The sequence below is a fragment of the Diabrotica virgifera genome, chromosome 4, assembly GCF_917563875.1.
Source record: "Diabrotica virgifera virgifera chromosome 4, PGI_DIABVI_V3a".
NCBI lineage: Eukaryota > Metazoa > Arthropoda > Insecta > Coleoptera > Chrysomelidae > Diabrotica > Diabrotica virgifera.
Genome location: NC_065446.1, coordinates 44,915,626 through 44,987,714, shown reverse-complemented (window position 1 = coordinate 44,987,714; position 72,089 = coordinate 44,915,626).

The window sequence follows — 72,089 nt, the reverse complement described above, 5'->3', positions numbered from 1 at the left end:
GACTTAGGCTGTCTGTCCGTTTGTCCGTCCGACCGCGAATATAGCTCCTCCGTCATTATACCAGGTAGAATGACAAATGAGATGTCAAATGAAAGCTTATAATCCAAGGATGGTATTAAAGGTGAGAAATTTGACTTGGGCTGTCTGTCCGTCGGTCCGTCCGACCGCGAATATAACTCCTCTACTATACCAGGTAGAATGACAAAAGAGGTGTCAAATGAAAGCTTATAATCCAAGGATGGTACTAAAGGTGAGAAATTTGACTTACGCTGTCTGACCGTCGGTCCGTCCTACCGCGAATATAGCTCCTCCGTCAATATACCAGGTAGAATGACAAATGAGGTGTCAAATGAAAGCTTATAATCCAAGGATGATACTAAAGGTGAAAAATTTGACCTAGGCTGTCTGTCCGTCGATCCCTCCGACCGCGAGTATAAATCCTCCGTCATTATACCAGGTATAATGGCAAATGAGGTGCCAAATGATAGCTTATAGTTCAAGCATGGTATTAAAGATGAAAAATTTTACCTAGGCTGTCTGTCCGTATGTCTGTCCATCCGCGAATACAACTCCTCCGTTATTAATACAGATAGAATGACAAATCGGGTGTCGAATGAAAGCTTTTAACTTAAGGATGGTATTATTAAAGATGAGAAATTTGACGTCGGAGTTCCGGTTTTAGAGTTGCAACCGTAAGTATTTACTATTTTAAAGTTGCCGAAAGAGAATAAGTGATATATTATTCAACGTGGCTTAGCAAGATGAGAACAAATGTAAAATTTTGGTTTTTACGTAATTTCCGCTTAAAAAGTTATAACCGGAAATGCCATTATTCGCGGTGTGCAAGTACTTGGAACGGATACGAGAAACGATCGTGCGCGAATAGCGGAGAAATATTGCAACTTTCTTAAATAATTCATATTGTCCATTGAAATTGTCAAATTGACGTACATTTCATACCTACTGTCATTGAAGAAGAAAAATTATATGTTGCTCTGCAATATTGATATTATATGCAATTATTATATGAAGGCAAATTAAATTAATTGTATTTTGCTTGCAGTACTGCATTTTAATAACTAATTTTATTTACTACATACAATTGTTTACGTTTTAATAACATAACCTGAATCTTATTTTTTCTTCTTATTATTTTTTTGGATTATGGCCTTGACAATTATCCAGCAACCAGGACTAATATAATTGGCCAATATAATTAAAAGTGCGAATAAAGTTGCAGAGCGTAGAAACCAGGTGTCGTTTTGCCGAACTTGCACGGTCCCAATAGACTCAGAAATAGTATACGAACACATAAATCGAAGCGTATTGAAAGGTTTGAATCTTTAGAGTTATTTCTGTGTAAACAGTTTAGTAAAAATGACTCAAAATTAGTAAATTTGTATATCAATCCACGCAAAGTTACACGAAGAATTCAAATATCGACTTCCAATTCTACTTTCGATTACTTTGGGTGAAAACCTAGGACTTACGAAGTCCAATTACTTGTTTTCTTTAAAAATAAGACATGTCATAAATATGCCTTAGGCATCATAGAAGACAATGACACAGAAAAATCAAACAAGCAGCAGGTCAAAAGGGCCTTAGTTATGTATCTTCGGTCCTATTGGTTCAATCGTGACGTACAGCGCCTGAAACGATGGGATTTAACTGGCAGAATACGATGGTGTAGACAAATGAAAATGACGGCATGTAATAACACTTTAAAATTGTAGAAATAAAATGGATTAACGCACATGGTATGACATATTATGTGAGAGTATTTAACAAATAGAATACGATTACATACGTCCAGTTTTTGACAAGCGACTCCTCTACATATGATAAACGCGAAAGGGCCCCAACGTTCACTGTTCGACATAGGCCTCCCGTTCACTGCATATACCCACTGCTTTCTGACGCTGTGACTTAAGAGGATAGGATTTAACGAATAAAACGACAAAGAAGACTAAACAAGGCAGATCACGGGAAAAACACAACTGTCCGTTTTATACTCCACAGGGAAGCATCAAATATTCAACGTAAGGATATATTATAGTATAACGGTATGATAAATCTTTTTCTTTTTTTTTTTTCATTTAGTGCATTCCGTACGTTTTTTAAACATAATCAGGAGAAGTTGTTGAATTTCTGAAGTCTATAAAAGAATTTCTTAACAAACCTTTTTTTAATTGTGTTATGGATTGTTTTTAAGAATGTGTTTAAAAGGTAGCTCACAGGCTTATTGTTCAATGGTCTTATCACTTTTAAACGCCTGTCTTTTTTGTAGGACTATTAATTGTGATTTCAAACATTCTAGCGGGACAATGCCTTTTGTGTAACTGAAATAAATATTGTTATCCATTTAATTTTTTTCCTCAATTAATTGAATGCCTCCTACTGGTGTTTGGTCTAAGCTTACCGCTTTTCCCCATTTAAGCTAAACTGCTCGTCAAAAGTTAGGGATATAGAAAATTATGCTCATTTTCATAGCTAATTTTTTCGAGAACAGATTAACGGATTCCACTAATTTTTTTTAATATTTTAGATTTTTCGTTAGTATTTACACAGTTGTGCAAAAGTTTACCCAAACTTTTTTTTGTACTTTTACCGAGTGGTATAAGTACAAAAAAGAAGTTTGAGTAAACCTCTTGTTAGGTATTAGTTACGTATCTTCACTCCCATTGGTCCAAACGTGTCGTACGGCGGCTCAAATGATAGGAATCAGTCAACAGAATACAATGACACAGAAAAATCAATTACAGTAAAATATTGAAAGGGCCTTAGTTACGTATATTCGCTGCTATTTTTCCAATCATGACGTACGGTGGCTAAAATGGTAGGAATTAACCAACAGAATACAATGACACCCAAATCCGGTGTCGGAAAGCTGGTCGAGAACACTTCGTCGACGGAAAATTGGTCGACAACAGTTGGTCGACAAACAGTTGGTCGAATGCACAATTCATCGAATGGACAATTCATCGACGAACATTTGATCGAATGGAATTTTCGTCGACAAACTGTTATTTATCTTTAGGATAAAGGGATTAATGGTGACAAACGACGGGTAACTGGAATATTGTATTATATATTTTTTTTTGGGTTTTGTTAATTTTGTACCTAAATCTTACCGGAGGTATTGCGCCTTTTATAAATGTGTAGTTGTGAATTAAGTTTTTGATAATAAAATCAAGAGGGTAAGAATCGCTTTACTTTTAAACTCTTCACTTTTGGCGCATCATGGACGGCTCGTTTTTAAAAGAATCGTTTTAATTTTTTTTTGTATAAACATGCTCTTTCATTCGTTTAAATGTTGCTTTTCAAATTTTCTAATATTTATAAACAAAGCCCCGGTGAATTTTTGAAAAAAGTGGCTAACTCGGGTTTTAAGGGTTGTAGGGCATTAAATTTTTGTTTCAGTTTCTATAAGAATACCAACATGTCGAATAAAAAAAATTAACTTCCTACGTGTTGTTGTTCTGAAGCTATTTTCTTGTGGCATTTTTGGAATTAACTAGTTTTGATGGGAAATAAGCCACAATTTTACTAAAAAAACTGATTTTATTAACGTTTCAACGCTCAAATCGGGTGTCGTTGTCAAATTAAAACCATTTTTTTAGTAAAATTGTGGCTTATTTCCCATCAAAATTAGTTAATTCCCACATGTTAATGCGGTTGTTATTTTAATTGTTTATTCGCGAACTCAATCGACTATAGGTGGCAGTGCAGTTGCATGAAAATGGCCGATGTAATTGGGATAATGCATTTTGATATAATTAATATTTTTATTGATGTAATTAATTAATATAAATAAATCAGTCATTAAATGAACACACCAGACAAGCATTCAATCGACATTGATATATAGGATGTTTTGTTTAAATCTTCATCCCAATTCCTCTAGTTCAAAATAAGCGGCAGCACCCTCGCTTGAGTTCGCGAATAAGCTTAAAATAACACTACTTTTTCAAAATTATTTTATAATTATTTATAATATTTATTATAAACTTTTTATTCAAGACTTGATCTAATTTGATAAATTGAACCTTTCTCTTTGGTTTGATGTCTTTAGAATTTATGTTGACCTAATAGTTTATGCATAATAACGCTGTAGATAGAAGCTTTTTGGGATAAACAATTTTAATTTTGCAATAACTATTAGGTAAAACTTCTTGAAATTTTAACGGCTGAATACTTCTAATATTGTTCCTTTACTTACGCGAAAATAAAGCTTTTAGTGTATTTTTAGAAAAGTTATTAATTATTTTCAAAAAATCGACTTTTGAAGCTATTTTCCCAATAACTAAGCAACAAATTAACAAAAAGAACTTTCCAAACACTCATTTTAAAGAATTTTCTATGCTCTTCAGTAAAATTGTATCACCTTTCCATACAGCATACCGGTCTCCACCTTTAATATTTACAATCAAATAGCGATCTTTAATTGTTTATATATTGTTTATAAGTTAAAAAGTACGTTTGATTTTTTGCATAATTTTTATATTGGATACTGTTGTAACTAAATTTACCCTAATGCCATAAGCAGTTCTTAGATACCTGTATCAACGGATGTCACGAAAGAGGCCATTTATTTGCTAATTTCTCTGGTCTATCACACCCTTTCTTATCTGTGTTTACAATCCAAATCATTAAGCCACATAAAGAGGTAGGGCAATAAACTCACTATAGCTATAGAAATGCTTTTACTACAAAATTTTAAAAGATAAGAGTTATAACGGAACAAGTATGCATACCTGCATTTTAAGACCCAGGTAGATTTTTGGGGATGACACAATGACACTAAAAGATGGCTTTGCCGATGATTGCATTCAATTGAAATGGTAAGTAGGTATGAATCACCTCTAGTTATATTTTAATGGCTTTGTAATTTAACTTCATGGGGTACGAAAGAATTAAGAAACTTTTAAGAATTTGAAAAAACATAGTTTTTGGGGGGTTTAGGTGTTTTACACAATTTTTGAATATCCCTAAAAACTCAGTTATTTCAAATTATATATACGTAACCTATAAAAAACCTTGAGTTAGTCTATTTTGAAGTATATAAAATGGAGAAAATCCCAAAAAACTACCGAAAAAACCAGTTTTCCGGATTTGTGAAGATGGCGCACCTTACGAATAAATCTGAAAAAAGTCAGAAATACAGATTTTGATAAAATTCACAAAACGCAAAAAAATTAGACATGCAGCCATCGCCAAAAAAAGTTATACGTACCTATTAAAAAAACAAAAAACATTGAGGTTATGTACACTCGACCTTCGGGTCCATAAAAATATATGTTTTGTAAAAGCCTCAGCTGTGCGTGTGAATTTTTTGTAATTTATAATTTAATTGCAAACCAACTTAAAAAAAAATAAAATCGAAAAATTGACATTTTTTGATGTGGGGAAAGGGGAAGGGGGTGGTGGGCTAAAATTGCGGTGATTCTTAATTTTTTTAATCACATAGAACGTAAAAAAATTAAAAAAAATATTCAGGCTGTATCGACTTCAAAATAATACAGCATCATGCCAAAAGGGCCTTAGTTATGTATGTTCGGCCCTATTGATCCAATCGTGACGTACGTCGGCTGAAATGATAGGAACTAACCAATAGCATACAATGACATAGAGAAATCAAATACAGCCTCATGTCAAAAAGAATAGAATAAACAAAAATTTCTTTTGAATTAAATATTTGAAATAAAAAATCACACTAAATTTTCTTTTTTTTTCACCCTTTCACTTATCAATATAAACATAAAAGTTTTTAGAGAGTTTCGCCCTCGGTTATAATGTAATCTTTCATTCTGCGTTTAAATTTTTCCAAAATTCTTATTAGTTTTCTCAGGATTCGAATAAACTGAATGCATTTAAATAGCATTGGTCATAATTTTGCGCCTACTCCCTCAAGGCTTAAAAAATGTAACATTTCAAAGGAATGGAGATATTTCAAAGATTCGCTGAGACTATAATTTTTATCTAATATACATATATCTGTAGTCCATCCACTCACGGTAAATATTGCAAAACCTCCGAATTTTAAACAACCGCTTGGATTGACATGAAATTGGGTATGCACATAGCTGACAGGTCAAAGAAAAAGTGATATTGTGCCGACGTGTGCTTTTGCCTTGGGAGTTAGTACAACCACTTTTATAATGTGAAAAGACATACATTCAAAATAAGTCCTAAAGTGGATAAACTGAGTAATTCTAAGCTAGTTTTTGTTCTATAGATTTTTTCTTAACATACTGTTTGAGTTATTTGCAAGTGAATATATTATGTTCGTTTTTCAACAAAAAAGTCACGTTTTTAGACGGTTTTAGAAAAAAACTCAAAAAGTATTTTAACGAAAAATATTCTTAGCAAAAATATAGCGTATAAAAAAGTGAAAACAATGGTGTATGTATGAAGTCTGTAGACCCTGTAAAAGTAGAGTTGTAGTTAAGAGGAAACAGTAGCGATCAACAGGTAGCGAAAACGCGTTCCAAGATTGCGGCTGTAATTTTGAATATTTTTTCGAGATATTTGGCACACGTATTCGTAATATAATAAAGAATGGCGGTACAGAGCCCAATTTGAAAAATATATGAATATGTGGAAATTACTCTGTAATTAAATACAATATTTAAAAAACGAGCCTGTACCGCCATTAAGAAGAACAAAAAAATACACTTTCTTCAAATGAACTTTTTTATCCGATGCCTAGATTTTGTGTCATTTTGGAACTACTAAAATTTTGTATTTCATTAGTAGTTCCAAAATGACACAAAATCTAGGCATCGGATAAAAAGTTTATTTGAAGAAAGTGTATTTTTTTGTTCTTCTTAATGGCGGTACAGGCTCGTTTTTTTAATATTATATTTAATTACAGAGTAATTTCCACATATTAATATATTTTTCAAATTCGGCTCTGTACCGCCATTCTTTATTATATTACGAATACGTGTGCCAAATATCTCGAAAAAATATTCAAAATTACAGCCGCAATCTTGGAACGCGTTTTGGCTACCTGTTGATCGCTACTGTATCACCTTAAATACAAATCGAATATTTTAACATGAAATAACCATAAAACGAAGCACTTTTCGGGAAAAACTCATAACTTACAACTGTTATAAAATGTCTAAAAAGTTTTATTTGTATTTTTATAAACGTTTCTAGCATCAAAAGTTAGTTAGCATCAAAATGAAGTCTCTTTTTTGTTAAAAAAATGTAAAAATCACCGCCTAATTTACTTATGTATTGTTTATGTGATATGTACATTTTTTACTCTTTGAGATATTTAGTATCACTAATGTTTAAGTTATTTTAAACCAAGGCATTTTTTTTCAAAATTAAAATTTTTTTATTTTAAAACCAATTTTTTTTAATAAGCATTTCTTGCCAATAAATCTTATAGATCATATAAACAGTATAATATAAGTAAATTAACTAGGGCGGTAACTATTAATTTCATATGGAATGCTAATTAGGTGGTGATTTTCACGATTTCTTTTAGCAAAAAAAGGGACATATTTTATTTAAAGCGTAACTTACTTTTGATGCTGATGGTGATAGAATAGATACTTTTTAAATAACAAAAATAAAACTTTTTTAAACACTTTAAAAAATTTGTGGCGAGTTTTCCCCGAAAAGTGCGTTATTTTTTGGATATTTTACGTTGAACTAGTCGATTTGGAATTCGACGAATAAGAACCAACTGTTGTTCAGCTCCAACTCTGTTTTTATTGTGTGTCCAGACTTCATACATACATAATTTTTTTTACTGTTTTATAAGCTTTATATTTGCTAAGAATAGTTTTTTCGATCAAATACTTACTTTTTGATTTATTTACGAAAAACCATCTAAAAACAAAAAATACAAGGAATTTAATTAGTTTATCCACTTACGGACATATTTTTACCTATATTTTTTCACACTCGAGAAGGGGGTGGTACTCATCCCCAGAAAAAAGCACACACTGGCACAATATCACTTTTTTCTTTGACATGTTAGCTATGCTTATGTCAAATTTCATGCCAATCCAAGCGATTTTGTAAAATCCAAAAACAGTGAGTAAATTGTCCAATGATATCTTTAAAAAAGACTAGTGCATTTTACAAAAACTTAGGTCAATAAATAATATGAAAACAGCGGAATATCAACCAATGTTGAATGTTTTTACAAAGTATTGTTTATTTTTCGCTACTCGAAGGGGACAACTATTAAACTGGTTTCTTCCACTTCCAGACAATTTTTTAACCGCATATGACATCAAAACCAGAATTAAAAAAATTCGGTTTCGACCTCTTAATACACGTAAATTGATCAAGTATATTTTTCTGTGACTATGTGTGTCACTTCCGGGTACACCATTTTAACCGGAAGTGGTGTAAAACTAAAAAAAGTATTTCTTTGTTCTCATTTTTCTAATGCGCGTCAAATTTCTAATCGCTAGTACCATCTATGGGTTATAATCTTTCATTCAACCTCTGTGATTATATCTGACAGACGGACGGACAGACAGGCATAAAACCGGACAGGCATAAATATTTGTTCTCGTCTTTCTAAGGCGCGTCGAGTAATACATAGTTTGTACTATTTCTGCGAATTTAGAACAATACTTCGGGTTGCAACTCTTTATCCTGAAGTCGGAGGCCAAATTTCTCACCTTTAGTACCATCTTTGGGTTATAAGCTTTCATTCCACATCTAATTTGTCATGTTTTAACCCGGCATCCGACAGGTGAACTTTTTTGCCACTAACAGACAGGTGGGATGTGACAAACCCCAGCATTGAAAGAGTTAAAGAATGTCAAAAAATATCTCTACGTTTAGATTAGTTAACAGAAACAGTAAAGATGCAGTAGAAATAAACAAACCAAGACACGTTAAATGATACTAGGAGCACTCCCGAATCATAATTTACAATGTGTAAACTTTGGAAATCATGACTTGGAATTTACAATGTATATACTGATGTGATCTTGATTATTGATATGAGATAATATTCTTATATGTCACTTAATTTAATCAATGTATTAATACTAATCTAATTAATTAACCAGATCACATATCAATATGTTTTCAATCTCAGGGCGAATTATAAATTAATTACTTACTTTCGTGGCTTCTGAATATTTCTTAATGGTTCCTAATCGGGATAGAAAAGAAAAGAGTAAAAAAAAATACAAATATGGGTTACAATTATAATCAAAATATTTTTTATTTTATTCAAAAGGCAATCAATGCTTAATATTTGCTATTTCTTATTATTCTTAAACATAACATTTACAACTGGGAATTTTATTTCCTTTTGGTTTTCTATTGAAAGTTTTTATTAACATTTAACTATTAGGAGTTATTAGGGACAACTCTATTTAAGTTTGATGAAGCTTTTCTGATATTATTGATTATGTTATTCAATTTTTTATGTGGAATTTAATACGAAAAACCCATACATTCATGTCCAAACAAATGAGACTGACCTTTTCCTGGTGAACTGAAAATGTCCTCACACAAAACCCTTTCCTGCTATCCTTGGCTGCGATCAAACCTCGTCCTGGCTTCCAGTGATGTTCTCCTTTGAAAAACTAGCTCGAATAGCTCTCGTTCCTGCTTTTGTCGTGATGCTGTGTTCTACCTTTTTCGAAACTGCTATCAGCTACCGGGACACTCTGGGCTCAAGGAGGTTCTTTTACTCTCGACCTGGCCTACTTCTCGTTCCACGATAGATACTCCACACTCACGGAACTACCGGCTTTCTCACTCCTCGAACACTACCGTCTACTACTCGACTTCACTTCTCGACAGCTCAAAACATTCTGATCCCACTTTGTCATTCATTCACCTACTTTCTCAATATCCCTTCCAGATTCACAAATCAACCTTCCACCACCAACTCTCATTCTCAGTATTCCTCAAAAACCAATTTTTAATCTTTCTAAATATGCTTAATGGATTTCAAAAGAAAATATTTAATTCCCATTCTAAAATCACTTTCTACTATTTACAAATTTTAATGACCTATTCTCTCTTTCAAATGAGTCTTATTTAGCATAGGCTAATGATCGAAACCTTCCGCGAAAAACGATAATGAACTATCATCTATTTCACTGAGTTTTATTTAGCATAGGCTAATGATCGACCTTCCGAGAAGAACGATAATGGTACGCGTCATTCACTTTGTTTATTTTAAGCGCACTGTCCCGAGTTCCGTCTAATCACTTCTTAAAATTAAATATAACAATTTGTTGTATACAGGGTGTTCTAAATTTATATGCCCGTGGTTGAGAAAATTGAAAATATTTTATATTAAATTGAATCCTGTTTACAACCATCAAAATTTAATTTTCATATCAAATAGAAATATAACAATACATTGTAAATAATTATGATTCGGGAGTGTTCCTAGTAGCATTTAACGTGTCTTGGTTTGTTTATTTCTACTGAATCTGGATTTTAAATTTAGTATAAATTTCTACGTATTATGACTGTTTCTTGTTGAGAATAAAGAAAAAACTTCACCAATTATGGTTTCATTTCGAAAACAACGCACACATCTTATGGAAAATATAATGTCACTCAAATTCAATAAAATTTATACGAATAGATCCGTTTTAATTTACCGATCAAATCTTATCATTGCGCCAACTCTCTATTTTCAAAAATAAGAGCAGAAATTGATACAAATAAATCTGAAATCAAATGGGTAGGTACATAAGTTAGAGAGAGAAAAAATATTTTAAACTACCCAGATTTTCGGTACTCCATAAATCAGCGGATTAGTTTCACTAATCCGCTTAGGCCCAGCGGGATTTAAGCTCTTATGAATAGCACTCGGAGCAATAATGATTGTAACTTTAACACTTTTAACACTTTATGGACTCCAAAAATGTGATTTCGATAAACTTTAATTGCAATTTGCGCCGTAATTAATCATAATTAAGAGTTGGCGCAATGATAAGATTTGATCGGTAAATTAAAACGGATCTATTCGTATAAATTTTATTGAATTTGAGTGACATTATATTTTCCATAAGATGTGTGCGTTGTCCGTATTATGACTGTTTCTTGTTGAGAATAAAGAAAAAACTTTACCAATTATGGTTTCATTTCGAAAACAACATAAGTCCACAAACTTTAAAACATAATATCAAAAAAATAAGCAACATTTAAACTTTTTTGGTCTTTCAGATATAGGTCTGGATCCCGCGTATGAAAAAAAAGTTGATTAATAGCAAGCTGAAAATTTGTTAATAGCTTAAGGGTGTCTAGTCGGATAAACTTTGATATATGGGAACACTGGAACAGGGGCAGTTTTAATTTTGGAACAGGTTAAAAATTTGAAACGGTCACACCACGAAAACGGCACATGTATTTTGTCCGACAGAACAGACTTAAACTCTTCGAACAGAGATTAAACTCTCATGCAAAAATTAGACTGCTATTTATCACCAAATGGGCCTTTTAATGAGTAGAGCATGTAGAATATGTCAAATGACAGGAATTATGACAGGTGATAAATAGCAGTCTAATTTTTGCATGAGAGTTTAATCTCTATTCGGAGAGTTTAAGTCTGTTATGTCGGACAAAATAAATGTGCCGTTTTCGTGGTGTGACCGTTCCAAATTTTCAACCTGTTTCACAATTAAAACTGCCCCTGTTCCAGTGTTCCCATATATAAAAGTTTATCCGACTAAACACCCTTAAGCTATTAACAAATTTTCAGCTTGCTATTAATCAACTTTTTTTTCATACGCGGGATCCAGACCTAATAGATGCATTTATAACCCATAATACTTATATAAAATATAGTATTACTATCAGAATCTCTAACTACTAATGGAAAGATTTTTACGTTTCCTGAAAAATTTACACATTGTAACATACAGTGCTTCCATAAAGTAACGCATAATTTCATTATTTCGTAAACCGGCGACTTTAAGGAAAATTTTCGAAACAGGTCGATTTTTATTTTTAAATTACAATTTTTTGGCATATTACATATCATACTAGTGATGTCATCCATCTGGGCTTGATAACGTAATCGATGAATTTTTTAAATGAGAATAGGGGTCATGTGATAGCTCATTTGAAAGGGTATTTAATTCTCTATTTACTAATACAAACAATAACATAATTATATATACAGGGTGTCCAAAAAGAATTCTTTAATTAAATTAATTGAGACAAAAAGAAAAATGTATGTAACTTATTTAATTCAAAATTCGTTTTACTTTTGTCAGAAAATTAAATGTTAGAGCTGCCATCCACCTGCCTCTTGGAAGTTTAAGATTACGCTTAAGCGAAAATCAATATTTAGGTTTTAAATAAAACATTTTTATGTTTGCTGGCACCAATAAAATATATTTAGAATTAAACAAATTACATACATTCATCTTTTTATACCAATTAATTTAATTTAAATAACATTTTTTGGACACCCTGTATAAATAATTATATTAACAATTATATTATTGAATAGAGAATTACATACCCTTTCAAATGAGCTATTACATGCCCTTTATTCTTATTTAAAAAAATCAACGATTACGTCATCACGCCCAGATGGATGACGTCACTAGTATGATATGTATGCCAATAAATTGTAATTTAAAAATAAAAATCGACCTGTTTCGGTATTTTTCCTGAAAGTGTCCGGTTTGTGAAATAATGAATTTATGCGTTACTTTATGGACGCACTGTATATTGTTTCGCAATGACCCATTAAATTATTATAAATGCAATTAACCATTGACCATGTCATGAAAATGGCAATATAAAATTAATTTTTCAAATGTCAAACTTTAAAATTTGTTTTTGTTAACAAAAAAATAATTTAAATATCTATTATGAAATTCGTTACAAACAAAATCTGATATTTCAACTAAACGAAACAAAATACACAATAAAAGTGAATTATTAAACTCATTCAGGGACCCGTTCAGACAAAAGAGCCTACAACTGGTTTTTACCTGAGTGCGAGTGGAAGACTTGTAACGTGAAGCGATCGATATTATGTATCTAACTAGGTACTGTCTTTTCCGTAAAAATGTATATCTTGGCAACATCCTGTTGTTGCCAAAGTGATGTTTAAGCAATGTTTTTGACCTACGGGGGTCAAATTGTCGTTATAGTGTAAGGAATAAAATATATAAATAAATCGGATTACTGAAAATCCGACAACGGTGCCAAGCTTAAAGAAGTGTACTAAGCGAACATTCACGGATTATACCTAGACAATGATAGCATTTCTAGGTGATGCCAAATGACTGCAACGTGAAAAGATGCCAATTTAATAGCGGGATGTATATATATATATATATATATATATATATATATATATATAACCTGATAAATAACACCTTTTTTACTCATTAAACGGTCGATAAGATATAAAAAAAAATAACTAATATATATATATATATATATATATATATATATATATATATATATATATATAAGTTAACGACCCACATTCCGCAACATCAGCTAGAACACGATAATGACCGTGAGAAGAGTAAGTCCCTGAACCAGAGAAACGCTGACGAAGACATCATACGTTCATAGTTACCAAAATGTTACATTTTCATTTTCTTAGTTTTAGAATTATAATTGTTTAGTTCAGATTTTGCTTTCAAACTGTAAAGACTACTTTCTTGTGTTAAATAAATATTTTTTAAAAAGGGACTTTCGGAAAGATTTTATATTTCTGGCGCAGTCAGTAGGATAGTCAAACGGGCGTTAGCGAATATAACTCTCGGTTCGTTTTTACGATTTTTTGACTATTCGAACAGTTTTCGTGAAGTGAATTCCAGTTGGGCGAATTGAGTAACCTGACGAGAAGATTCGTACCGGAGAGACTTTCAAGCGAATATTGTGAGTGTCTCGACCCAGTTCCGAAGCAGTTCCATGGACAAGATCGCTACATTACTGTAAGTGTTTAATGTCATATAGAGAGCCTAATTTAACACTAGATTCTGATTATTCAGACAGTAGTAACTCAGATACAGATTCTGATTCAAATTTAACTAATTTAGCTAATTTACCTTTTAATAAAAATAATATAAGTTTTTCGAAAATATTAGAATTAAATAATAAATTTAAAATGGCTGTTCCACAAGTTCCTCAACTAAAGAAAGAATACTTAGATATGATTCCAGATTTTGAAGGAAATCATACGTTACTTCCTAGATTTTTAGAAATTTCCGAAAAACTTGTAACCAAATTTTATAATGCTACAGATGTGAATGATTTTCAAAATGAATATTTGATGTCAAGCATAATTGCAAAAATAAAAGGCGAAGCCGCAGTTAATATTTCTTCTTGTAATCTTAGAACTTGGCAAGATTTAAAAAATGCTTTAATTAATTCTTATTCAGACAAAAGAGATATTTATACTTTAAACATAGAAATTTCAGATTTGAAACAAGGCAATAATGAATCCCCATTTGATTTTTATAACCGAATACAAAAATTATTAAATCTTCAAATATCTGTCTTGACCTCAAAAACTGAACATGCTGCTGAAATTAATATTCTTGGTAGCTTCTTCCGAAATTTAGCATTAAGAGTTTTGTTACGTGGGTTAAAAGAACCTCTTGGTACCTTAATGCGTACAAAGAATCCTCCAGATTTAAATTCTGCGTTAGGCATCCTCACAAATGATTTTCAGATATACCTCGACCAAAATAATTCTTCTCAAAGCAAAAATCACAAATCTTATCAAAATAACAATTATTCGTCTAGACCAAAATCCAATTTCCGACAAAACCAACAAAATAATTATCAACCCCAAATTCAATATCAACCAAGGAATCAATTTCCAATACAGAGAAATACTATGGATCCTCCGAATCCCCAACCGAATCCTCAAAATATGAGACAAAATAATCAAAATAATTATTTCCAAAATAATCCTAGTACAAGTAGGAATTTTAATCGAAACTCCAATGTATTCCAGCCAAATCCAAACAGAAAATTCTCAAACCCTACTCCAATGACTATCACAACCAATAATACTTTCAGACCATCACAAAACTTCCAAAATAGGACTCGTTTCCGTAACCCCAATAATTTCGCAAGCCAAAATATTATTCCGGAAGAACTGCATAACATAGATAATACAGACTGTCCTGAAAGTTCATCCCAAGAACCTTTTTTAGAAGAGATAGCCTCGGAAGAAAACCAGAGCATGTAGAATTATTAAACTTAACTAACAAAGAATGTGAATTGCCGTACATAATTTTCCCTGAGCATAATTTAAAGGTCCTTATAGATACTGGGAGCACTAAATCTTTTATTACACCAAAAATAGGTGAAAAATATTTTAAAAATTCAATATTTAAAAAACCATTTCAAATTTCCACTGCTCTTGGAACTACTAAGGAAAATTTCTGTACCGTAATTCCTTCTTCCTCTATATTTAGGCATAAAAAGCCAATAAAATTAACTTATCATATTTTTAAGTTTCATGATCATTTTGATTGCTTATTAGGATTAGATAATTTAAAACTATTACAAGCAAATATCGATTTAGTAAATAATTTATTAAGAACACCTTGTTCTTCAATTAAAATTAACTATTATAGTCCGAGCGCTGGCAGCACGAATTGTATAGTAGTGTCTCCACGTTCCGAACAAGTAATTAAATTAAATATAAAAAATATAGAAAATGGTGACGTTATCGTACCTTATACAAAAAGAGGGAAATTAGAAATTCCCCAATGTCTTACTAAAGTTGTTAATAAAGAAGCTTTATGCACTATTACTAACTCATCAGAGTCACATTTTAAAGTTGATTTAACTTCACCAATAGAAGTTGAAAAGTTCGATGAATACGAACAAATAAATCATCCTAATCTTAATTCTATTTATGCCGAAAAATTCAAATTTGATATTTCTAAAATCCGCACGGAACATATGAATACCGAAGAGCGGAGTTCAATTTTAAAACTTATAAGAGAATTTTCGGACATTTTTCATATTGAGGGCAACCAATTGTCTTTCACCAATAAAATTAAGCATAGTATAAAAACTTCTAATGAGATTCCAGTATATTCTAAATCATATAGATATCCGGAAATATATCGTAAAGAAGTCCAAAATCAAATTCAGGGCATGTTAGACCAAAATATTATCCGACATAGTAATTCTGCCTGGTCCTCGCCTATCTGGGTTGTCCCCAAAAAACTTGATGCCTCCAATAAACGTAAATTTCGTGTTGTAGTCGATTATCGACGTTTAAATGCTATTACTTTAGGAGATAGATACCCCCTTCCAAATATCACTGACCTCTTAGACAAATTAGGGCGTTGTCAGTACTTTACCACGCTAGACTTGGCTTCTGGGTTCCATCAAATAGAAATGGCAGAAGAAGATATCCCAAAAACCGCTTTTAACACCGAAAATGGTCACTATGAGTTTCTTAGAATGCCATTTGGACTTAGAAATGCCCCAGCTACATTCCAGAGAGTAATGGATAACATACTAAGAGGCATACAAAACGAAAAATGCCTTGTCTACCTAGATGATATTATTATATTTAGCACTAGCCTGCAAGAACATATTACAAATTTAAGAGAAGTATTTCAGAGACTACGTGAATCTAATTTTAAAATACAGTTGGACAAATCCGAATTTTTAAAGAAAGAAGTGGCTTACTTAGGTCATATTGTCACTCCAGAAGGAGTAAAGCCCAATCCGGATAAAATAAAGGCTATTAAAAATTTCCCAATACCTGCTACTACCAAACAGTTAAAAGGCTTCCTCGGATTATTAGGATATTATCGAAAATTTATTAAAGATTTTTCAAAAATTACAAAACCCTTAACATTGCGACTAAAAAAAGATAATGAAATAAATATTAAAGACGAAGACTATGTACAATGTACAGTGTTTTAATATCTGTAAAGATCTTCTTACAAATGAACCAATTCTGCAATATCCTGATTTTACTAAACCATTTAATCTGACAACAGATGCAAGTAACTATGCAATAGGTGCAGTTTTAAGTCAAGGAAAAATTGGTTCTGATCTCCCAATTGCCTACGCGAGTAGAACACTGAATGATTCAGAAATAAACTACTCTACCATTGAAAAAGAACTCCTAGCTATAGTCTGGGCAGTTAAGTATTTCCGACCCTATATTTTTGGACGTCGCGTGACTCTCGTGACAGATCACAAGCCTCTTCAATGGCTATTTTCATTAAAAGATCCCAGCTCAAAATTAGTTCGCTGGAGATTAAAACTCGAAGAATATGATTATGAGATTGCATATAAAAAAGGTGCTCTAAACACAAATAGCGATTGTCTATCAAGAATACGATTAAACGCAAACGAAACTCATGACATAGAACCTGAAACAAATCAAGACTTCTTAGATTATGTAGAAAATTTTGATGAAACTTTATTAGGTACCCCACATAACGTCGACTCAGAGTCTTTGATTGTTGAACCTGACGAAACAATAAATGGCCAAAATGAAGAAGATATCAATGAAAATGACGGTGCTACAATCCACACAAATGAAGAAAATCCCATCACAGGTATACCCATATCAGAAAGATCAGTAAACACTGGAATGAATCAAATTATCATTTCTCAAGTTAATTACGAACCAGCAGAACCATCTATTATAAAACTTTACGATAAAAAACAAAGAACTCTCGTACAATTTTCAAAAAATGACACTGAACGTGACATAGTTAAATTTGTAAAAGACTATATAATACCTAAAGTTAAATATCATCTGTACTTCGAAGATCCTATATACGAAACTTTTAGTAACGTTGTACAAAAATATTTCAAAAATTCGCAAATAAACCTTATTAAATGCACCAAGAAGTTAATCGATATCCCACCAAACGAAATTGAAGAAATAATAAAAAATTATCACGAAGGAAAACAGAACCACAGAGGAGTAGATGAAACAGAAAATAGAATAAAAGCCTTATATTATTGGCCGAATCAAAGAGCATCTATCCAAACTTATATAAACGATTGTGAAATTTGCCAATTAACAAAATACGATAGGAGACCTATCAAACCCCTATTTAATATAACACCTACTGCAACTAGACCCTTCCAAATTGTTCACCTAGATTCAGTCACATTAGAAAAAACAAAATTTTTAACTATAATAGATTCTTTTTCTAAATATGGTCAATTATATAAAATAAATTCAGCTCAAGGTATCGAAGTAGCAAATGCATTAATTCGATATTTTACTCATCACTGCATACCAGAGCAAATAATATCTGATAATGGGACCGAATTAAAAAATTCAGTTGTCAAAGAACTTTTAGAGCTACATAAAGTAAAAGTACATTTTATAAGCTCTCAACATCCAGAATCTAATGGAATTGCTGAGAGATTCCATTCAACCATAATCGAACATATTAGACTACTAAATAATCAAAAAGAGTACAAAAATGACCATATTGAACAAAAAATAAATTACGCTTTACTAGCTTATAATAACAGCATCCATTCAGTAACAAAAATGAAACCACATGAGTTGATTACGGGACATATAGATAGTAATTCTCCTTTTGATATCAATATCGAGCAACAAATTTTAAATAATTATATTTCAAACCATAAAGAAAAAATGAAAATACTTTATTCTAATATCAATAAATCCTTGCAAAACGTAAAAGAAAAAGTAATCTCTAAAGCTAACGAAAATCGAGAAGAATTGCCCGAAACAATCCCTACTAAAGTATTTGTTCGTAATAAGCAATATCAAAGTAAAACAAAAAATAAATACCAAGCTGAAGAAATAAGTAAAATTAATAAAGAAAGAAAAACCGCGAAAATAAAAACTAGACATAAAAATACTGCCGAAAATATTCATTTTTCTAATGTTAAACGACCTAAAAGAAAACCTTACAAATTTTCAGGTACCTCGCAATCGGATGCGCAGCAATCCAAATAAAAGATGTTACCCATAATCTAGGCATATTACCAATCAAATTGGGACCTGCCAAACTTCAAAAATCTAGCCACACTTTTGTCCATTACTATAACTTAAATCCACTTTTAGAAGAGTATGATAACTTAAATATGCAATATGATCACCTAAAAAATAATCTTTCTAATTGTAAATTTTTCAATAATGAAACAAAAAATTATGTTAATTTAGTAGAGTACGTCAAAGATAATATTGAGGAAAAATTTGAAAACCTAAACATACATACCAAGTTACAAAAAAATAAAAGAGGTATTATCAACGGTTTCGGTTCAATTATTAAAGCTATAACAGGAAATTTAGATGCTGAAGACGGCGAAAAAATTAACTCAATACTAGAACACTTAAAGACAAACGAAGCAAACTTGCAAAGCCAAATCAATAATCAATATTCGCTAAGCCATGAAATTATCAGTAACTTTAATGAAACAATTCAAAATATTCAAGAAAATGAAATTAATTTAAAATCCAAAATTTTAGCAATAAAAGATATAGTAGATTTCCAAACAAATCTTGAAAATGTCAATTATTTGAAAGACATGTTTAATGAAATTATAATAACATACAACTTAATACTCGATACAATGGAAAATGTCCAGAATTCGATTACATTTTGCAAATTGAAAACATTACATCCTAGCATAATAAAATCAAACGAATTATTTAACGAACTCCAAAAAATTTCGTCACATTACAAAGCACAGCTACCATTTGAAGTAAAATATGAAAACATTTTAGATTTCGAAGCTATTTTACAAATAACTTGCAAAATAGAAAAGAATCAAATACAATATTTTCTTTCAATCCCTATTGACTATGAATCCAATTTTGATCTTTATCATTTATTGCCAATTCCCACAAAAAGTAAGTCAGAATTTGTCATCATGTTACCAAACTCAAGATATTTATTAAAAAATGAAAAAATTATATTTCCTCTAAATGACATCTGCACACATAGTAAGATCTTCCAATGTCCTGGTTATCTGCAAATTAATCACGAGCACTCATGTGAAGACCAAATTTTATTTTTTGGCAACTCTACAGACTGCCAATACCTAAAAGCGAAAATTCCAGGAAACCATATCGAAATTATTCCAGAAATCAACCAATATTTAGCTGTCTTTCCTAAAGAAGAAAAACTGATCATTAAATGTGCAGAAGAAACGCAAATAAAAATTCTAAACGGCATTTATCTAATAGAGAATGCACCTTGTAAAATTATTTTCCAAAATCAAGAATTAACCTTTCAAGACGTCACATCAGGGCAACCAATGATGATAAACTCACCACAATTAAATTTCGATATAATTAAAATAGCACCAATGGAAATAAAACTAAATTCGCTAAAACTTAAAAATATTCCAAATCACGAAATAAAACCAATATTTCAAAATACGGCTCTGTACCACATTCCAAGTATTTGGACAATTCTGTTGTACATTGGAATAATTACAACACTTATTATTTTACTCAAAAGGAAAATAGCAAAAACAAAGAGAAACGATTCCATAGAGGAAAAAGAAGAAAGTCCTAACCCCGGCATAGAACTCCCTCGCATGGCTTCACTCTTGGGGAAGAGGAGTTAACGACCCACATTCCGCAACATCAGCTAGAACACGATAATGACCGTGAGAAGAGTAAGTCCCTGAACCAGAGAAACGCTGACGAAGACATCATACGTTCATAGTTACCAAAATGTTACATTTTCATTTTCTTAGTTTTAGAATTATAATTGTTTAGTTCAGATTTTGCTTTCAAACTGTAAAGACTACTTTCTTGTGTTAAATAAATATTTTTTAAAAAGGGACTTTCGGAAAGATTTTATATTTCTTATATATATATACGTCTTCATATCAAGGCGAGATCCGTTTGTATCATAAGCTATACAAGATGAGATCCGTTTTGCAAGGCGAGATCCGATTTTGGATCTCATCTTGTATTCACGTGTATATAGTGACATCTTGATGTAACAATGGTTGGGGTACAAGGAAATCGATTTTTGTCTGGACCTCATTTTGCACCCCTTTTGGTGAATTTTATATTGCAGTGGTTCCACTAAATCCGCTGTAGATGGCAGCGCGCGCGATCCGTTGTGTATATGCTAAATATATATTTTTCAGACAACCCGAGATCCGATAAATTTGGAAACATCGCAAATGAATTTCACGGTCAGCTCTCTCACTCGGCTTATGTCTAGCTTGAATAAGAATGTCTAGCTGTCCAGAAAGGCGATTGTCAAATATGTGGAGAACTAGACGGCATATCGAAAAAACTTTGGAATGCTTTTTAATGGTTTTTCAAAATCTATATACTTATGCAATAGCAGGGTTCTAATTCTGCCTGCGAAAGCGGTGGGTGTAGCAACTTTGAATTTTCAACTGAAACCCTTTATTTTTAATTAAATAGTTGAAATTTATCATTAAAAATACACAACTTTTGTTTGAATCGATAATAGTTTCTTTAATCCAGTCGGAAGAGCTTTAAAATCGTCGTTTTGATGACATTTTTAGGGTTTAGAGGTACCTCAGGTAGTTAGCTTAAAACGTAAGAAATAAATTTGAATAGTAACGGATTAAGCCAACACAGAGCCTATCGCAAATGTATACTTTTCATTAATGTTTATTGATAAATAAAGCTCCAATTCTATTTTACTTCAACTCATTTAAAGGCTATTTCAATAAACTAATCGGTTATTTTTTCAGTTTTTTGGTAAAATATTGTAACTTATAGACGAAAATCCTTAAAATCGGCTATTTTTCATTAAAATTGTCAATAAATAATTAAATTGAGAAAAAATTGGTCAGATTTACATAAATTTTGTTATTCCGTCCATATAGAAACTAAAACAGTTGTTACGTAGTTACACTGAGTGTCATAAAAACCGTGTATTTTTACTCGTTTCTTTGAGCTATTTCACGTAATATCGAGATATAAGTTGTATTTTTACATGTTATATTAACGTTAAACTGACTTAATTTATAGTTTTATAAGCAACAATTAAGTATAGCGAAATTTATAAAACCTTGTTTAAATTGTTTTACATGCTCTATAATGCGCTTATCTTAAATTTTGTTTTGAATGTTTTTCTTCTTACTGGTAGACAAAAAATGGCAAAGTGTGCATTTTTGACATCAAATTGTTGATAACCAACATAGTTACTACTCAAAATATTAAAAAAAACTAACTGTCGGTATAACAGGTTGCCTGGTAACCAGATGCAGAACAGTACCATAAATGTTTTCCACTTTTTAGCACTTTCTTTAAGTGAAATTTAAAATCATTTACCACCAATAACTTACACCCATGTTCACTCATTACGAAATATGTTACAACAATTTCAGCGATTTCAGCCATTTTTCAAAATTTATTTGGATTTTCTATAGTAATCCTTCCAAAAGACAATACATAAATGATAAATACCTTTTACACCAACTTCAAGGAGGGTAATTTATACAGGTACATACCTGGAATTATTATATGGACCGTTCATTCTTGTTAGAGTATAGTTCGCTCAAATATGAGCTTTTTAATCCATTTCACGCGGTAAATTAGTCCGCTTTTCCTTTAGGTCGTAGTTTATAGGTTGTGATGTTTTTTTGCCTTCTCTACTATCTTCTTCCACTCTCTCCGGTCCTGAATCTTTTATCTCCAGTTTGCAATTTTCATCTTTGATATATCGTCTAGCAGTTGATTTTCCATCTTATTTTTGGTCTTCCTCTTGGTCTATTTTTTACTGGTTTCCAGTTCATTATCTTCCGGATCAGTTCTTCTACCCCTCTTCTTTGTGTGTGCCCAAAACATCTCAGCCTTTGTGATTTAATGAATTTTACTATATCTTCTCCTTTATTTATATTTATTATTTCATGGTTCATCAGCTTTCTATATTCCCCTGTTTCTGTCTTTACTGGGCCATGTATTCTTCTCATAATTTTTCTCTCAATTATTATTAACTTTTCTTCGTCTTTTTTCGTAAGGCACATTACTTCTGCTCCATAGGCTATCACTGATCTGATTGCTGCTGTGTATATTTTTGATTTTGTTTTTTTGCTCAGGTTTTTGTCCTTGAGTAGTTGGTGATATTTCCAATATACTCTATTACCTGCTTTAATTCTTTCGTTTATCTCTATACTCCTTCCGTTTTTGCCGTCCACCATCACCCCCAGGTATTTGAAGCAATCTACTCTCTGGAATGTATTTTCACCTATCTTTATTTCTGTTATTCTGTTTACATCGTCTCGTGTGCTTATAAGATATTTTGTTTTATTCTGATTGATTATTAATCCTCTCGTCTTTGCTTCTCTTACCAGGGTTAAAAGTGCCTCTTCTAGTCTTTTTTTATCTCGTGCTACCAGTCCCAGATCATCTGCATATCCTATGATCTGTGTTGAGCTTTGAATAATTGTCTTTTTCAGCCCTGTGTCCCTAATTACTCCTTCTAGAGCGATATTAAATAGTGTCGTTTGTCGTTGACAGACTGTCTCCTTGTCTTACTTCAAGTTCTATTTTGATGTCATTTGTATCGCCCTCATTTGTTTTAACTTTTGCTGTTGAGTCTTTTATTGTCATTCTAGTTAGTCTTATTAATTTTGTCCATTTTTTTCATTTCTTTTAATAATTGTTGCCTGTATATGCTGTCGAAGGCCTGTTGGAAGTCGATGAATAGTATGTGTAATTCTATGTCATGTTCATAGCTTTTTTCAATTGTTTGTGTCAGTACGTGTATTGCATCTATTGTTGATCTTCCTTTCCTAAAACCCTGTTGGTATGGTCCTATAATTTTTTCTGTGTATTGATTTAGTCGGTTTCTTATAATTGTGGTCAATATCTTATACGTTGTATTTAGTAGCATAATTGGTCTGTAGTTGCAGCAATTAATTGGATCTGCTTTCTTAAAGATTGGTGCGATGTGTCCATTTTTCCATTCTATGGGCATGCTTTCGTCCTTCCAAATTGTAACCATTAACTTGTGCATTCACTTCGTGAGCTCCTCTCCTCCGCTGATGATCATTTCGTTGTTGATTTCATCTGGCCCTGGCGTTTTGTTTACTTTTAGTTGTTTTACTACCTCCATGAATTCCTGATAAATAGGTGCGCCTTCCTCTTCATCTCTGTTATCTCTTATATCCTCATCCTCTGAATATGCCTTATTGTCGTTTTTGTATAGGTCCGTGAAATGTTTTTCCCAATCTTTTTTGTTTATTTTTGTGACAGATTTTTTGGTACTGTATTGTTGTTTTATGTATTCGAACAATTTCTTGTTGTCTTTATTATTCGTTTTTAATTCTTGCATTTGTTCAGAGATCCATGTGTTGTTCTTTCTTCTATAGAGTTTCAATGCTTCTTGTTTTTCTTTTCTATATTGGTCCAGTTGTTCCTGTTCGGCACTTAAGTTGACTTGTTTGGTGACATTCCTCATCAAACCATTCTTTCGATTCTTTGTTTTTTTTTAATCCTATTATTTGTTCTGCTGTCTCTATTATGCTGTTCTTTATGTTTTTTCATTCTCCTTCTATTTGAATGTGCTCGTACTGACCCAATTTCTGTTCCAGTTGTTCTGTATATTGTTGCTTTGTTTCTTGCGTTTTCAGATTGGCTATATTCCATTTCCTCCTTTTTCCTTCCTTATGATTATTTGCTTTGATTATTTTCATCTTAAGTTTTGCTATCAACAATATGTGGTCAGTGCCTCCATTTGCCCCTCTATATGACCTTACGTCTTGTACTAGTTGTGTCCACTTTTTCGAAATTAGAGTATGATTTATTTGGTTTCCATCCATTCTTCCTGGTATCATCCATGTTATTGTGTGTTCTTTTTTATGTTTATGCCCAGTACTAACTATATATGTGTTTGTTGCTGCTGCTAGGTTGCAGATTTCTCCTCCATTATCATTCGTAGTTTCATGAATGGTTTCTTTGCCAGCTACATTACGATTATAGTCCTCCTTTCCGATCTTTGCATTGAAATCACGTCATTCCTTGAAATATTTTCACAGGTTTCTTCCAGGATGTCGTAGAATTTTGCTTTATCTTCTTGGTTTGCTTCTTCGGTGGGTGCATAGCAATTGATTATCGAGATGTTGGCTTGTTTATTTTCTTATGTAAGATATTCTTTCATTAACTGCTTTGAATTGTATCACTTTTTCCCTCATTTTTTTGTTCACCATAAATGCCGTACCATTCGTTCCCTGTTTGTTTTCTCCCGAATAATACATGCTAAAGTTTTTCTTCTCAATTTTTCCTTCTTTCCTCCATCGTATTTCCTGTAGGGCTAGGATTTCTAGTTGGTATTTTTTTCATTTCAAGAGCTATTTCTTGCATCTTACCTACTGCCAGCATGGTTCTCATATTCCAAGATCCCATTCTAATGGGTTTTGTTCTTTTCTTCTTATTGAGATTATTTCTTTATTTTGTGTGCGTTATTTTGTTTTCGTTAACCATTTGCATTTCCGAGTCTTTTTTTGCCATGTCAATATCATATTTCAGCCGCTGTTCTTCGTTTATTAGTTTTTTTGAATTTTCTATCAGCTGTTCTTTCTCTTCGTCCCATATCTAGATTTTGCCATTCACTATTAATTTCTTGTAGCCGATTTTTGTTTGCTTACCTTTGCTTCTTTCGTCCTTTGCTATTTTAGATATTTCCTTTTGTATTTTTTTTTCTTTCGATGTCCAATCGTTGTTTATATAGATACGATCTTTATGCTGTTTTAGTTTACGTTTCTTGTCTAGGATTTCCATTTTATCCGTGAGGGCTTCTGTTTCTATTGCGCATACTGTTTCTCCTATTTTTTTTTGCACTTCTTAGTTTTATTTGTATTTGCAAATCTTGGGCTATGAAATTTTCCATTTCTTCTTTTAATTTCTTATAATCATTTGTTTCTACTTTCAACCCAGTTACGATCAAGCTTTTCTTTTTGCTAAATTTCTCCAGTTGCTCCATTCTTTCATGTATCTGTTTTACTTCTTTTTTTTTAGTTTTTGATTCTCTGCTTTTACATCCATTAATTCTTTATTGGTTTGTTGTTATTCTTTCCTTATTTGTTTTATTTCCTGAAGCATTTCATCGTTTTTATTCATTAGCTCTTTCATTATTGTAATCATAACATTTTCCATGTCTTCCTTGTTTTCGTTGCCTGCTTTGCTTGGTGACAGTTTTTTAATTTTACTTCTATTAAAACAATCATCTAAGTTTTCTCATTTGCGTTTCGTTTCATCATCGGTTTCACTTCCTGTGCCATTTTTTTCATTTTCTAGGAGTGCAGCGCTAAAAACCTGGAATACCGATATTAGATTATCAACAATACTTAAAAAATGAAAGTTACCAATTCACCGGTAGTTAATGGGTTATCTAAAAATTATCTGCGCACCAGAGTTGACAGTTGGCCTGTAATTAGGATAGGGGATTAAAATAGATACGAATTCACCGGGACCCGGAAATATGCACACCCTGATATTCTAGTTACGTAAGCTCGTCCGATTGGCGCATGACGTCAGCAACAGAGTAAAGCATAGTCCCGTCTATGCGTTCGTAATATGAACGCGAATGAAATTTGAGAATAGTACAAATGAATGAATTATAACTAAAAGAAACTAAGTGATTTTTATCGTTTAGAGGAAAATTATTAAACTATTTGCTTTTATTTAAATTGATTTTCAGTTATTTGTAAAGTTCCCAGTTTCTTGATTATATTGGTATCCGGAAAATAAAAATATTCAATAAAAATGTGTGTACCATTTTTATATATTCGGCTGCAATACGAAGGAAAAACAATCTTACTTTTTAATTAGAATAAGGAGTGCAGCCAGTCCCTTTAACTGCAGTTTTCTGCTCTTATTGGAGCGTCATCAGAAGGAACGTAGGCACTGTTCTCCTTAATCCAATCAAATCGCATCGAAATGTTTTCCCAAATATTGCAGCCAAAATGATGGTAATGGGTGGCTAGCGCCATCTGGCCGTAAAAATACGAAGCAAGTTTTCAATCCTAATAGCAAATAATTAATATTGAGTAAGTTTTCAATTTAAAAATCTTTTAGTAATTTTTGATATTTTTCAATATTAATTATTTGCTATTAGGATTGAAAACTTGCTTCGTATTATAAAAATATTCATATAATCGATATCTAATAAAATTATTATATTTCGTTAGTTGGCAAAAATTGATTAGTGGCCTACACATTAGTAAATATAATTTTTACCAAGGGGAAGAAAAGCCCCAAAATAAAACCATACATTTAATGAATTGATAAAAAAACAAAATTTTTTACTTTTTAAATAATGTATTTCATCAGATTTAAGTAAGAGGCTTGGAAAAGACAAAAATAAGTTTTACAGTTTTCATGCCATGCACTTTATTTAAATTTTGTGCATGTGAAATAGACGTACATACAGCAACTATGTAGCAGTTTTCATAATTTTTCTTTTACGCAATGTCAGGTTGTTAAGAGACTTGTTTAATTCTTTAATTCGGAAGTACATCCGAGACTTAAAAAATAACTTGTTCGCTTTGTTAGAAGAGTCTACAGGTACACTTTTGGACATAAGGTTTTCTAAATAATTTTTAGTTACCAAAAGTGAATCACCATTCATGTGGAAGGAAAAATTGTCTCCAGTTACTTAATATATGACAATTAAGAGAGTGTCTGATGGTTTACATAAACCACACTTACTCAAATGATCAACCCACGTGTACGTTGAAACATCTATGGATTGAATACTGAAGTCCTTCAATTTATGGCAGATATAACCAGCCAAATTCTCCAAACCATCATAATCGAGGTCACTAATGTTTTTTCATTCTGACTCTCATTGAAAACTTGAAAATCCAAAACTGTTTCGTTGTTAGAATCCAGCCTTTGGATCAATTGTCCAGAAATTGGTAAATCTGGGGTGTCGTCTGTTTAAACGTTCGAAAATTCGTTCCGTTGTCTTTCCTACTCGTATATAACTTTTATAAAATATAATAAAGCTTTTTATAAACACAAAAATTTTTTAATGGGTTTTCCCCGAAAAGATCTTCATTTTTTGGTACTATGTATCACGTTAAAATATTTGATTTGGAATTTGAAGGATAAGATCGTCTTTTTTATGAGCTACAAATTTACTTTTACTGGTTCTATAGACTAAGAATATACCATTTTTTTGTTTTTTATATGCTACATTTTTTCCAAGAATATTTTTTCGATAAAATACTTACTTTTTGAGTATTTGCGAAAAATCGCCGAAAAACGTGTTTTTTTTTTGTTGAAAAGTAAACATTTTTAGTCGCAAGTGACTCTAGTACCTACTACTGAATTAACCTAGTACCTAAGTTAAAAAAACTCTATAGAACAAAAGTTGCTTAAAGTTAGTCAGATCTGTTTCCGGACTTATTTTAAACGTATATTTTTTCACCCTCCAAGTAAAAGCAATCAACGGCACAAATTCAACTTTGAAGTGGGGGACGGGTAGAATCTAAATTCAAATTTTCATGCAATTAGGAGTTGACCCTGAAAATTATGTGTGTTTCTTTTTATCTTTTAAATCATTTTACTTAAAATCATTTTTTAACTATCAAATAATAATTACATATTGAGGTATTTTATTTTTTAAACTTTAATAATAATTATAAAAATTTTTACTTTCTTGTAATGTATTTTTAAAATAAGCAATCATGTAAATAATTATTTTGTAACAGTTTGTATTATTTAAGAATATAATAATTACATTTTGGTTTCGTAGTAAGTGTTTTTTAAGAATATTAATGTATGGTTTTAAAATATTGTATTGCAAATAATTATCATTATTAAATGGTTATTATTTGTGAAGTATTCTTTTTCTTTTTTCACACCCTTATGTATGTAACAAAACTAAGCGACTTTCTGAAAGGTAAATCGTAGACGTTAAAGACACAAAAGAAGCGATTCTTAAAAGTTACATAAATAATTCGAGACAACGCTGTTGCTGCTGTCATTGACTCCACCCACTATATATCTATATATCGTGGGAAATATACAATACAACACGAGCTCCAATCGCTCGAGTAATACTCTTTAGAGCTGGCATCAGTGTGTGATCTCGCGTTGATCGGTAAATATCTAAAATTTCGTATATAAGTCCTCCCCTTTACTTTTCAGCTACGGATCTCGTTTCGCTGTAAATTTATCAGAAAAATTTAAGTACAAAAATCTTTTCCCCTCTAAGTGTGCCATGATTAATATGTTAATTATAAAGATAGTTATGAACAATATACTCCAATAATTAATTTCCTATTGGTGGATCTCGGGTTGTCCTCGATTTAGTCGGATCTCGCCTTGATATGAAGACGTATATATATATATATATATATATATATATATATATATATATATATATAATCATAAGATTCGATTCCAGCAATAAAATTGCTGGTAAATAACTTTTCCCAAAAATGGCCTATCCTCCCATAAAATCTGCCCAGAATACTAAAAAGATGTATATAAGGCAGTGGTTCCCAACCTTTTATGTCTGGCGACCCACCTTCTGATGTTTTTTCATATTCGCGACCCATCCCTCACCCATGAAAATAAAGAACACGGTCACTGTACGCTACTCAGCTACTGTAAGAACCACGGCGCGACCCATCTGAAATCCGCCCGCGACCCACTAGTGGGTCGCGATCCACCGGTTGGGAAACCCTGATATAAGGGATAGTTTATGATAAATCCTTAAGGAAGTAAAATATATTTTGCATAGAAATATAGAGAAGGTGTATAAAGTTATAACCCATTTAAATACAAAATGTGCAATATCCCGTTTTCTAAGGCACACAGAACATTCATTTTTTTTAATGGTATGCATTAACAAAAATGTGTGTAGGTTTGTATTGAAAAAAGTGGAATAGTAGTGGTGGTCCTTAGATATTTGATATGTGTGTAGTTTGGAAACATATTTAGTTTGACTTGATCTTTTAAAATTCATACGAATAAAGCAAGTAGTCTATGTGTTACAGGTAAAGTTAGATTAACGGGTTAACCTAAGATTACCCGGGTAAAGTGCGAAGTACCCGTGAGGTATAGGTAATATCTGATAGTAAGTAATTACCAAATGTAATTTAAATAGTTCAAATTTCGGGCTTTACTAGGGTAAACACATTCTACCTGCTGCCACTTGGTCAAATGCTTAATTTGGCAAACTATAGTAAAGAAAAGGCCCTAACTGTTTGAAAGGGTACCCCGTCAAAATAGCCCCGTCGAAAAAGCTCCTACAAAATAGCCGCGACATAATATCCCGCACACAAAATAGCTCCGACAAAATAGCCCGGACGAAATAGTCCCGACAAAAAACTCCCTTCAGAATCAACCTGAAATAATCCCTTAAAAATACATTTTTTCGGAAATGGTAATTATCCTCTATTCAGATGTTTATATTAACCACATTAAATAAAAATGGTATTTCAGAGAACTCGAACCCTGTCTTTTGTTTCTTTACATCTGTTACATTACCAAATTATTTAATTATTCATAAACAATTACTTATCTAAAATTTTAGTTGAAAATTAAAGATTTTGTTGGAAAAACCCGCATTCTCCGGAGAAAATTTTCGTCGAAGTAAATCGGGCAAAACACGTCTCTCTATACAGAATTTAATTACGGTGAATTTTTATTTGAATGTTTTTGGTGTAAAGTAAAAATATTTGGAGTTATAAAGCAAAAATTGAAAAAAACACGATTTTCTGGCACCATTTTGTTTATAAAAAAGTAGCACACTATCTGCGAACTTTGCATACCTATATTATTAATATATATAATCATAAGACTCGATTCCAGCAATAAAATTGCTGGTAAATAACTTTTCCCAAAAATGGCCTATCCTCCGATAAAATCTGCTCAGACTATTAATAAGAGGTATATAAGGGATAGTTTATGATAAATCCTTAAGGAAGTAAAATATATTTTGCATAGAAATATAGAGAAGGTGTATAAAGTTATAACCCATTTAAATACAAAATGTGCAATATCTCGTTTTCTAAGGCACACAGAACATTCATTTTTTTTAATGGTATGCATTAACAAAAAAGTGTGTAGGTTTGTATTGGAAAAAGTGGAATAGTAGTGGTGGTGCTTAGATATTTGAGATGTGTGTAGTTTGGAAACATTTTAGTTTGACTTGATCTTTTAAAATTCATACGAATAAAGCAAGTAGTGTATGTGTTACAGGTAAAGTTAGATTAACGGGTTAACCTAAGATTACCCGGGTAAAGTGCGAAGTACCCGTGAGGAATAGGTAATATCCGATAGTAAGTAAGTACCAAATGTAATTTAAATAGTTCCGGGCTTTACTAGGGTAAACACATTCTACCTGCTGCCACTTGGTCAAATGCTTAATTGGGTAAACTATAGTAAAGAAAAGACCCTAACTGTTTGAAAGGGTACCCCGTCAAAATAGCCCCGTCGAAAAAGCTCCTACAAAATAGCCGCGACATAATATCCCGCACACAAAATAGCTCCGACAAAATAGCCCGGACGAAATAGTCCCGACAAAAAAGCTCCCTTCAGAATCAACATGAAATAATCCCTTAAAAATACATTTTTTCGGAAATGGTAATTATCCTCTATTCAGATGTTTATATTAACCACATTAAATAAAAATGGTATTTCAGAGAACTCGAACCCTGTCTTTTGTTTCTTTAAATTTCGATTAAATTCAATGTTCATGCCAGCTCCCGCCAGCCATCTGCCTCTTGAAAGTTTCAAGATTTAATTTAAGCGGAAAGCAATGTTTCTTTGTGATATAAACATTTTGTCTGATTTCTACCAGCAGTAAAATATATTTTGAATTAAATAAATTACATATATTCTTCTTTTTTTGTCAAATAATTTGACTTAAAAAATGTTTTTGGACACCTTGTACAAAATAATTATGTAAATGTTTATACATATTACTGAATAGAGAATTAAATAACCTTTCAAATGAGCTAGCACACGATCCCTATTCTCATTAAAAAAAATCATCGATTACGTCATCACGCCCAGATGGATGACGTCACTAGTATGACATATATACCAAAATATTGTAATTTAAAAATAAAAATTGACATGTTTCAGGATTTTTCCTTAACGTCGCGGGTTTACGAAATGTCGAATTTATTCCTTTTATTTGCACCATACTGTATGTCTGAATTACCGATATGAATGAGTCAGATTAAATTAAATTATTAGAAGAATTTTTTTACTAAGCAACAACATTTGTGTTTAATTTATTAATATTTTCTATTTTGACAACGACGTCCGAATAATAATTTTTTTAAGTTAAATTGTGGCTTATTCCCGGGGTGTTGTCGCCGGGGCTGTTTTAGCTGGGGCTGTCTTGACCGTGGTTATTTTGTGTGCGATCTATTTTGTCGGAGCTATTTTGTTTACGGGCTATTTTGTCGAGGCTATTTTCTAACCGGGCTTTTCTGACGGGGCTTTTTTGACGGGGCTATTTTGACCGGGCCATGTTGATGGGTCGCGGTTTGAAAGATATCCTAAATTAAAAACAAAACACAATTTACAAAAGTAAGGAAAGTAAAACTATAAATACTGCAGAAGTAAAAATTATAATCTATATATAATATATTATAATATTACATATATCTATAATCTATCTACCGATAGTTAGTCCGAAATATAATTCAAATATATTATGTAGTTCAAATTTCGGGCTTAGGACTAGGGTAAAACACATTCTACCTGCTGCCACTTTGTTTAATGCTTAATTGGGTAAACTAGTAATGACAAGGCCGTAACTGTTTGAAAGATGTCCTAAATTAAAAAAAAACCCATTTTACAAAAGTAAGAAAAGTAAAACTATAAATACAGCAGAAATAAAAATTATAATTTATTTATCTATGTAACAAGACAAGTTTCTGTGACATTTGGAGTTTCAAAAATATTTCCAGCAGCTTTACATTTGCATTTAATTTACCAATACCTCGCGGGTACTTCGTAATTTATCCTAGTAACCCTAGGCTTACCCGTTAACCTAAAACCTAACTTTACCCGCAACATAGGTATAATACACTTTTTTATTTTGTTTGTTTTCTTGAATTATTAATCTATTCAAAAATGTTTCCTATTCATCTGATCTCAAACGTTGAACGTAAAATATGATCGTTATGATCGTTTTATAGCAACCAAACAAATGGAACGTTTCAACTATGTCCTAGTATTCAAATATTTTGATTAATTATAGTCGATATACATTTATCATACGGCATCAGATTTGTTTACCGTCGATAAATATGCCCCATCTTGAACATCATTTAAAAGTTTATTACCCTTGAGCTAGATTGATATATTTGTCATTGAATGAAATTAAAAATACATTATATAAAAGATGTTGAAAAAGCCAGTACAACTATAAATAGAGAAAAGGAAAATCAATGGCACAAAACTCGCAATGTGAATGTGAATACAAAACTAAAGTATATATAAAAAAAATTGAAGGCACTCGTGGGAGTGCCGACAGAAGTGAAAACTTCCTATAGTATATAAATTACGAGGTGAATGCTTTTTTCCCATCCAAAAAGAAGCGCTACACCTATATCATATACGCGATGCGTATGCCCTATGATATTTATTTATACATACACATAATTTATATACGTACAAAATTTATTTCAGCGAAGTGATGACGGTCGCAAATTCAATACTTTTTCCCCATCCAAGAAGTGCACAACGTCCTTAAAGAAATTTTCAATTCAAAAATTTATTTCGTCGAAGCGATGACGGCCGCTAATTTAATATTTTTCCCCATCCAAAAAGTGCACAACATCCCTCAAGAAGTTTTCACTTCAAATATTTATTTCGTCGAAGCGATGATGGTCGCGATGACGGTCGCTAATTTAATACTTTCTTCCATCCAAAAAGTGCACAACATCCCTAAAGAAGTTTTCACTTAAAAAATTTATTTGGTCGAAGCGATGACGGTCGTTAATTTAATAATTTTTCCTCATCCAAAAAGTGCACAACGTCCCTATAGAAGTTTTCACTTCAAAAATGTATTTCATCGAAGCGATGACGGTTGCTAATTTAATACTTTTTTCCATCGAAAAAGTGCACAACGTCCCTAAATAAGTTTCACTTCCAATATTTATTTCGTCGAAGCGATGACGGTCGCCAATTTATTAGTTTTTCCCAGCCAAAAAGTGCACAACGTCCCTAAAGAAGTTTTCACTTCAAATATTTATTTCATCGAAGCGATGAAGGTAGCGATGACGGTTCCTAATTTAGTACTTTTCCCCCATCCAAAAAGTGCGCAACGTCCCTAAAGAAATTTTCACTTCAAAAATTTATTTCGTCGAAGCGATGACAGTCGTTAATTTAATAATTTTCCCCATCCAAAAAGTGCGCAACTTCCCTCAAGAAGTTTTCACTTCAAAAATTTATTTCATCGAAGCGATGACGGTCGCGATGACGGTTGTTAATTTAATACTTTTTCCATCCAAAAAGAGCACAGCGTCTCTAAAGAAGTTTTCACTTCAAATGTTTATTTCATCGAAGCGATGCCGGTCGCTAATTTACTACTTTTTTCCATCCAAAAAGTGCACAACGTCCCTAAAGAAGTTTTCACTTCAAAAATTTATTTCGTCGAAGTGATGACGGCCGCTAATTTAATAATTTTTCCCCATCCAAAAATTGCACAACGTTACTCAAGAAGTTTTCACTTCAAAAATTTATTTCATCAAAGCGATGACGGTCGCGATTACGGTCGCTAATTTAATACTTTTTTCCACCCAAAAGAGCACAACGTCCCTAAAGAAGTTTTCACTTCAAATGTTTATTTCGTCGAAGCGATGACGGTCACTAATTCAATACTTTTTCCCCATCTAAAAAGGGCACAACGTCCCCAAAAAAAGTTTTCACTTTAAAATTTTTTTTTGCCGAAGCGATGACGGTTGCAATGACGGTCGCTTATTCAATACTTTTTTCCCATCTAAAAAGGGCACAACGTCCCTAAAGAAATTTTCGCTTAAAAAATTTATTTCGTCGAAGCGATTACGGTCGCGATGACGGTCGCTAATTTAATACTTTTGCCCCATCCAAAAAGTGCACAACGACCCTCAAGAAGTTTTCACTTCAAAAATGTATGTCTTCGAAGCGATGACGGTCGCCAATTTAATACTTTTTCCCATCTAAAAAGTGCACAACGTGCCTAAAGAGGTTTTCACTTGAATACATATACGTACAAAATTTATTTCGCCAAAGAGATGACGGTCGCGAAATAAATCCTTTTCCCCATCCAAAAATTGGTTTTACATTTATTTTAAATTTAAATATTTCTATACCATTTATGTATAGATACACATAATATAGATACGTACCTACAAAATTTATTTCGCCGAAGAGATGACGGTCGCGATGACGATCGCGAAATAAATCTTAAAATCTTTTCCGATCCTAAAATAGGTTTTACATTTATTTTAAATTTAAATATTTCTATACAATTTATATATACATACATTTATTATTTAATAATATATAGCATAAGCGATGACGGTCGCAATGACGGTCGCGATGACGGTCCCGAATTCAATGCTTTTTCCCCTATCCAAAAATCGCACAACGCCCCTAAAGAAGTTTTCACTTCAAAAAGATGGAATGCAACCATAGACACGTATATCTGACCTATGAGTCGTTATCAGTATGGTATAGCCAAGTTAGAAAAGGGAGAAATTTAACTTGGGAACGGATCACTACAGAAGTAATGTTACTATTTGTGACAACAATATCAGAACACCCTGCCTTTCAGGAACACCCTGCCATCAACACAGTCACGGAAGTAACGCTACCTGAGGAAAGAAAAGCCAAAACGTTATGAAATAAATTTTTGTTGAAATAAATGTTGACTAAGCGAGTACATTTTTTTTCCTTTTCTATATTTATAGTTTAGGCCAGTCAAGTTAGGTTTTTACTAGACATAACGGAAAAGACGAGGTTTGACAGTTGAAATGTGTAGTATGAGATATTACAAAAAGACTACCATCTTTGGATTCATCAATTTTTTAGTGGAACATTTTTTAAATAAACAATCAAAACGTCAAACTTAGTTTTTTACTCATAACTTAAAAACTTGTTTATTTAGAAATTTGACGTCGACATGTAACTTTCTCAGAAAAAAAAGATACATCGAATGAGATACGCTAAATAAAAATCGGTTAATAAATAAAAAGTTATGGCAAAACGGATAGTCCTGTCGCCAGGGGGGGTACAACGGCCTCCTGTATTCAGATGGACTTACCCAAGTTTTTTTTATGTATTTTGACCCGTAGAACACGAATTTTTTGGGTAACAGTTGATCCGGATGTCGATAAGATTGTTATAAACAAAGAAGTTGAGGAATTACATAACAGCGATTTCTCACAAAACAAAACATGTTTTTGTATTTTTTGGGCCATTCTAACCAAAAAGTGTTCCTACAAATTTTTTCGTAGGATGCATAGTTTTCGAGATAAACGCGGTGGAACTTTCAAAAAATCGAAAAATTGCAATTTTTGTACCCGAATAACTTTTGATTAAAAAATAAAATAGAAATTCTGCTTACCGCATTTGAAAGTTCAAGTCAAAGTATATCGGTTTTAGTTATTTGCATTGCTAAAAATTTATTATTTTATTGTTAAACAAAAGTAAAAACACCTAGTGCTGGAGTGATGTTTTCAATGATTTCTCATTTAAAATCGAACGAGTAGATAGAGTAGGTACAAGTGCAAGCGAGGCTATTTCTACGTAGCATGCATGTAAACGCATGTATTAGGCACGGGAAACACTATGTGTTTATAGCTTTTTTTAGCAATGAACACATAAATTAATTCGAAGCCGATAGAATTTGACTTGAACTTTCAAATGCGGTAAGCAGAATTGCTATTTTATTTTTTAATCAAAAGTTATTCGGGTTCAAAAATTGCAATTTTTCGATTTTTTGAAAGTTCAACTGCGTTTATCTCGAAAACTATGCATCCTACGAAAAAACTTGTAGAAACACTTTTTGGTTAGAATGGCCTAAAAAATACAAAAACATGTTTTGTTTTGCGAGAAATCGCTGTTATGTAATTCCTCAACTTCTTTGTTTATAACAATCTTATCGACATCCGGATCAACTGTTACCCAAAAAATTCGTGTTCTACGGGCCAAAATACATAATAAAAACTTGGGTAAGTCCATCTGAATACAGGAGGCCGTTGTACCCCCCCTGGTGACAGGACTAGATGACAAAATCACTGTTTTTGAATACAGTTAATAACAATTTTATTGTTTGTTAAAATACGTTTTAATATACCCAAAATTAAGGGCACTATGGTGTTTGAATGGTGTGCAAAAAATGGTCCAGATCTGTTAAATAGTTTTCGTAAAATTGAATTTGTTTTTAAAATTTTTTGAAAAACGAGCTAATTTCTGAGGCTGGTCCAGTTAATATGGCTGAATGTATCTCAATAATCCGCGGCTCATTTCCTTCGATAAGATGTATACTAACAGCTTATGAAAAAAAAGTAAAAAAAAATTACATATACTTACACAAAATTATTTGTTAATAAATAGCAGTTTTTAAGCTTATAAACAATTACAATAAATTCGTAGAAATTAGATCAAAATAAATGGCAATAAAAAATACGGAAAGCTGGTTAAAATACACAACTTTCAAAAAAAACTTTTAAGTTCTACTACCCTTAGGGTCTGAGATAGCCCCTTTTTTTGAAAAAATCACTGTTACGTTAATTAACCCTTAACTACAGACATCCGGTATTTTTTACCGGCGGGCATTCCCAAAATGTGGATTTCGTGGTAACCTCACAACTTACAAGTTCATGTGTCTCTGTACCTCTCGGGCAGTTTGTATAACAATGCTAGTCAAAGCGTGTCTTGTGTATTGTCAATATTTTCTTTTCTGGTACACATCAAAAATCTTAACCGGTAAAAATTACCGGATGTCTGTGTTAAGGGAGTATTTTTATATGAGTACTATATTTGTAAATCTGAAATGTTTACATTATTTTGTTGTGTTTTTGGGGAAAAAGTAAAGAAATGGACTGTGGAAGACATCCTGGACCTTCAATGAAGGTTAAATTTGAAGATAAAAATTTTGAGGCCACTTTGCAAAAATGGAATTGCCATTTAATTTTATTACAATTTTACCCCTTGCAGATTTTTTTTCATGGATGTAAAAATTTTCGTGGATGCTATTTTATATTTCCTTTGTGATTCTATGTTACGTTTATTTGTTAAAAAAAAGTTTAAATTTTTGTCCATAGCATTTATGGCCGTTTGTTTCAATAGAGCAAAAATGTTACCAAAATTCTGGTTTAATAGATTATTCTTCAAAAATCTTGTCATTATATTATTAAAATCACTCATTTTACCATTTTTCCCATATCTAGAGACTCCATAAAAACACATAATGCAAAAAGTTTTTGTTTTTTATTATTAACTTTATATTTTGACTCTATTTTATAATGACCGGTAAAAAATACCGGGAGTCTGTAGTTACGTGATAATATTGAGATGTCTGTAGTTAAGGGTTAACAACACTAAGAGCTGAAATTAACCAGTCTTTTATAAGAAAAGTCAAAGTTTTTAACAAAGTTTTTAGTAAGAAAAAATGTTAAAAATTGTTTAAATAGGAGTGTTATAAACACAGAGTATTTTGCGTTCCGGACTTTGCGCGGTTGGCGACCGGCATGCGGCAGCAACTATTAAAATTACGTTATTCCGACCACAAAAATCCACTTTAAGGTGAATGACAAATTTTCGTCATTCCTTATGTTTTCGAGGTCTCTGAATCCGAATATGGAGTTAATTTTTTTCTAGAATTAGTGTAACATGTTCAAAAATCAAATTTTATGTTGTATCGCTGTAAATATTTCCTTTTGATAATTTTACTGTGTTATCTTTGAAGCATTTAGATAACAATGAGATTTGTCCAAAATGACTCAACACATTAAAAGAGAAGTTGTTAATTTTTAAACATTTGGTCGTCAGATTTCGTTAGTTTCATGTTTACTTATAAAAGTTGAGTGACAAACTAGTTTATAATTTTAATTAACACAGAAATAAAATATAATTTATGAAGTTTTCCAAAAAAATTTAATTTAAAATATGCAATAGGAAAAATGTTATGTGACTTTATAGACGAGCGGCACACCCCAAAAAAGCTTATTTCTCGAGATACTGATACTAATTTTGGTCATACTTTATATTTTTGATGGTGCTCAAAACTAAAATTAGGGTTGTTTTGAATTTTACGTGGGGGAACATTATCAAAATCGCAACTTTACCCTAAAAATAAAAAAAAATCACGTTTTTTTGAGTTTAATTTGCTACAACTCTGTTCCATTCTAATATTTTTTTCTGATATTTTTATAGTATACATTTCTCACCTTTCTGAAGACAATGCGACCTGCTTCAATATTTCTGTCTTGCCATAAAGAAAGTTATAAACTGTTTGAAGTAAAAGGTGCAGATTCTTGAATTGCAAAGTTCAATCGCAAAAGTTGAGTAACAAAATTTGAAATTTAGCTGTTTAAATAATTTTAAGTTAAAATCTAGATTACAGAGAACAAAATGTTTTATAGAAAAAAAGTGGTCTAACTTTTAATTTTAAGAAAAACGTGATTTCATCTTTTTTTATTTTTAGGGTAAAATTGCGATTTTGACAATGTTTCCCCATCTAAAATTCAAAATAAAACTCATTTTCGTTTTCAGCACCATAAAAAGTATAAAGTAAGACCAAAATTAGCCATTCACCACACCGTGGTTGATATCTCGAGAAATGAGCGTTTTTTTGGGGGGGAGTACCACGTACCACTCGTCTATAAGGTCGCGTAACTTTTTTTCTGTTATATATTTTGACTTTGTGGCCTTTTTATTGTTATTTTTTAAATTTATTTATTTAAAATATAATTTTACTAAATAAATGTGCAACATAATAATATTCATAAAATTCAAGTTTCTACCAAAATATATAAATATAATATTAAGCTTCAAATCCGGTATACTGTCAATGTTAAAAATGGGCTGCAACGGTCTAGCGCTAGCGAATGCTAGTCCGCGAATTTATTCTCATTCGGCTGCGCCCATCATTTTTTTTTTACTTTAGTCGGAACGCAAAATACTCTTTCTTTATAACAATACTGTTTAAACAATTTTTAACATTTTTTCTTGCAAAAAACTTTGTTAAAAACTTTGACTTTTCTTATAAAAGATTGGTTAATTTCAGATCTTAGTGTTGTTAATTAACAAAATTTTTTTTAAAGTTGTGTATTTTAACCAGCTTTCAGTATTTTTTATTGCCATTTAATTTGATCTTATCTCTACGAAATTATTGTAATTGTTTATAAGCTTAAAAACTGCTATTTATTAACAAATAATTTTGTGTACGTACATGTAATTTTTTTTTACTTTTTTTTTCATAGGGTATTAGTATACATCTTAACGAAGGAAATGAGTCCCTGATTATTGAGAAACATTCAGCCATAGAAATATTCAAAAACAGTGATTTTGTCGTCCGTTTTGCAATAACTTTTTTGTTTATTAACCGATTTTAATTTGGTGTATCTCATTCGATGTATCTTTTTTTTCTGAAAAAGTTACCTGTGGACGTCAAATTTCTAAATAAACAAGTTTTTAAGTTATGAGTAAAAAACTAAGTTTGACGTTTTGATTGTTTATTTAAAAAATGTTCCACTAAAAAATTGATGAATCCCAAGATGGTAGCCTTTTTGTAATATCTCATACTACACATTTCAACTGTCAAACCTCGTCTTTTCAATTATGTCGAAAAACGGCTTATTTTTTACTAACTTGATTGGTCTAGTTGTACTATAGCACCTTAATCTGAACATTATCACGCCATTCACATACGTTATAATGACGTTAGGAAACCACTCAGTACGTTTCGGCGTCTGACACATACAAACTTGAGGGCATACGAATTTTAGTAGTGTTTATTTTGCCACATACCGTATTTAATTTTTATCTATTGGCAATTAAATTGCTTTAAAATAAATATTGATTAGACTCTAACATCGAAGTAAAACAACTTATTATATTTATGTGATAGGTATAATTTAATAAAATCCTAAAAAATCCCAATAAAATACAAGAATAAAAAACCGCTAAACGCAGTAAAAATGAGTGGCGCATACAATATTCCAGCTACAAAAGATCTGATATGAATATTACGTGGAGCGAAAATATATTTTCATTTTGATGCAAAACAAAATTCTAGTTTTATTTTAAAAGATTTTTTCATAATATTTGCTCAGTTTGAAATAAAACGCGCCACAAAAGAGTATCTTTTATTCAGTTGGAATTTTGAAACGCTCTTCTGGCGCGTTTACTTCAAATTTAGCAAATATTATGGAAAAATCTTTCAAAATAAAACTAGAATTTTGTTTTGCATCAAAATGAAAATACATTTTCGCGCCACGTAATATTCATATCAGATCTTTTGTAGCTGGAATATTGTATGCGCCACTCATTTTTACGGCGTTTAGCGGTTTTTTATTCTTGTATCAGGAGTATTTCAAAGTTATTTATAAATTAAATGTATGAAGTTGAATGCAATGTTTCTCGATTACACGTTAAGCTTTATAAATGGTCGCCTTTGTCGCATTATCTCGCAAATGATCTAGTGTCCATCGAATGTACACTAGATTTGTTTCTATTCGAAATAGATTGAAAAAAATATGGGATGGTCGGTAAATATACTCGGATTGTCCGTTGCCAGATCAAATTTAGCGTCGTAACCACTACAACTACATAAACCATTTCGGGAATAATCGTTAATTGGATTATAATTTTGTAGCTTAATAACTTCTAAATGGCTTAACTGATTTTGATCACTAAACATGAGTTTCAAACGTACTGATAAGTAGTATCTGAAGCATCTAAGGTCAAGTATGATAACTAAAGCTGTTACAGGAATTATTGAGCTTGAAAACCCGTTTTTCCCATAGGAAATAAATTTGATCATATTTGTGAAGCCTATAACTTAAAAATTCGAATTTTCCCGGACATGAGGTATACACCGTTAGATTCGTCTAGAGTCCTTTAACAAACGCTCAGTTATTGGTGCAATTCGTAGGTTGAAATTTTGAGTAATTGTCGAAAAACCAAAATTTTCAAAGTTTTTTTTTTCAGTTTTTTGGCTAGTTTTTCGGCTATACTAAGTCGTGTGTATGTCTGATCCTAACAACTTAGACACTATTTGAAAGCATAACTCAACACCATTGATTTGGTGTATTTGTGGTTCTCCTGTCACTTCTTGAACCGAAGATATATACCCCCCAAAAATATGCCATTTTGTACTTGCCAAGTCCTATAGCTGGCTTATGGTTGGTCAAAATTTAAAAACTACACCGGTTCTGAATCGGCCCTGACCCCCTCTTCAAACACAGAAAAAAAATTCAGACCGGTTTAACTTTTCCACATACATACATATCTTACAAACATTTTCCCTTTTTTAAATAGAAATTGAGTCATATTTCTGAGCTCGGTAACATTTGAATGGTATGACCGATTTTCAAAATTAGACATGCGTTGGAAAGGTAATGATTAGTACTCTTAGAAACCGTAAAGGTCGGACTTAAATTTTCGAAGTTTTTGGGAGTTTTGGTGATGAGAAAGAAAAACAGACTCTAAATAGGAAGCTCCGTAAAATCCACACCCTTGGACCAAAATGGATGGTTGACATATGAGTGGGTGAGTCTTTCCCTGAAGTTTGAGATGGGAGTTGGCCCAATTTTCAATTCAGTCAGATTTAGAAAATCGAAAATTTCGTGTATATATATAGTGTCGCGTGTAGGGGTGTGTGTGCGTCACTGACGAGAACTGCCGTTCTGTGGTAATGTTCAGAACGAACGCTTTCGGACCTATTAGTCCATCATCAGTGAACTCATATACTTGCTAACTAACTCCAGAACCAAACAATGGTTTTAATTATAATTCAATCTACATTCTAAGGTATTGAAATTGAGAAGGTTTACCGCCAATGTTAGAAGATAACCTCTGGGAACCTGGTGAAACCATAAGCGAAAATTTTAACAGTCATCTTGGGCCACGAATGTATGCCAAGTCAACATCGGCGTTAAGCCTTATCAATTTCAATATCTTAGAATGTAGATTGGATTATAATAATTACAACCATTGTTTGTTTCTGGGGCTAGTTAGCAGTAGGTATACAAGTTCACTGATGATGGACTGATAGGTGCGAAAACGTTCGTTCTGAACACATTTTATACAATCCATTGGGAATTTTTAGGATTTTATTAAATTATACCTATTACAATAAAAGTTGTTTTACTTCGATATTAGAGTTTATTTAACTATATGGTATGCAGCCAACCCAGGGAACTATCCCTTTATAGTTTAAATATTGATTTATTATGTTGTTTTTTTTTAATTCACTCGAAATAATAAGAAATATCAGATGATTTCATATAATAAGTTTTGTTGCGTAAATTTAGATAAAAATCTGTAATCAAAGAGGAAGATAGAGTACTTCTGGTAACAACGTGCCATTATTTTAATTATATAGACGTAAATGCAGAGCTTGGTGTTATTGTACATATGCACAAACAAGGAAACCGTTGTACAAGAACATGATGCCTCCTAATTTCCATATATCTTTCTCAAACTGTTTACCGTGTGGCTGGTTGCTATTGTGAAATCAAATTCATCTGCATATGGTGTCCAATTTGATATATCTTATGGTCAAGCTCACATGCATTGCATAATAATCGTTTTCAAAGTTTCTATAAAAACGAATATTGTTCTGAAGCTATTTTATGGTGGCATTTTAATTATACAGGGTGTTTCACTGGGAAACGGAAACACTTTAATACGCACCTTGAAAACCATATGGCAATATCTGCAATTTTTTCATGAAATGACCTTTGAGTGTAGTCTAATAAGAAAAAAAATCTATTTTTTAATGCTATATAGCAGCGTCTGCAAAAAATTTTAAGTTCGGCACCAGAAAGATACATCCCTATGGCTTTTGTCAAAAATATGTTCTTCTTTTTATACCATCAGGCATTATCTGCAGTAGTTGATGCTCTACGGTTCTAAAATTGGAAAAAAAAACCCAGATCTATATGGCAATATGTGCAAAATGTGACCCACGCTCGTAAAATGAAAGCAAGATCTACTAAGGAAACATCCTTTGAATGCAACAAAACAGAGTGCTGCATAGAGATTTGATTGCAACACTGGAAATAAGCGACAAGACTATAACAAATTGATATACAACATCGTACTGCAGATCCCAAAAGGAAAGCGAATTATAACCGACAGACATTATATAAGCGACAGATTATAATATTCAAGACTTTGATTAAGTGTTAACACTAAAAATTTGTAATAAATAAGTACAATCAATAAAAAAACTGTTATTTTATATGAATTTTTACTGTATCATGTGCGAAAATTGATATATTTTTTAATACCATATGGCCGTATGTGCTAAAATACCTATTTCCTGGGGGAAATTTTACGTACTTCTTAATTCATATAAAAATATGTAAAATTAAAGACAATTGTGCCAAATACCAGGTTTGCAGCTTAATTTTTGGAATTACAGTAAATAAAATTAACTTTACAAAAACTTAAAATGCTCATAACTCAATATTATGATTTTTGCAGTTACTGCCCTATGGTTTTCAAGGTGCGAATAGTGAATAGACGTCTCTGAGGCGGTTCTAGATATACTACATTTATTGTCCCACCAATTTTTATAACCGAGTTAAAGGGCGTTTAGCGATTTTGTCAATTTCTTTTCGAATCCATAACTTTTGAACCACCTTGTATATTTTGTTTGATATTTGGTACACATGTGTCTCATTTAGAACCCAAACGACCCAAGTACTAATCACAAGAAAAATCCGGATTAACAAAAATACCCTGTATATTGAAAGTTTAATAAGTCCATTTGCATATTTCTGGACCTCGGTGGTAAACTGCATTATGTAGACAAGTTCCTTTAATCCACTTATTTTATTAGTTGGATTATACAAGTTGGTTATATATTACCATTAAAATATGGTCGTATTGTCTTTCAACCAATTATTATGGGATATATCAGATTTTTATTAACATCTTAAGCTCTAACCTTTGTTGCAAACACAGGCTCAACACAGTTGCTCGAAATGATATAGTGTAGTTTAACTTCGAGGTCCAGATTTGGAAAGAGCACAAAATAATTATTTATCTATCAAGGGCATTAAATTGATGTTTATACCCTAAGGGCGACAAGCTTATAAACTCGAGGGCCTCTGGCCCGAGAGTTTATATGTCGCCCGTGTATATAAACAGCTAATATTGCACGTGGTATATACAAAACTATGTCATACCGGTTCATGGCACCAATTAAAGTTTTAATTTTATTTTATATTAATTATTATTAAGTAATATTGTATCGCAGCAGGTGTTTAGTACCGTCGGTCGCTATTAAAATGATGTTGGTTAACAATTTGTTATTAACGTAAACAAAGTTTTTCTATGTGACATTGTCAAAAAAAGTCAGAATGCAAGAGAAATACGATCGTATGGGAGCAAAGTAGGCTAAATGTGCAGTCACTCGAGCACTTTGGAGACCTATTAGGTTGTGAAGAGTAGGTCCTAAAACCAAAAAAAGTCAAGTGAAATTCTTTATTTTAGTGGGGACTTGTTCATTTTTAATTTTATTTTCCATTTCCAACAATCGTTTTTTTAGATTACAGCGCCATCTATCCATAATTCGAAAAAGTCTCGAATGAAAGTTACTTATTTTTACGTAAGAAATCCAAATTTACAATAAAAAATGGGGCTCCCATTTAAGATTTTAAAGTAACCCTCCACCACACCTTCGTGGGGATGGTGTTTGGCGACATTCGATAGATTCTTCAAAAATATTGAATGCTTAAGTGTATTTTCAGTTTTTCGATCTGATATTCATTTCGCAAAATATCGCGGGATTCGTATTGAAATATTAAAATTACCCCCACCCCTCTCCGTGGGAAGTCGTGTTTGATATCACTCGATAGATTTTTGAAAAATATTGAGTACGTATATTTTAGGTTTTTGATCTGTCATTCATTTCAAAAAATATTCGCTTTTTTCTTGTTAAACTTTGGAACTCACCCATTTCCTTACACCTCGCTCAAATCGTCAGATTTTTGAAACATACACTGTTTTGCATGTACTTAACTTACCTTATCTAAATCTGACGATTTCGAGTTTTTCTAAGAATAGATTTGTATTTGTACCAAAATATAGTTTTATTTGAATAAGGACCAAAGGAGCTGTTTAAGTACTTCAGGACATGACCATGGAAAGAATCAGCAAAGGATTAGCTAGCTGAGCCTTAAATCGATGCAGGAGCAGGTTGGTCATCTGTGTGTAGTGAAACACTGATCCCCAAATATACAAGTTTATTTAACCCCAAACTCAGACCCGGGAGTGATACAATATATGTTAACAGTTACACGGTATACCCTATTCAACGAACATACGTCTGTTGTGGATTATCTCGACAACGAATATTTTACTGTGCAAATTATGAAGAACGAAAGCAAATTGCAAAATACATTGTTGTTTATTGGAACAATTATTAGAGCCCTTTACTTTCGCACTTCTTATGTTGCACACTAAAATATATGTTGTCGCGATAATCCAAGACAGTCGTATATTCGTGAAATAGCCCATATGACCGCTAATCTCTATTATGGAACTACATCTTGATTGCCTCAGAACACCCAGTCAAGGATAACACATCGTATTCATTCGATGCCAAATATATTGCGAGGAGTCATTGTTGCGAGAGGTGGGCATACCCGCTATTGAATTGTTTTGTTTTGTTGTTAATTTTGTTTTGTTAATTTCGGTGCGTTTGATATTTTTATAGTCCAGTCGGGTTAGACGAATAACAGGCCTAACCTTGCATTAGGAGCTGCCCCAAATTTTATTTTTTTAATCTTTAGGGGGCCAATAGTAGTGTAAATTTAAAATCTCGACTGAATTCCGCTATTGCGTTAGCCGCCATCTTGATTTTAAACGAGAACCGTTTTTGCTCAATATCTCCGCCATTTTCAACTTTTCGACAAAAAGTATAACAACCAAAATTGTTGAAAATGTAAAATTATATCATTTCTATTTTTACAATTTTTTCGTGCCATCGACATTTTCCGAGTTATAGCGGAAAATAGTGACAGTTATATATAAATAGAGCATAATTATTGAATTATATCGTTTATTGTTAGTTTTACGACAAAAATGTCTCTATACAAAAATAGAGAGAATTGAATTTTACACAATTTTAATTTCTTTCATTTTTTTGCCAAAGTTAATATTTAAGGTAGTACGTATGCGATAATGGCCCGAGCTTAAGACCTTTACAGACAATTGGTTTAGTTCGATATCTATGCTATTTTCAACTTAAATTGTTCCATATATGATTCCTACAATTTCTTTTTAACATTTTTTTTTCATGCGGTTGATATTTTCCGAGTTAAGTGGGGAAATAGTAAAAAGTGGTGGGGGGAGCATAATTACTGAATTGAATCTTTTTTCCGAGCTGCCCCAAATTTTATAATTCTATCCTTTAGGGCAGATCAATAGTAGTGTAAATTTAAAATCTCGACTGAATTACGCAGTTGCATTAACCGACATATTGATTTTAAAGAAGAACTGTTGTTACTTAATATCTCCGCCATTTTCAACTTTTCGACAAAAACGGTAGAAACTAAAATTATTGGAAACGCAATTTCCTACAATTTCTTTTCCACAATTTTTTTATGCGATCAATATTCTCCGAGTTAAGGAGGAAAATAGTGGAAGCGGAAGGGAAGCATAATTATTGAATTGTCTCATTTATTATTAACTTTACGACATAATTGTACATAAACAAAAATAAAGAGAATAATATTTTATACAATTTTTGAAACTTCCAATGAAACACCAACCAAACTAAGTACATAAAAGACATAAATAATAACTTATATGAATTAAGTTCACTTAATTATATTAACTAGCGGGTTTTGTTGGTTGAATTTTTCTGTCGATAATTAAGTTTCATGTCAGCTAACATATTTTAATATTTCAACAATTTTTTTTAAATTTTGGACCCCGTTGGGGGGAATTTTCCCATTCCCCCCCTTTTAAACCCGCCACTGGTTCTCTCGAAAAATTATAGTAAATCGTAATTGCAACAGTTTCAGTCCTTACACTTTTTGTCGAAAAGTTGAAAATGGGGAAGATATTGAACAAAATTAATTTTGCATCATTACAGTTGCTTTCCTGATGAGAACAAAAGAGCTCGAAATGGTCCATAGAAAGATGGTAATGATCTCTGAATCGAAATTAAATATAATGCCTTTTATCTACCCACGGTTTTACTCACGTATCGAGTACTAGGAAGCAGATTTGTTGATCTTTACCTCGGTGAATTGATATGTTGTGGGGTGCAACTATGTAGACTCCCCATGTCTATACATTCATCACCCTTTTCCTTTTTCCTTTTTCCTTTTTTTCCTTGCAATTTTTAGAAGGATGGGAATAGGTATAAGAGAGAATCTGTTTCCGAACTAAGAAATCCAAAGATTTTATTATTTTTAAACATTTATTTGTTTGAAACTGGAGTCTTTTGGGTTTCGACATTTTGTTTTTTTTTTCAAAATTAATTTCTTTAAAATCAATCGTGTCTTACGCTCGCGCTTTTACCGCATACGTACTACCTTAAATATCGATTTTATCAAAAAATGAAAGAGATTAAAATTGTACAAAACTTAATTCTCTTCATTTTTGTATAGGTTAAAATTTGTTGTAAAAGTAATAATACACGAGATAATTCAATAAATCAATAATTATACTTTAACTGTCACTGTCTTTCCCCATAACTCGGAAAATATGAACCGCACTAAAAAAATTATAATAAACGAAATTATAGAAAATCGTATTTTCAACAATTTCAGTTTGTATATTTTTTATCGAAAAGTTGAAAATGGCGGAGATATTGAGCAGAAACGGTTCTCGTTTAAAATCAAGATGGTGGCTAACGCAACGGTCAAATTCAGTCGAGATTTTAAATTGATACTACTATTCACCCCCCCTAAAGATTGGAAAAATAAAATTTGGGGCAGCTCCTAATGCAAGGTCAAATGGTATCCCGACTGGGCTATTAATTAAATAAACCTTCAAAGCAGTGTTTTTATTTACAGCTCTTACAAGAAAAAAAATATTCGGATAATTCAAAAAACAAAATCTTAGGGATGCCTCCAAGGTAATACGAAAGTACTATGAAACAAAATCAATCCCTTCAATTTTTTAACAGAATTTTTTAAAGTTAGGAGAAAATACAACGCTTATATTAACTCCCGTATAATGCCATCCAAGCAAAAATTGTTTATTACCATAATAATAACGATTCCAATACATGTACCTACAAACTGATGCCAGAATTATGAAAATCGGAATACAAATAAAAAAGTTATAAATTGTCAAACTTAATCAAAAATTTTTAGTGGCGGAATTTGTTGCCGGGGCGTGTATAGGAAGTAATATGAGTTACAAAAAGCTTTTTTATGTTGCTTTTTGGTTACTATAATTCAATTTCGTATTTTAGGGATGTGGTAAAAAGTTGGCGGTTATTTCCAAATTAACGGTAATCCGATGCTATGTTGAATTCATTAATCCTGCTGGCAATTTTTAATTAAATTAAGTATTTTCAATCAGCGTTAATTAAAAAAAAACTCTACCGGCCTTGGTCGTTGTGAAAGCTTTTAATATCGACAACCATTAGCAATTCGAGTAGTTCACGGATCACAAAGGTAATAAAATTACTATAATAATGTTATAGCCAGTTTTTTTGATACATTTTTTGTCAATGTTTTAAAATAACTTACGAATCTTCTTGATGTTGATACACTAATTTAATGGATCAAATGTACAAAGTGAAAAGAAGTCAAATGTACAAAGAAGTGAAATGCATAATTAACAAAACAGTCATCAGACCAATAATAACATACGCGGCAGAAACACGACCTGATATAGAAAGGACAAAAAGAATGCTAGAAACAGCAGAAATGAAAACACTGTGGAATCGAGCTAGAGATGCATACATACGACGGATATGCAAGGTGGACAACATTAATAACTGGGTGAAACACAGAAGAGTAGAATGGAATGGCCACATAAACCGAATGACAACAAATAGAGTAGTAAGGAAGGCGAGAGACGGTTCCCAAATAGGAAGACGATCAGTGGGAGGACCACGAAAAAAATGGAATTGTGACATAATTATCCCGCCCTAACAGACCCGAGTTGTTTACCAAGTAACCTTTTTTATAATTTATGATGTTCTATTCCTTCTCGACTTTTGGAGTAAATTCTTTCTTGTTTCTTGTAAATACTATTCGAAATGTTATTTATTTCTAGAACATTGAATGTTGTATACATAGTAGGTTTATGTAATTAGCAGTTCAGTTGTGAATTTGAAAACGTCGGTGAACTTTGATATGTAACGGGCGCGGTATATTTTTGAATTCGTAATTAGATAAATTATTAGATTTAGTGTAATCAATAAATTAGATATCGTAGTTTGTAAAATAAAGGATATAAATTCAGTGTTTTTCATTTGTTTAGAAGTAAGTTATTAAAAATAAATAAAGTCAAATAAAACTAAACATTAGTGCCTAAAAGATCATAGAAAAATCAGTTTTGTAACAGAATGACAAGTTACTGGAGTCACATTGAAAAACAGACAGTCATGTCTACATAAAAAGAACAAGAAGAAGAAATGTACAAAGTGGTACTTTTTTCTGACGAACGGGCGTATGTTAGGGAGCGTTCAAGTATTACGTAACGCAATTTTTGAAGATTTTTTTACCCCCTCCCCCTACGTAACGCGCTGTAATGGGCGTTTAACTATTACGTAACGCAATTTTTGAAGATTTTTGACCCCCCCTCCCCCAATCTGCATTACGTAATACTTGAACGGTCCCTTATTTGTATAATTGTTAAGTAAATCTTCTTTGACGAAATCGTCTTTGACGAAGTCTAAGATCCGAATTTAGGTTGACCTTCACCCGTTTGTTATCAGTATTTAATATTTTTTTTATTAAATTTCATACATAGACGAATATGACTTGCATAGGTTGCCTATCAAAATATTGCTATAGCTACCCTTAAGGGGAGCGTAGGATTTGAAATCAACATTTCAAGCACATTTTTGAAGGTATACTTCTTTAGGCGCGATTGGGAGTGAATTTTTATTATTCTGCGCGCATGCGCACATGACAGTATGGAGTTCGTTGCTAAATTCAAAGAATATACTCCCTCTTAACTTCTATATTCTTTGCTAAATCTTTTAAGTTATATATGTATCAGTCTAAAAAGGTGTGGAAAGAATATAATATTAGTGTTTTTAGAAAATATATTCATTATAATTTTTGTGTCTTGGGAATAAGATAATACGTATTAATAAAACAATTTTATAATTTATACTTCACTTCGTCTATTTGTTACCGTGATTTGTCGTAATGTCCAAGAAACCGTATAAACAGTGAGCTAGTGGAGTTGTGGGTCATTGATTCGACTACAGATCAAGAGGTCCCGGGTTCAAATGCGGATAATTGCTGTCTTTTTTTTTTTAATTTTTAGATTTTTGAAAAGTAATGAGTATTAAAATTGGTTTAGTATTCTAGTTCGATTAAGATGCTTTGGCTTTGGATTTCTTAGTCTTCCAGGAATTTATTAGATTGATGTAAAACTACTGCTTATCTTCTGGTACCCACTGGTTAAATCTTTGCAAATGGCCTATTTTTATTTCCAAAATTGGCACCATGTCTTCAGGATATGCTAATATTTTGGGCCATCCGATATTAAATTGGCTGCTGTGTTTCGGTCAAGCCAAATCTAAGTTATTATCACCCAAAATGCTAATAATATATTCCGATGCCCTTATATAACATGGAGTTTCAGAGCTATATACATAATGATTAAAGATCGAAAATACAAAAGAAGTTTTTTGAGATCAAGGAACATTTCTTTTTTGAGATTCAGTGGACGCTTGTCTATTTAAAATACTTAGACCACCATTGTTTAAAATCAAGAATTTCGCTCGTTTTAAATTGTTTTACAATAAACTTGCTTTTGGCACCTGTATTAAAAATAATTTCTGTGTACTTATGAATTTCAAATATCCTTTTAATTACACAGGCAGTCATGGCATCACATGGAAATAAGGAGTGTCCTCTCATGGGAAGATACTGTTTAATTTTATCGAAGCTCCTTAATCTGTAAGGGCCAAACATAAACTTATAACAGGGTGGTTCTTATTTTGCCCACGGCAGTCGTCACAAAAACGTTTTATAATCTTTACGCAGTACCACAGACTCTGAATTTTTTATTTTATTTGTTTGATAATTGTCATCATTTCTCACACCTCAGCGCCTTTTTCTAAGAATATCTTATTCAGACAGTTCCTCTTTACTTTCAGTGCTTCTATTTTCGTCCGAACTAGATATATTCCCACAAAAATGCGAATATATTACATTACCCTTAACTGAACACAGTATCAAAGCTAGTAAATCAGTAACAATATTTCGACACAAGAGGCATGCATTTTAACACAAAACAAATACAGCACAACACACATTTTATTATTTATTTTTTAAGGCGGCACACATAGTGGAAGCGGGTTCCTGCTTACGGGCAAACCGCGCGGTTCTTGCGCGCGGGTATGGTAACACAGTGAAGACGGGCAAAAGCGAGAGAGATCGTTCAAATTTGGCAGTTGCGTTAGCAAAATGTCGTCTTCCGATGACGATATAGGTAATTGCTTTAGATTCTGTTTTGACTAAACTGAAAAAAAAAGAGAGTTGATGTACATCCTATTAATCGAGAAAGATTAATTTATGGAGAATATCATCATCTATTTCAAAAATTAAAAGATAATGAACGATTCTTCCAGTATATGAGAATTACTCAAGAGACTTTTAAATATATTTTGGAGAAAGTGGAGTATCGTTAAAAACAATATTAAACGCTCAACTTAGGGTCAATCAACAGAATATCGAAAGAGTTGAGCAATATACATATCTGGGTACGAATTTAAATAGCCAACGGGACTGCTCAACAGAAATTAAACAGCGAATAATAAAAACGAAAGCAGCATACGTTATAATGAGACCCATTTTCAACACTGGAGACATATCATTAAAAACAAAATACCGTCTGTTGAAATGCTACATATTCACAGTTCTGCTCTACGGAATGGAAGCGTGGACACTAACTGTTGTATCTATGAATCGGCTCGAAGCTTTCGAAATGTGGTGTTATAGGCGCATCTTATGTATATCCTGGGTTGACCGAATTACTAATGTGGAATTCCTGCGTAGAATGGGAAAAGAGTGTGAAATTCTCATAACCATCAAAACAAAAAAATTAGAATATCTAGGACATGTAATGAGAAATCAAGAACGTTACGGCTTTCTCCAACTGATTCTCCAAAGGAAGGTTAATGGTAAAAGAGAACCGGGAAGAAGACGCATTTCCTGGCTTCAAAATTTACGAAAGTGGTATACCACAACTACCACTGAACCGTTCCGCGCTGCGGTAAACAAAGTCAAGATAGCCATGATGATCGACTACATCCGGAACGGATAGGCACTTTAAGAAGAAGAAGGAGTATCGTTTAATTAAAAACTGGTGTAATTTACATAAGCACGCTATCCTTCCGGAAGGAAAGCTTGTTATAAAATTGAGGTAAGTAGTTTTGTTGTAAATTTATTTTTCAAGTACTTATTTAGTTAATAGTTAATACTGGAATGGTTTTAGAAATACCTAAGTCACACCAAATTAGGGTTTCATTAAGATTGACTTTATTACTTTTGTTTATTATAATGTACAATTTATAAAATTAATCCATGGAGAACTATTAATTCTAATTATAAAAGAGGGAATAAACTAAATTTTCATTGCAGTAAACATTAAAACCGCGCGGAAAAAACCAAAATTGTCATTCTAGTAAAAGCGGTCAGGCGGGTTAAAGCAGTTGGCCCGCGCGGACCTGCTTTTACTATGTTCGTGTACATTTAAAGACGTGTATTCATTTTGAAAACGTTTAAAAGCGGGTCCGCGCGGTTTAACCGTAAGCGGAAACCGCCCTCACTGTGTGCGCCGACTAAAGGGACTAAGTTAGTTTACTTACGTCCTTTATGCACTAAACGATTATTTTATCACTCAGAAATGCAGGTAAGGCATAATTAAATTTAGTTCTTTTCTGCACCAAACGCTAGGATCTGGGCTAATAAATAATTTAGCATATTAAAACGAAAATGGCCGAAATGGCACTTAGGCCATTTCAGAAATAATCGATTTAATTGTGAAAGTTATCGATTAATAGGTTAATTACTAGTTTATTCAACTACCTGAAAATTATCAAATACTGTTGCAGTAAAGTCTACGTTTAAATTATATTTGGGCAAGTATCAAGGTTCAAAGAATTTGTTACTATGTAAAAGACAATAACTTTTTTGATGAAATAGATTATTGGTGAGCTTATAAATTCGGGATACGGACTCTTTTGAGTGCACTTTTTTTTTTAAATTTTACCTAACCAACAACTGTGGTAATTATCATAATCATAATCATTCCCAATCGTCGATCGAGAAGAGACACAGGGCTTTCGAATCAATTCGAAAGTTATATTACATATATTCGAATCGAATGAACCAGCGACCTATGGATATGAAATACTTCTTATATTTTGATCTGTTACAGATAAAAAAAACAAACAAAGAAGAAGAAAATCAACAGAAATAAGAATGGCCTACATGCTGGTTACGCCTGTTTATGACAGTTTTATTAAATTTAGGAATACGTTTTTAGAGATTTCTACATTTTACACGTTGTGTTGCTTGCACCATTTTGAGGTTAAAATCACATGCAAACTCATTAACCGTAAGTTTGTATTCGACAACAAAATATAAATAACGTACGTCAATTTCAGTTTTTAGGTTTCACCAGATACAAAAATCAATCAACACTAGTAAATATGTGTTTCATTATTCATTATAATTAAATCCGTTCCTATTATGACACACAACAAATAAACATGAACGTGATGGTAAAATTTCAAAAACATTAAGAGGATCGGTACGTATTTTCGGCTGCAATGCTATTCAAATGGGGATTCATTTTTTTCGAATCCTGAGAAACCTAATAAGTATTATTGAAAAATTTAAACGCAGAGTGAAAGATTACGTTATTAGCGAGGGCCGAAAGTCCCTGAGAACTTCTATAATGTTTATTTTAATAAGTTACAGGGGTGAAGAACTAAGAGAAAATTTAGTGTGATTTTTAACTTCAAATATCTCATTCAAAATAAACTTTCTATTTATTCTAAGGGACTTTCGGCCCTCGGTAATAATTTAGTCTTTCAGCCTGCGCTTAAATTTTTCAAAAAGATTTATTGGTTTTTTCAGGATTCGAAAAAAATGAATACAATGCCGTGGTAATATTTTCCAAATCTATCTTTGTCTTACAACGCACTCAGCCGAGTATAATATTGTCAGCATATATTGTCAGTCAGACACTGACAATTTTAAATATTTGACATTGCATCGGGAATATTTTGAGTTATTGATTAAATATTATTGATATATAGTGTATTTGATAAATAATTTATTTAAGACGTGAACTTAATAAAAAGTTATGTATTGTGTATTATTTGTGGAAGATCCAAGCAGAAAATACATCAGGATAATATATTCTGTGATCCTAGTATTTTGTTGTTAAAGATGTTCAAAATTGTAAGCGTTCCATAACAATATATTATTAAAAAATCACTTTAACACTTTTCCTCTTTTCTTGATTGAGTATTAGTCTTTGTTGTACAAATAAAGTGTATTCTATAAATAATTAATTTAAGACGTGAACTTAATAAAAAGTTATTTATTGTTTATTATTTGTGGAAGATCCAAGCAGAGAATACATCAGGATAATAATATATTCTGTGATCCAAGTATTTTGTTGTTAAAGATGTTCAAAATTGTAACCGTTCCATAATAACAATATATTATTAAAAAATCACTTTTCCTCTTTTCTCGATTGAGTATTAGTTTTTGTTGTACAAATAAATTATTACAATCACTGAATCCATTGTTAGTGAAAAAATTATCACATTTATTAACTGAATTAATAATTTGCAATTATAAAAATAACAATTATCCAAGAACATTAAAAAGCCATCTCTTTAAATTAATGATGACATTTTCAAGTAGACATTCTAGTAATGTTTACATATCCATGCCAGTGTGAATTTTACTACACGTAATTTGCCGTGTAAAGACAGAAAAAGTAGGGGTACACGTAAAATATTTGCGAATTATGTACCCATAGCCTTAACTGTTTCAGTTACAAATATGTAGAGGTCGGATTATAATATGCAAAATGCATATTCATAAAATTCAAGTATATTTGCATGATTTTATGTTTACTGAGCAAATTACAGCTTTTTGAACATAATTAGTATTAAAAAATATGCATATTTAGCATATTTCACCACATTGTTGCTTATTTAGGGCTGAACCGCATATTTTTGCTAATTTTTGATATTTTTGTCAAAATTCGCTATATTTTATTTATAAACCAAATTGTGCTACATTGTTTATTGTCTGGAAAACCCAGTAATTCAAAATAGTTATCCTGATTACGGACATTCCAGGTAAAGAATGATAAAAGGTACAGCTTGTCAAATATAAGCTGATACTTGGCGATTTTGCCCACTTGCGTAGAAAAATAAGTGGGAACGCATTCGGTGAATTGTGTTTCATTATATTATTTTTCCTAAGTACTTATAGGCGAGAGACAGTCACCATAAAAATGACCAGGTACTGACCACGGAGAGGTGAATGGCCAATTTTAGTCATACTGTATGTTTTTGATGGCGCTTAAAACGAAAATGAGGTTTATTTTGAATTTTATGTGGGGGAAAATTGTCAAAATCGCAATTTTACGCTAAAAATAAAAAAAAAGGTTTTTTTGAGTTTACCTCGCTACAACTCTGTTCCAATTTTTTTCTGAAATTTTTTCACTATATTTTATGAAGACAACGATACCTATTTCAACGTTTCGATATACCTTCAAAAATTTTAATAAACATCAAAACATCATATTGATTTATAAAAACTAAAAAACTAGACCAGTAAGGATCTGTTTTTAGGTGGATGTGAGAGGTGGCATTCAGATTTTTGCGGATAAAGTTAGGTGATAACTTCGTTAATAATAATTGATTTATGCTCCTTCTCAAATATGCCCGGAAAATTATTAAAAAAAAAAATATTTAAAAATTTCAAAAAATTTCGTTTTTTTTCTAATTTTTTTGCTTATAACTTTAAAACTATTCATTTTGGAACAAAGTCGTATAGGAATAAAACAAAGATAATTAAATTTTCTGTCAGAAGCGACTGGTTAGAAATATCTTAATTTATCTCCCTTGCTGCAAAATAGCAATAAATATAAAATAAGGGGACAAAACAAGCCTGTTATTATTCAATGTTCCATCACTTGGGTTATACTCGAAACCTTCCTAATTCGCTTAGAAAATTTTTGTAAGGTGCTTAAACCGTACACCAAATTTCATTAAAATTGACTTACTAGATTTTGAATAATAATTTTGCAATCTAAACTTTTTTTTAAAAATTAAAATTTTTTAAAATCTTGCGCAACAAAAACTAGAACATACAAAGATTTGTCATTTTTTTTTAAATATAAAGAAGCAATCTACCTATCCAATGCACTTTACATAATTGAAATCGGATTATTTAAGCAGCCTCAGCAGTGTTTTAAAGTTATAAACAATTTTTTGGCTTATAAACAAATTAGTCCTGTGGCCAGGAGGGGGTGCTACGGGCTCCTTTATTTAGATGGACTTACCCAAGATTTTTATGTGTTTTTGACCCGTGGAACACGATTATTTTGGGTAACAGTTGATCCGGATGTCGATAAGATTGTTATGAACAAAGAACTTGAGGAATTACATAACATCGATTTTTGGCAAAATAAAACATTTTTTTGTATATCTTGGGTAATTCTAAGCAAAACATGTTCTTACAAGTTTTTTCGTATTTTTAAACATCCTATCTGTCACAATTCATACACAACTACAGCAATATATCCTCTCATTACTCTCCAAGTCCATCTATTTGTATGGGTCTTCATCTAGTTTCCAACCAACACTATACAACATTCATTCCATTAACATCAACATCAACATCAACCCTTTACTGATTTAATTTTCACATTTACACCTATCTTTCTCATCTTCTTACCTATCATCACCATCTTTTGGTAGCTGGTTGTGGTCGGACTCCTGTGGCTCTCAGTCTCTCTCTCATTTCTTTCACCAATCTCAATTACTCTGCTGTCTGATATATACAATTCCACAACTTGATTGCATCCAATTACTTTTCACAATCTAATTTTAACTTTTTAATATTAAAAAAAATGTTTCTTTTTATTTTTGAAACTTTTACTCAACACCTTCTTTCTTTATTTTCTCCATGAAGGTAATAACTTAGAAAAATCTTACTTAATTTTTTTCATTGTCCTAGATATACACATATATGGACAGAATAATATTTTTAAACCTTTTTATAACAACTATCATTCCTAATCAGTGTTGAGTAACCCTCACATACCCCATAAACTTTAATATAGTACGAATTTCAGTTACATTAATTCATCCTCCATATTAATATTAAAATATTAGACAAATAGAGCTCATTGCCTCATAATTTTACCATTAACCATACCTTTGTTGCCTTTCTAATTTCATTCAGTTAGGTACCTATATTAATCATCTTCGTGCTGGAGGTCAAATAACTGCATACTTATATTAATAGCAACTTCAACCTAGCTAGACATTGCCTTCACCATGTTTAATAGTATAGGAAAAATATACCTATTTTCTCTGCCCTAAATGCATTAGATCATATGGGCAAATTATTCTTTTTCAACTATTAACACAAGATAAGATCTTCATTTTATTTAAAATACACCTCATGTATGGTTGGTTGCCTATCTTTAGTAATACACTTATTAAACCCCACTGACAATTGGTTTTTTTTTAATAACGTTATTTTCACTCTGTATATCATTCTTGGTAGTTTAATAGTGAATACTTGTAATCCCAGCACATGATGTTTGTTGTCATTATCGTATTTTACTACAAATAAATTTTAAAACTATTGGCTAGTGTACTTAACTACATATCAGTTCACAAAACTTCGTGTTGGACCGTCTGTCTCGTGCTGTCATCAGTCAGAAACGCTTTCTTACCTGTCACCTGTAATTAGTTGGCTTTCACCTTTCTCTTTGTGAAGACAGAGAAATCAACTCAACCACACACATACACGTGGTATAGTCATATAAAACTGTGAGGTATATCTTGTTTAAATTTCACCCATCGCCAGGGTTTAATATATAACACGCCAATGTAAGACTTTTGGTCGGCGTTTTAAGGGTTTTAACCCATGTATTTTTGGCGGCTTAGCATGTAGACATGTAGAGCTTGTAAGTATAACCTAATTTTTTATCTTGGTCAACCTTTAAATTTTTTACTCTTGTCTTCACTAATTTTGGTTGTACTTATTTTAGGCTTACAACACTGATGATGCTCTCTTTAGAGCGAAAACGTTTTGTCTTTTAATGTAGCCCTTTATTGGGGTTTTAAGTAAATATACTTTTTACACAGAAGATTTTCTTCAATTTTTGTAATTAATGGTATACAGCCAGTTACAGGAAAAATTTTTCCTTATGGATTTTTTCGTAGGATACATAGTTTTCGAGATAAACGCAGTAAAACTTTCAAAAATTCGAAAAATTGCAATTTTTGGACGGGAATAACTTTTGATTAAAAAATAAAATAGCAATTCTGCTAACAGCATTTGAAAGTTTAAGTCAAATTATACCGGTTTTAATTATTTGCATTGCTAAAAATTAATTTTTTATTATTGAACAAAGCTACATATTTGTTTATAAGCCAAAATTTTTTTTATAAGTTTAAAAGATTGCTGAGACCCCTTAAATAATCCGATTTTAATTCTGTAAAGTGTATTAGATATGTAGAGCACCTCTTTATATGTAAAAAAATTAGACAACTTCTAAATGATCTACTTTTTGTTCAGAAAGATTTTAAAAAATTTGAACTTTTTTAAAAACATTTAGATTGCAAATTTATTACGCAAAATCTATTAGGTCGATTTTAATGAAATTTGGTACACTGTTTAAGCATGTTACAAAGAATTTCCTAAGCGAATTACTAAGGTTCTAAGTGCCACCAAAGTGGTTAAAAACATTGAATAACATCAAGCGTATTTTGCCCCCTTATTTTGTATTTATTGCTATATTGCAGACAAGGTAATAAGTTAAAACATTTTTGACCAGTCGTATATCATACAAAATTCAATTATCTTTATTTTATTTCTCTACGACTTTGTTCCAAAACGAATGGTTTTAAAGTTATAAGCAAATAAAGCAGAAAAAAATCGACGTTTTTGGAAATTTGTAAATATTTTAATTTTTTTATTAATGTTCCGGGCATATTTGAGAAGGAGCATAAGTCAATTATTATTACTGACTGAAGGTGTCACCTAACTTTATCTGCAAAAATCCGAATGCCACCTTTCACATCCAAAAATAGACGTTTTTTCACAGATCCTTACTGGTCTAAACATGGTTACTAAAAAGTATGTATATTTAACAAGTATAAAAAAGCGCCGAGAACGCCCGAGTTACATAATATAATATAATCCAGACGCGCAGCAGCTCGAGCGCCGCCCTATCATAAGCTCTGCATTAACAATTAATAAACAATAGTTTAAAATAAAATAAGCCCAAAATACTCATCGGTAGCGGATACAAGAAGGTTTTAACTTTAATTAAGGTACTTGGTAATCTCAAAAATAATATTTTCTATTGGTGCTTTTGGGCATTGAAAGTCGCCATTTTTCGTTTTTTTCAATCTTAAATTTATATTCTAACTCGAACACGATCAACTTTAGAGAAAAATTACAAGAGACCTTTTTTGTTCAGAGTTGTCCAGGAAATCTAAAAAATTTTGTCCGGACCGAAAATATTGATTGTTGCAATTTGTTTAAAAAAATGTTTAAACAAATTGGGACTACTTTTCGCGTGGGTGGCTTCTTAAACCTTATTCTGGGGTGCCTCACGCACGAATGTGATTATGTACAAAAAATCTCATAGGAATATTTTTTCAACGAAGCCGCCGTTTTCTCCTTGTCTAAAAATAAGAGAGCGTAATAATAAAGTAGAGGTAGATGTCAAAGAGAATATTGACGATAATGGACCTATGTTGTGTTTAATCATTGTATTAAAAATATAATAAAACTTTAAAATTATAATATAAAATACTATGTAATAAGTTTATCCAATATCTACTTACACTCTGATGTTAAAGTATCTTAACATACCTGAAACAAAAAAATCGTAGTTAATGTTTGGTTTTATCATAATATCAATACAAATTATCAATAATAAGACTCAACAATTCAAATTTCTAAAAGTTCGTATTTGCATTAACGTATAAGTTTAATATTTTAAAGTTAACTGTTACAGTACATAAAGTTTTTTTTTTTTCTTCCTTATTGGCTTTGGATTACTTGATCCATTCAGCCACGATAGATAATAAATTACTGTTTGCTACAATATTCCAAATATAATACATTGCATTACATAATACATTAGGTACATGTGCGCACATATAATACTTATGCACGCACATACATACATACATATGTAGAAGTGGAAACATTTAATTGACCAGTAGGTATACTCCTCATTCATGGCCCTAACCAACTTAAATTAATTTACAAATAATTAAATCGACAAAAAAAAACTACATGCTAATACTAAATACTAATACTAAATGCTAATAAATATATGTTTTTTTTTACACAGCGATAAGGCTTCAACCCGGATCAACCCCGCGGAGGTTTACACCCTCATTGTGTTTTTAATTTTTTTACATAAAGTTAGCATTATGGGAATTATATATGTACAGGGTGTTTCATTAACATTTGTCCATATAGTAACTGGAGAAACCTTAGCACAAAATATGAAAATTTAACCTAAAACACTTTAATAAGATGTGGTTCTATACTAAGTTACTGAGTATTATTTAAAAATTTAAAAACTATTCGTATCCAGTACTTTAAAACCATTTGACATATCTTTGTCATTGGCAGCAAGTGTAGGTACTTAACACTCTACTTAAGTATGTTAAACAAACTTTTCTGGCTGCTACCAGAGGCGTACGACGGGGGAAAGTGAAAGGTTGACCCTTTCCAAATTCTACGCCACTGGCGGAATTGCTATTTTAGTGCAATTTTTGGATTCTCCAATATATTGTATGTAAATAATATGCTCCTCATTCGTAAGTATAAAGCCATCAGTTTTCGAGATGTTTGAAGTTGATGAAGAAAAATGAAACGGGATAGAAAAATACCTATTTTGATTTAATGTGTTGTGCCCGTTCATTTTTAACTTCAAATATCTCTAAAACTAAGGATGCTATCGTTACGAAAGAAGAGTATATTATTTACATGGAAAGTATTGGAGAATCTAAAAATTATGCTAAAATAGCAATTCCATCAGTGATGAAGAATTTGGGAAGGGTCAGCCGTTCACTCCCCCCTGTCGTACGTCTCTAATAGTAGCGAGAAACGTTTATTTAAAATAATTTAGAAGGATACACAGTGCCTACACTTATTGGCAAGTATGATAAGGATATGTCAAACACTTTTAAAGTACTGGGTAGAAATAGGTAATTTTTAAATCAAACATCCTACAACTCAATAAGGAGCCACATTTTATTTAAGTGATTTGGGTTAAATATTACCTATTTGTAGGTAGTGTAAGCACTACTACATACATTATGTTAAATTAACGTTTCTGACTACTACCAGAGGCGTACGACAGTGGAAATTGAATGGTTGACCCTTCCCACATTCTACGCCACTGACGGAATTACTATTTTAGTGCAATTTTTCGATTCTCCATTACTTTCTATATAAATGATGTACTCTTTATTGGTAACGATAAAGTCATTAGTTTTCGAGATATTTGAAGTTAAAAATGAAGAGGCACAATGCATAGCACAAAATTTCTGTGCCTTTTCATTTTCAACTTCAAATATCTCGAAAAATAATGACATTATCGTTACTAATGAAAAGTACATCATTTAAATAGAGTGTATTGGAGAATCCAAATATTTCGCAAAAATAGCAATTCCACCAGTGGCATAGGATTTGGGAAGGGTTAACCATTCACTATTACCTATAGTACACCTCTGGTAGTAGGTAGAAACGTTTGCTTATCATAATTTCGTAGGGTGTACAGTACCTACACTTTATGCCAAGTATGATAAGGATACGTGAAATAGTTTTAAAGTACTGGGTACAAATAATTAATAAATTTTTAGATAAAACACCCTGTAACTCAGTAAGGAGTTAAATTTTATTTAAGTGTTTTAGGTTAAATGTTCGTATTTTGTGCTAAGGTTTCTCCAGTTACTATATGGACAATTATTAATGAAACACCCTGTATATTATCGGTTTACAACGTTTTCCGTCTTCCGATATGCTTTCGCCATTCCTCTCTGTCCGCACATTGATCTACTTGCTTTGTTTATTCCTGCCTGCCAACTTTTTCTCGGTGTACCTATCTCTTCTTCTTCTACCTTGCGGTTTCCATGTTTGTACTTGTATTGGGATTCTGTCTTTGTTTACACCCATATTTTGTTAACACCCTTACAAGCTACCCGTCATGCCATAAAAAGTAATATCCTTGTTTATTATGTATATCGTAAATTGTGTAATTGTAACAGGCAAGCCTTTTTAAAAAAAAAAAATCACTTCTGTCTCTGTTTGGAACAACCTGAACTGCTAGCAAGTCAAAACAACATACTAGAGTTTTGACGAAGAAGACAGTTTTAAATCGTTTTCTTTTCGAATTGACTTTGGTTCTTTTCATTAATGTGAGGATTAAAGCTTTCCTGTTTTTTTCAGATCCTCTTCATTGGATAGATCTTTAAAATATTCACAGAAGAACATGCATTTTTTTGGCTGAGAAAATTTAAAAATTGTACTCAGTATTAAAAACATTTCCATATAAATGCTTTTTAATATACTGACAATTATTTTCTGTGCACTGCTTTAGATACAACCGATACATTTCAGATAAGTTCAAGCCACCCTGTAAATATATTCTCTGTGTGCGAGCTAAGCAGTAATGTGATTCCATTATAGGAAAAGAATATATTATATTATGCCTTCTTGCGAAGATATTAATTTCTTTCATAATCTGTCCTTGGACATTCAGTCTCTGAATTTTTTAACGTTTAAAGCCAACTCTGAAGAGTAAAATTTAGAAATCTAACTGTTTGCAAATGAGAAAATAAAACGCTTAGGAAAAAAATCAGTTACAAAATGGAACAACTCGAATTGTTACACTTTGGAACTAAAATAATTACCATTTTATGACAAAATATATGCCTGACATCTTCACTGAACGTTATTATAGAGTTATTACCATTTGTAATTCGTAAATATTGGTTATTGAAGCACTTCCCAACATTTGCCTCGAAACCACTCTAATTCAGACTTGTTACTCTTTGAAATATCTTTGTATAGATATCTAATAGACATTATTCTATAGATATGGAGATAGATAGAAACATCCATAAATCTGCATATGGAAGTTACATTATAACATCTACATGTGGATTAAGGATAAGTTTCAGTGTAAAATGACAAGATCTGGCATTGGGAACCCTCTTAATAAAAAAACTTCTCTAAATTGTAATTAAAAACCAGAGTTCCATACAATTGGATCAGCTAAGATATTTCAGACAGAAAACATTTTATGTGACAGAGAGATGCACAGAGGACTTACTATCACAAAAACAGCTATGAATATGAAACACATGAAAATATGAAAAAGAGCTACATAATAATATTATGCATCCCAAACATGGATATTAAAGAAAGCAGATAGAAATAAAATAGACGGTTTTAAGACTTATCTCTCCGCTTTTCTAAGGTTATGTATTGTTATTTTTGCTCCCATTTTCAGTTTCTCTTACATACTACCAGTAGAAATTATTACTCCCTTAGGGAGTGACATTTCTCTCAAAGATTAAGAGAATTTTTTTCAATAATAGAGCATTTTCGGTTTAAGGGAGCCACGCTTACTTTTACGTCACTTTCTCTTACCATTTCTACTCCATGAAATTCAAGAATAAGGGCTCTGAAGAAGAATCGCTTATAGTTCGAAACATTGATGCTATAATATACTATGATGATTTTAAAAATCGTCCTGTCCTAGCGTTTTGCTTATGTGCTGAAAATAAATAAGTTAATTTGGAGGGTAACACTTTTATTCCAGCGCACTTATAAGTACAATAAAATTGTCACATTTTCAATTAATCAGTCAAACTTTGAAGTATTAATTGATAAATACAGTCCGTCTAATTTACTTACCGTTGCACGTCATTATTTACGTTAGAGATCTAAGTTGACATTGCCAAATTACAAAAAAATTCTTGAATTCATTTTAAATCAAATACATCACACAATTTTTGCGGAAGTGGATTATACAGCAAAGCAAACTAATATTCAATGTAAATAAATAAAAAGTTTAGAAATAGAAAACAAGAATTAAATTTTAATCTTACGGTAAAGTACATAACAAAAACAGTAAATATAATGTAACAAATACTTACAGCAAAGAATATAAACAAAAATATGAAGTGTCATCACCGCAACTGTCAAATAAATGTTACCAATTTATGCCAAAATATCATCTTCGTTCGATTATAGTTACAGTGTATTCCGAAAAAATGTGCATCATAAAAACGCTTTATAAACCATTTATACAAATTAAATGAAACATATTATTGTGTATTTCTTTAAGTTAACATTAATAGAAATCTTTAAATATTATTTCTACGCGTATATAATAAAATATGCCTAGTAGCTGTAACGCCAGTGTACTGGGCAAAGTGATTCTAAAAAAGAACACACCTACCGCCTAAATATTTCGTGTTGGTATCATGTGACGTCTCGGGCTATGACGCGGATGATGTGCAACGGTAAGTAAATTAGATGGAGTATATATGTATCTAGTACTAAGGGAACATCCATAAACTGGAAAAAGGGAGAGGGGGACTTCGTTTATTACGACGGTCTACGTCGTATATTTTTATCAGTTGTGGTATTGTTTGGTATATTTAAATTTAATTTAATTTAAACAAAAGGTTCACCAATATAATTATACCCTATTTTAGAATAAACAAGAATTTATATTACTTTTATCGCGTACTTTTCATTGCGTTTCATATTTCTTTTTATCAGTCATAGTCATAATGTTGCCATATATAGTCCTGTCGCCAGGGAGGGTACAACGGCCTCCTCTATTCAGATGGACTTACCCAAGTTTTTTTTATGTATTTTGACCTGTAGAACACGAATTTTTTGGGTAACAGTTGATCCGGATGTCGATAAGATTGTTATAAACCAAGAAGTTGAGGAATCACATAACAGCGATTTCTTGCAAAACAAAACATTTTTTTGTATTTTTTGGGCCATTCTAACCAAAAAATGTTCCTACAATTTTTTTCGTAGAATGCATAGTTTTCGAGATAAACGCGGTTGAACTTTAAAAAAATCGAAAAATTGCAATTTTAGAACACGAATAACTTTTGATTAAAAAATAAAATAGCAATTCTGCTTACCGCATTTGAAAGTTCAAGTCAAATTTTATCGGTTTTAATTATTTGTATTGCTAAAAATTTATTATTTTATTGTTAAAACAAAGCTATAAACACCTAGTGCTTGAGTGATGTTTTCAATGATTTCTCATTTAAAATCGAATGAGTAGGTAGAGGAGGTAAAAGTGCAAGCATGGCTATTTCTACGTAGCATGCATTAAAACGCATGTATTAGGCACGGGAAACACTATGTGTTTATAGCTTTTTTTAACAATCAAAAAATAAATTTTAAGCAATCCAAATATTCAAAACAGATAAAATTTGACTTAAACTTTTAAAGGCGGTAAGCAGAATTGCTATTTTATTTTTTATTCAAAGGTTATTCGGGTTCAAAAATTGCAATTTTTCGATTTTTTGAAAGTTCAACCGCGTTTATCTCGAAAACTATGCATCCTACGAAAAAACTTGTAGGAACATTTTTTGGTTAGAATGACCCAAAAAACACAAAAAATTGTTTTGTTTTGCGAGAAATCGTTGTTATGTAATTCCTCAACTTCTTTGTTTATAACAATCTTATCGACATCCGGATCAACTGTTACCCAAAAAATTCCGTGTTCTACGGGCCAAAATACATAAAAAAAACTTGGGTAAGTCCATCTGAATTAAGAAGGCCGTTGTACCCCCCCTGGCGACAGGACTAATAGCACTTTTGTACCGAACGTCTGGCAGCAATAAATATTAAACTCTTGTTTATTTATTTACTGAATTTAAAAAGGACCAGGCTTGATAAGGTGGACAAAGATGCTAATCTGGAACCTAAGAGAGTGGGTGGACTGTGGTCACAGGTGACTGCATTACTTCCTGACACAAGTGCTCACAGGGCACGGGTGTTTTAGGACCTATCTTCGTAAGTTTGGAAATGCATATACTGCGAATACTTCTACACTACTACTCACACAATTCTGGAGTGCAATAGATGGAAAGTGGAGAGAAGCAAAATACATACAGAAATAGGTATGAGCCCTGTGACTGTGAGAGAGGTGATAGTAAGGATATCAGGAAGTAGGAAGGAATGGAATAGTATGCAGTCATTAAGAAGAAAGAAGAAGAAGAAAAGAAGCAGCCGGACCAACTACAGAGATCACATCTATATGAAAGATAGTGCTCCGAAAGTGTCGTCAGCCTTACAGCAGCCATTTCTCTTTCGGAGTACGGTACTACTTACGACAGTCAATTGCGCACGAGTAGGACAGGGTGGTTTTGATTGCTAGTCAGTATAACAGAAAGACATCTACCCCTCTACTCTGAATCCTAGACATGCAAGCCATCCATAGCGATCGATCAACCTCGTACGGTTTTAAGAAAATGTTTACCCTCAGAAGGAACAAACGGCTAGAGAATGCCATCTAGGGCTAGAGAACGACAGTAGATTTGAAAAGGTCTCAGAGGAATAGACCTAAAGTCACCTCATTCAATATATCTACCTATTTTATTTTTAATTGCATTAAAGAGTTATGTCAAATATTAAAGATTTGTCAATATTTATATAATACATTGCTTATTTAAAAATTAAATCAATTTGTTTCAGTTTAACAAATACATGCTGATGATTAATGTCATTAAACAAATATTGCTTCCATAATTTATTTATCTAACGTACATAAATAATTTCACTCGTATACGAATCATATTATCAAAAGTCTTGAAGACAGTAAAATATAGTTCGTACAGTACAAATACCTTTGCACGTCATTGGCGTCATAGCAAGTGACGTCACATGATACCAACTCAAAATATTTAAGTCGTAGGTCTGTTCCTTTTTAGAATCGTTTAGCCAAGTACACTGGAATTACAGCAACTAGACATATTTTATTAGGTATATACGCGTAGAAATAATATTTGAATATTTCTATTAAATTAAACTTAACACATTGAGTGCCACCACGGTAACACAAAAATAGGGTTCCACAGGACGAAGTTGTCAAATTGAAGAAAACAAATATAAAACATGGTCTTAGTATGCCAGTTCAAGAAAAACCTGTAAAAACATGATTTTATTGTTATACGACGTCATTTTTAATATGTATCCGCATTGGATACATGCGGTCACATGTATCATTTGACCGCATGTATCCGGCTACACGTTTTTATGTATCTAGTAATAGTTTCATTTCGTTCATTTTATCGAAAAATACTATCTTTTAATTTGTTTTTTAACTCATAAATGTTTTATTATATATATTTTTTTTCTGTATCAAATAAATAATTTGTTTCATTTCCCTTTATTTTGTTTAAACATATGTCTAGGCAAAAATCATTGCAGTACCTGCAGGCCAACCAGAGCTTTGAATTTCGTAGGCCACTACTTACAAGCACCCATAAAGATATTTAGACAGTGTGTATTTGGTGCGGATGTACACGACTCAAAATACAAGAATACATGTGCATTCACATTGGATACACGCGGCCACTAAATCAGTGTGACGCGTGTATCCACGTTGGATACATGTGGCACTGAACGTGTTAAAGATATATACCATAACTTGTTTCATTTAATTTGTATAAATGGATTATAAAGCATTTTTATGAAGCATATCTGTTCGGATCACACTTTAACTGTGATATAACGAATGTGACATTTTGGCATACATTGGTACCACTTATTGGTCAGTTGCGGTGTTGACATTTCAGATTTGTTTTTATTATTTACAGTATTGTTTTGAAACTTTAGATTTGTTTTTATTATTTACTACATTGAATATTCTATACAATATTGTTTTATAGTTTATTGTTTTATTTATTTACATTGAATATTAATGTCCATGTGGTGAGACCGCTCCCGTCCGGAAAAATTTCTGATTCGGTTTCTTTGTGGATTCCTATTAAAAAATGTCCCCTTTAAACAAATCTGAAGGGTGCCGGGCGGAATTTTTGGGCAGAAATTGTTTAAATAATTTTTTTAAACAAATACAAAAAATCACCTTTTTCTGCTTTGGAACATATATTTTTGAATTTTGTGGGTCCTTCTGAACAAGAAAGGTATCTTGTAAATTTTCTCAAAAATTGATAGTTTTCGAGTTATAGGCGATTTAATATCTGAAAAATGCGAAAATACGCATTTTCGAGGCTTAAAAATTCATATTCAAATTAGTATTTTTGAGGTTGCCAGATACTTAAATTGAAGACTAAATATTCAGCTTCAAGACTCTGAAGAGTGATCGCGTCTGACTTTAATTTTTACCGTTGTTTTTTAATTGTTAAATATGCGTGTTTATCCGATTTTTTTGCCGGTGAGGCGCGCTCCGTTTCAAAAATCTCCTATTTTCCTACGAAAAATATTTTTTCTAGATTCTTTGGGACATTCTAAATAAAATAAGTTTCTTGACATTTTTCTCAAAAATTAACAGTTTTAAAGTTACAAGCGATTTAAAATCCGCAACTGCATTTTTTGTCATTTTTCGGATTTTAAATCGCTTATAACTTAAAAACTATTAACTTTTGAGAAAAATGACAAAAAACTTATTTTATTTAGAATAACACAAAGAATCTAGAAAAAATATTTTTCAGAGGAAAATAGGAGATTTTTCAAATGGAGCGCGCCGCACCGGCAAAAAATCGCATAAACACGCATATTTAACGATTAAAAAACAACGGTATAAATTAAAGTTAGACGCGATCACTCTTCAGAATCTTGAAGCTGAATGTTCAGTATTGAATCTAAGTATCTGACAACCTCAAAAATACTAATTTAAATATAAGTTTTTAAGCCTCGAAAATGCGTATTTTCGCATTTTTCAGATTTTAACTCGCCTATAACTCCAAAACTATCAATTTCTGAGAAAAATTACAAGATAATTTTCTTGTTTAAATTGACCCAAAAAATCTAAAAATATATGTTCCAGAGCAAAAAAATATGATCTTTTGTATTTGTTTAAAAAAATTGTTTAAACAATTTCTGCCCAAAAATTCCACCCGGCACCCTTCAGATTTGTTTAAAGGAGACATTTTTGGGACATCTTGGGAATTAGTGCACCCTATGTAACGCACAGCAGAATCTTATGTTTGTGCGTCACAGTGTTGCCATCCCATTTCTTTCATAATTTCAATCAATGTTAAATGTACCTACAAGAATAATAGAATAAGAACGTTTACTTCTCCGTCATTATACTGGGTAGAATGACAAATGAGGTGTCAAATGAAAGCTTATAATCCAAGGATAGTATTAAAGGTGAGAAATTAGACCTAGATTGTCTGTCCCTCAAAAAATAAGCGTTATATTGGGGATTTCTAATGTCGACATTAAAAGTTGCACTATTTTTTTTCTATAAAACATTTTGATCTAAAACTTACCAGGAAACTTGTTTGTACTCTCTACTTTTAAATAAACGTGATTAAGAAGCTAAATTTTAAACTTCGTCACACAACTTTTGCGATTAAACTTTGCAGTGCACAAATCCGCACCTTTTTCTTTGAAAATTTCATAACCTTTATCATGATAAGAATAAAAACTTGAAGCAGGTACCTTTGTCTTCAGAAATGTTGGAGCTATATACTGTAAAAATTTCAGAAAAAAATATTAAAATGGAACAGAGTTGTAGCGAGGTAAACGCAAAAACGTTATTTAATTTTTTTTATTTTTAGGTTAAAATTGCGATTTTGACAATGTTCCCCCACATGAAATTCAAAATAAACCTTATTTTCGTTTTCATCACCCTCGAAAATATAAATTATGAATAAAATTAGCCATTCACCCCTCCGTGGTCAGTATGTATCTCGAAAACTAAACGCTTTTTTGAGGGTGTCCCGCTCGTGTATAATATCACAAAAAATTGTAATGTGATATTATGAAAAAATAGAGGATACGGCAACGGTGTTACAAGTGATGGTCGGATCCAATGCCAAAATCTACACAGACATATTCGGCTGCACTAATATCCAAGATGTCCCATTTTTGAATAGGAATCCACAAAGAAACTGAATCAGAATTTTTTTCAGAAGGGAGCGGTCTCACCACATGTACTAAATTCACTTCTGCAATAATTAATGTGATAGGTATGATTTAAAATAAATTCAGGATTTTTAGATTTCTGACGAACACAATGACGAGCATCCGTATTTATACTGTACCAACCATATACCGTATAAATAGACTAATGAATTGTAAACTGTTGAGGAAAATAAAAAATCTCAAGATAAGAGCTATGGCGACTTAACGTGACGAAGGGCGTCAAATAATAATACTGCCGTTTGTGATACAATATATAATTAAAAGGTTATTGTTCTTGTTAAACACATTTATATCTTTTATATGTAGGTGAAATTACAGATGTGCTGATTTATTGAAACTTTCGGGACATTTAAATGAAAAACAGACTGAAA